Source organism: Aquarana catesbeiana, linkage group LG03, assembly GCF_042186555.1.
Source record: "Aquarana catesbeiana isolate 2022-GZ linkage group LG03, ASM4218655v1, whole genome shotgun sequence".
NCBI classification, from domain to species: domain Eukaryota; kingdom Metazoa; phylum Chordata; class Amphibia; order Anura; family Ranidae; genus Aquarana; species Aquarana catesbeiana.
In genome coordinates, this window is record NC_133326.1 from 681,672,915 (window position 1) to 681,745,003 (window position 72,089).

At 47.4% G+C, this 72,089-nt stretch overlaps 1 protein-coding gene across 1 annotated transcript; it reads left to right on the forward strand.

Annotated features, from left to right (window-relative positions):
- The first annotated feature begins 3,503 nt into the window (after positions 1 to 3,503).
- Positions 3,504 to 29,694, forward strand: LOC141134121 (extracellular calcium-sensing receptor-like). Its single transcript, XM_073623705.1, has 6 exons — positions 3,504 to 3,721; positions 7,343 to 7,631; positions 13,800 to 14,630; positions 16,949 to 17,146; positions 24,309 to 24,432; positions 28,781 to 29,694. Exons 1-6 carry the CDS (start codon positions 3,504 to 3,506, stop codon positions 29,692 to 29,694), a joined length of 2,574 nt encoding a protein of 857 aa, XP_073479806.1.
- Positions 29,695 to 72,089: the final 42,395 nt, after the last annotated feature.

Sequence of the window (72,089 nt, forward strand, 5' to 3'; positions counted from 1 at the left end):
AATGCTTAGACCTGGGTGCTTTGAAGAAGCTGACTGAGCCTCTCACCTTACTGCAGGGTTGGGTGTGGACTCCTCACTTAACTCTGGGGATCTTTCTGTACTAGATGCAGCCCTTAAGCTGGACAAACGGCAATACCTCTTTAAAAGTAATCCCGGGGGTCTCCTCCATGGTGGTATATAAACAAAAAGGGGCTCCGATAGTGAGATATAGTTCTTCAAACAATATTTATTGCAAAACAGCATAGTTTATCTCACAATAAAAACTATGAACAAGACATATAATCAATGAGCTGCAAGCTCGTACTCCTACGTCACTTCCGGTATATCTGTCACTCAATCTCGACGCATGTCGTTACGTGTCACATGACTTCATCAGGGGATCCTGTGCTGTATATAGCCTGTGCAGAGGGGGGAGCTGTGAGAGGGGCCCTGCAAGTTCCACCCACTACAGGCCGCATGCAGAAAACTACAGGAGGGGGCAGAGACAAGACCAGTCACCCTGCACAAGGAATGAGAGCAGTAGTGAGCGGTCTTTATTACAGGAAGGAAAAGCCTCACACTGGATTACTGCACAGATCTGGAAGAAATACACAAAACACACCAGGATTCAAGAAATAATACACATGATGAATGGATTTAGTCAGCTTTAAGAATGAAAGCAGGAAAAAGGAGCCATTTTTTATAACAGGGAAATGAAAGAACATGTTGCAAATTAAAATACAGTTTAGATTGTAAGCTCTAACGAGCAAGGCCCTCTGATTCCTCCTTTATTGAATTGTATTGTAATTGTACTGTCTGCTCTCACGTTGTAAATCGCTGCGCAAACTGTTGGCACTATATAAATCCTGTATAATAATAATAATGTAAAACAATTAAATAAAAAATAAAAAAAATCTGTGCTCTATTCTTTCAACAGAATTACTAGCACCTGGTGTGTTAAATTGCATTGTGAGTTAATTATTTAGAATCACAAGGGCACAGTGAGCAGTTTTATTACCTTGTTACACTTATTCCCAGGTCTAAGAGGTCCCCTGTGATAGTTCTTCAACTAACTAGACAGAGTTAAAGTCCCCGATGTATGTGAACAGTTAACAACCATTCTGCACACCAATAATGTTATAAAAACCCATCTCTGTAAGACGTTTTAAGGTAACCAATAAGAAAGTAGCAGCAATAAGTAAGTACAAGACTCACCAACTCTGAATGTTCTCCGCATCTGAGCATTAAAGAATATCTGAACCCAGGAACAAAAATGTAATATATCGCAGGTTACCGGTCCTTAGATGTGCATTACTTTTCTATTTGCAGCCTAAAAACATGTTCAGCAAGTATAGGGAAATGCCGGTTGATCCTGTCAGAAATCTAGTGTCCTTGTGACTTTCTGTGCACTGAACTGAAATCTCAGATAATGATATAATATCTGCTTTCCCAGCTATCATCTGTGAACTTTAAAACCCCTCCTCAATATATAGCGGAGATAAGGAAAATGGAGAGGGGATTGTAGAGAAGCAGATTATAGTGTGTAAGTACTATACAGTTGGCTAGGATTAGGGACTTTTGAGGCACTTACACACACAATATTGTAAAGTACAAATTTATTATTACAGTTTATATAATCTTTTTCATAAAATTGTATTAATACATTTGTACTCCTAAAATATTTTGTGTGTAAGTGCCTAAAAAGTCCCTAATCCTAGCCAATTGTATATGAGGGATGAGGCACCCAGCATGATCAGACTTATAGAATAATAATGTGTAAGCATTGTAACTCTAGAACAAGAAGCGAGTTCCTGACAGGATAACTAGGTGTAAATAAATAAATAAATAAAGCCTAAAAAGAGGAAACTAAACTAATGCAGCCACAATATTACACCCACCAGTCCTTAGGGAACTTAGCTCAGTTATAGCTAAGCTGCTATTTCTAATTTTTAAAGACACCTTACTGACTGGAATGTTACCAACGGATTGGTGTAGAGCAAATGTGGTACCAATTTACAAAAAAAGAAACAATATGTAATCCAGGAAACTACAAAAAAGTAAGTCTAACATAAATAGTATGTAAGATATTTGAGGGAATGGTAAGGGACACTATATAGAAACTTTTCTGTGATAAAAGTATCAAAAGTGACAACCAGCATGGATTTATGAAAGACCTTTATTGTCAGACCAACCTGTTATCATTTAATGAGAAATTGGATTTGTATTGCCTTCTTTCCCCTTATCCTGGAAGTTTCCTGAGATTGATTGGTTATGCATCTACTTTGGTGATCCCATTTCCCTGAGATTGATTGATTTTCATGCATCTACTTTGGTGATATCTTTTAATTAAAATTGATTGGTTTTCATGCATCTACTTTGGTGATCCCATTTGTCTGAGATTGATTGGTTTTAATTCATCCACTTTGGTGATCTTTATTCATCTGCATTGGTGATCCCATTTCCCTGAGATTGATTGGGTTTCATTCATCTGCTTTGGTGATCCCATTTCCCTGCGATTGATTGGTTTTAATTCATCCACTTTGGTGATCCCATTTCCCTGAGATTGATTGGTTTTAATTCATCCACTTTGGTGATTTTTATTCATCTACATTGGTAATCCCATTTCCCTGAGATTAATTAGTTTTAATTTGTCCTTTTTGGTGATCTATTTCTCTGAGATTGGTTTTCATTCATCTGCTTTGGTGATCTAATTTTGCTGAAATTAATTCGTTTTCATTCATCTACTTTGGTGATCTAATTTCCTGGTAGCCTTTTTTTTACAGCTCATTGACATCATGCCTTTCTGTTGCTATAGCCTTACCTGCCCACGGTTCCATGTGTTGTGCATTAAGGGTTACCTGACTGCATGTCATCATTATAAAGAGACACTTAAGCTGGCCATACACTAATTGAAACGTGTCTGGTCCAACAGGAACTACCAAATTCCATTCAGTTTGTAACCTTCCCTGCTTGAAAAATTGAATTACTTAATCAACTTCTATCTAAGGGACATGTCAGAAAATGTTCCGATGACTAGTGGCTGCAGCCAATCAGCACCCATCTATGTCAGAATACAATGTTCCAGCTTTTTCCAGCTCCCTTGCTGAACGAAAAAAAAAAAAATTGTGTATGTTGTTGTGGACTTTCTTCCATGTTGCAAGTAATAGTTATTTAAAAACCCTGCCATTTTTGAAGTTTAGAGGCCTATATAAGTTAGCTTGGTGGATAGACATCCAAGCATCCTGGCTCAAACAGTCATTCCTCAATCCAAGCTTCCTAGATTATTATCTTCCTCATTTTATAATTTGGTCAAACAGCTGTTGAACCTCTTGTCTCCATGCTCAGTGTATTGATTTGCAGTTGTACGATTTACTGTTTGACAAGATGGTCACTATATACTACAGTACTTTACCTTTTACTTTCCTTTCCATTTATTTTTGTAGAATAAGTCTAGATATGTGAAAATACAAATGGAGTCACGAGTCTAATTTGTTCACAGATGTTGCCAAAAAGCGTAAAGCAAGATGGACATTTTATATGCAGCTATCTGGAAGCTGACTTTAATCCACCTCATTCTGGCATTGTACTTCCATGACAACAGATGCAAACTGGACATGTCAGAGATGAAGGGGACAACAAGGATGGGAGACATCATGGTTGGCTTCATTATACCATTATATCTAGACAAGGTCTATGAACAGGTTTCCTTTACAGAGAGACCACCGAAAACTACCTGTGCTCTGTAGGTGTAGTATTAATACATACTATTACTGAATTTTTAGAGTATAATTTGAAATCTCAAAGGAAAAGGATGAATAAGGGTCTTCTAGAGGGCACTTGCTCTACCACAGACACAATGTCTAAATTATTGGAATCTCTTTGCTAACTGGTGTTCCCCTTTCCAATTAAGAAAACTTGGTTAAGAAAGTAATGTAAAGGTCATTGAGCCTATACCTCTTCCATCCATAAGCAGTGTCAATAAGATAATCAGGATGGGTTTCAGTGTCCCAACTAAGGATGAGCCAAACACCCCCCCGGTTCGGTTCACACCAGAACTTGCAAACAGGCAAAAAATTTGGACGAACACCGTTAAAGTCTATGGGACACATATAAAATCAAAAGTGCTCGTTTTATAGGCTTATATGCAAGTTATTGCCAAAAAAAGTGTTTGGGGACCTGGGTCCTGCCCCAGGGGACATGTATTAATGCAAAAAAAAGTTTTAAAAACGGATGTTTTTCCAGGAGCAGTGATTTTAATAATGCTTAAAGTGAAACAATAAAATGAAATATTCCTTTAAATATTGTGCCTGGGGGTGTTTATATTATGCCTGTAAAGTGGGGCAGTTTTCCCGTGTTTAGAACAGTACCAAAGCAAAATGACATTTCTAAAGGAAAAAAAGTCATTTAAAACTGATCGCGACTGTAATGAATTGTGTGGTCTCGGCAATATAGATTAAACTCATTGAAAAAAACGGCATGGGTCCCCCCCCCCGTTCGTCCCTCCATTACCAGGCCCTTTGGGTCTGGTATGAATACTGCGCCAAATAAAAAAATGGAGTTGGGGTCCCCCCAAAATCCACAACAGACCCTTATCCAAGCACACAACCTGGCAGGCCGCAGGAAAAGAGGGGGGACGAGAGAGCGCCCTCCCTCCTGAACCGTGCCAGGCCACATGCCCTCAATATGGAGAGTGCTTTGGAGTCACCCCCAAAGCACCTTGTCCCCATGTTGATGGGGACAAGGGCCTCATCCCCACAACCCTTGCCCGGTGGTTGTGGGGGTCTGCGCGTGGGGGGCTTATCGGAATCTGGAAGCCCCCTTTAACAAGGGGATCCCAGATCCCAGCCCCCCCATGTGAATTGATAACAGGTACATTGTACCCCTACCAGTTCACAAAAAAAGTGTCACAAATAGTAAAACTGACAAGAGACACTTTGGGACAAGTCCTTTATTAAAAAATAAAAAATAAAAATGTCCCGCTATGTGAATCCATCTCACGCCGCCCGACAACCCGAAAAAAGGGAAAAAAATGCAACAGCTCCGCCTCCATGGGAGGCTCCCACCGAGTGACGCTTCTTCTCAAAGACAGCTGTTTTGTAGCTTAGGGCGGGGCCAACCGGTGACATAAATGGATGACTCCGCCCCCCCTCTGATGCCAGGTGATGTCAGAGGAAGGCGGGGTCACCCGTATACGTCCTCAGCTATATAATAGCTGTCATAGAGAAGAGGCGTCACTCGGCGGGAGCCTCCCATGGAGGTGGAGGTGTTGCGTTTTTGTTTTTTTCGGTTCGTCGGATAGCATGAGATGGATTTACATTGCGGGATATTTAAATTTTTTTATTTTTTAATAAAGGACTTGTCCCAAAGTGTCTCTTGTCAGTTTTATTATTTTTGACACTTTTTAATGAATTGGTAGGGGTACAAGGTACCTGTTACCAATTCACATGGGGGGGGCTAGGATCTGGGGGTCCCCTTGTTAAAGGGGGCTTCCAGATTCCGATAAGCCCCCCACGTGCAGACCCCCACAACCACTGGGCAAGGGTTGTGGGGATGGGGCCTTTGTCTCCATCAACATGGGGACAAGGTGCTTTTGGGGTGACTCCAAAGCACCCTCCCCATGTTGAGGGCATGTGGCCTGGTACAGTTCAGGAGGGGGGGCTCTCTCATGTTCCCCCTCTTTTCCTGCTACCTGCTAGGTTGCGTGCTCAGATAAGGGTCTGGTATGGATTTTAGGGGGACCACCACACAATTTTTTTTTAAATTTTGGTTCAGGGTTCCCCTTAATATTCATAACAGACCTAAAGGGCCTGGTAATGAACTTTAAAATGAGCACTTTTGATTTTTCATGTTAGGCTTTCGATTTTGCCGCGAACATTGCACAATGTTAGCTGTTCGGCGAACAGGTGAACACCCGATGTTCGAGTCAAACTTACGTTCGACACGAACTTACGTTCGACTCAAACATCGGGCTCATCCCTAGTTCCAACAATGGAATGGTGGATGGACATATATCTCAATGACTATTGTTTTGGTGAGATATATATCTATGCTATGCTATGGCTAGCACAGGCGTGGCCACTGATCTTTTAGGAATTCTGAATAGAGATAACAAAGATAACGTTTCCACAGTCACCACACATGTCTAAACAAATTTTTTACCTGTCTAGAGCTATATGCAGCTTAAAGTTATACGTAACCATAGAACTTCTACCCCTTATTTATAGAAAAATAAACTAACAGCAACAAGCACATTGACTTCAAGGTGTCAACATGATTGCTATCAGAGGACAAATCTGGTGCCATAGGTGCCTGTCAGTACTTTGACATATGTTTAAGTTCAAGTTGTTCTTGCAATGTAAATGTGTTGACAGCAGCTACAAAAAAACAAAACAATGTTTCAAGATACTTTTAAAAGATTTAACAAAAAGAACTGTAGGTTCCTCAAATCATGCTTTAGTATGCAAATTTGAACCTTTTACATCCTGCACTTCACTACTGACCCATTACCAATGGGCAATATCAAAATTCAGATTATGTGAGAGGCAGAGCCATGCTCTCCAACAGAAAATTGATTGAAATTTGCATAGCTGGGCACCCTGGAATTTGGGGGGGCCTGGACACTTTTTTTTACTTCTGACCCTTGAAACCCAACTAAATTGCTGCTCTGGCTGCTGTCCACACCATGACACATTAGTGTGGGTGACACATCCCATGCCTAGCACTCCGATTACTGACACTCACATTCCCAGAGAAGTACCGTTGACTGCAACATTGTACAGGTGACCTGTTGGACCAGTGGAGATCTGAACCACCAGTTGTGTGTGACAGCAGTGGCCCATCTATCCAGCTTGTGGCCAGCTAGGGTATTTTTGCCTTTGGTGCTGCACATAGTAAATAAAAGAAAAATATGAGCATATTTATTACTGTATGTGCAGCTTGACTGCATTACAGTGATATGTGCAGAAGCTCAGTTGGGGTTTTAGATAAAGCTATGGGGGAATTAAATTCAGAAACCAAATTAATAGTCAATAAGCAACAATGCCACCCATATCTATACATGGGCTTAAGTAGACCCTTATTGGCTGGTACTTAGGGTTATAGGCTGGTACCTTCTGGTGATTGGACAGTGGCAAAGCCTTTGAGGACATATTCCCTGGGTATCCCCCTACATTTAAACTTCACTCCTAGTCCTAATTTTTAGCAAGCAATGCTACTGTATGTTCTGCACTGTACACCAAGATATGAAATCTATAGGTAAAAAAATATATTTCCTGACCCAGTTTTATTGATCCAATAAATATAGCTCATGTCTAATAAGAGCTTTTTCTTAATTTTCTCAACTTTTCTTTATTTCTCGGTAAAGGTTTCACTTTGAGAATTATCAGCAGCTCCAGGCTTTAATATTTGCTGTAAATGAGATCAATGAGAATCCCAACATCCTTCCAAATGTTACCTTGGGATTTCAGGCCTACGACTCCTGCAGTGATCTTCATTTGGATTTAAAGGGTAGTCTACAGTTGCTTACTGGACAGCATCCGGCCATCCCAAACTATCGATGTAATAAGGCACCCCTAAGTTCTATTATTGGTGCATCTATTTCCACGCATTCAATTGCCATGGCTCACATTTTGGGACTCTACAGATACCCACAGGTAAATATTCTTAAGTTATTCTGAGATTTTTTAAGTGGAGTATCCTTATAAAGTTGACTTACTTTACAGTAAAGGTAAATCATTACTGTTATACTAATTTTATAGCACAAGTAAAAGCAAGCTCAATGGCTTAGTTGGTGCACCTTGACCTTTGTAGATTTAAAGCAGACCTTGCATGAAAATGCAAGATCCACTTATTTTACAGCTCCCACCTCCTCCATGTGAAAAAAGTGAAACCATTGAAACATTGGAAGAAACCTGTAAAAAATATCTTATAAATGGCTTTCAATTGCTTCCTGTAGGCAAGGGTGGCGTCACTGGGTCTTCTTGCTGTACCCTGGGAAAGCTGAGGATTCCAAATCTAACAAGAAGGTGCTGCAACACTGTGTAGGCAGGGGTGGATTAATGCACAGGCTGGTCTAGGCTGCAGCCTAGGGCCCCACGTGTGCAAGGGCCCCCGATTGGCCATGATATTTTTATTAATTTATATATATTTATGTATATGTAGAATAAAAACCATGCTTGCGTGTTATACGAATACGCCGATAAATGTTTTTTTACCAACAGGGAGCGGGGATTGGGAGGTCCGCCCCGGGTGCCACCCATTGGGGGGGGGTGTCAGGCCAGCTGTACCGCCTCTCCTGGCCCTGGGACAGCGCTGCCAGCATACTTGAGAAAACATTACTGCCAGCCCTTTCTCATGCACAGCTCCTCGTGTGTCACTCTCAATGTAAATGGAAGTCTCTTAATACCTCAATTAAAGCCGCTTTGTCTGGCCGCTCTCCTCCTCCTGCTCCACCTCCTTCCTGAGTGTAGCCTTTGATTGCAGGAGGAGAGCGGTCATGTGACCATCAATGAAACTGCAGAGTAGAGCAGTCACATGACCGGGTCACGAAGAACGGCGTTAATTGAGGTATTTAGAAGCTTTGATTTACAATGAGTGACACATGAGGAGTGGTGTATGAGAAAGGGCTGGCAGTGATGTTTTCTCAACTTTAGAGTATTCTTTCCCAGGAGACTGGGGGGTCTCCTGGGAGTGCAGGGGGGCTTTATAATGAAAGAGGCCCGTGTGATATGCAGGCAAAGGGGTCTGTGTACTATGCAGATGTCTGTGTACTGTGCAGGGAAAGGGGTCTGTGTACTGTGCAGGGAAAGGGGGCTGTGTTATGTGCAGGGGGTCTATGTACTGTGCAGAGGGTTGTGTACTGTGCAGGGGGGCTGTGTACTGTGCAGGGGGGCTGTGTACTGTGCAGGGGGTCTGTGTACTGTGCAGAGGGTTGTGTACTGTGCAGGGAAAGGGGTCTGTGTACTGTGCAGGGGGGCTGTTTACTGTGCAGGGGGGCTGTGTACTGTGCAGGGGGCTGTGGGAAGTTTTTTTTCCCTGAAACTTCCCTCTTAATGTTAGGGTGCGTGTTATATGCACTTTGAAATGAAACAAAGGCGCCACTCTAAGTGTAGTAAAAAACATGGAGTTTAATAAAACTGTAAAAAGGTACTCACAAAGGTACATAGTGAACACGCATGTTGGCAAAAGCTGCCCGATATCCTGAGAGTGAGTCTGGTCCGTTTCCTGGATTGCAGTGGTTTCTGATGGACAGGCTGCGCCGATGGATGCTGGCACTTCCTGCCGTTGGAACGTATGGTTGTTCTGCTGTTGATTATTGCTTGCTTTTATGTGCTGCTGCTGCTGTTTATGGTATTTGTATGGCTTTTATTTTATTGGAATATTACACAGCATTTCGATTGGTCTCTGTCAGGATGTTGTGATTTTGCCTCAGTTAAACAGGAGCTGCTGCAGACATTTTTGGCCTAACTGTTGGTTTAGAAAGGTAAAATCTGTTACCAGCTTGCAGGTGTATTTTGAATTTTTTTTTTTCTGTGGCATTGCTGTTTATAGTAGGCTCATGTCTGAATGTGTTTGGGCTGTAGACTTGAGAGTTGCACTTGAGGCATGTAATATAGGTCTACCCTTTTACACATGGCACTAAATAATTTATTTTCTGGTAAAGCATGCTCAGGAGGGGGCCACACAAAAAGTAGCCACCTTAATCCTCCACTGTGTGTAGGAGCCCATTCTTGTGACTCAGCTTTTCTAGGATCCCTCAAGAAGGCCTAGTTAAGTTATCATCACTAGCTGCCATAGTAAATATTTTTTTTACATTTTTCTTTGAATATTTTATTGTATTATTGCTTTCACTTAGAATTATTACATGGGAGGGGTGATGGACTGCATAGTAAGCAGACCTTGCTGAATAACAGTAGGAGGGTCAATTCCAGTAGAGGCATGGATTCCGTAGCTGAGAAATGCGGTTCTGGAAGTTATCCAATTCAACACAAAGGAATGATCTACATGGCTCAGTCCACTATTAATAAATGAGGAATTATCCCCTTATCGTTGGGATATGTGATGGAATGAGATATGTGAATACCTTCTGTCCTAAGAAGGATCTACCGTACTATGCACTGGATCATTGGGAGGGCTTTTTGATATCTTTAGTCCCTTCTCAGTGATAGTTTTTTCATTAGCTACCCAATGGCAATCTGCTACCAAAAAGCATGTAAGTGGTGCTGGCCCTTCCTATTAGATAATCTAACATGCTTTTAATGTTTCATGGTTACATTGCGAAGAAAAAAATGTTTACTAATAAATATCTGTAGCACCCTCTCAGCTAGGCTGTTAGTAAGTTTAGGCTAATTTAGTTCTTTAGGTCCTCTATAATCAGTGGAGCTGCCTGTTATTGCTTTGGTCTGCTCTTGGCTCTGCAGGCTGCAGATTTGATTGCTTCCCCCAGTCTTCTAGAGGCTTCCAGAATATAGTGGATGGGAGAGTCAAATGGACAGTTTGTTATTTATGCAGCTCCAGCCAATCCCTGGGAGAAGGCACCCATATGGTGGCTAGAAGAATGTATAAATAGTCTGGAGCTTGGGAGAGCAGTGTTCTTCCCTGTGTTCTTCCTTAGAAAGAGAGGTTCCCCAGATGAAGTCACGTGGGCGTGACACAACGCGTAGGGCAAAATACAGAATGGAGGTATACCAGAAGTGATGCACTAGGACAAGCTTGCTGCTCGTGGAGTATATGCACATTTTGAGGAAGAACACTGGGAAGAACGCTGCTCTCCCAAGCTCCAGACCATGTATACATTCTTCTAGCCACCATATGGGTGCCTTCCCCAGGGATTGGCTGGAGCTGCATAAATAATAAACTGTCCATTTGACTTTCCCACCCACTATGTTCTGGAAGCCTCTAGAAGACAGAGGGAAGCAATCAAATCTGCAGCCTGCAAAACCAAGAGCAGACCAAAGCAATAACAGACAGCTCCACTGATTATAGAGGAGTTAAAGAACTAAATTAGCCTAAACTTACTAACAGCCTAGCTGAGAGGGTTTTACAGATATTTATTAGTAAACAATTTTTTTCTTCACAATGTACCCATGAAATATTAAAAGCATGTTAGATTATCTAATAGGAAAGGCCAGCACCACTTAAATGCTTTTTGGTAGCAGGCTGCAGATTTGATTGCTTCCCCCTGTCTTCTAGAGGCTTCCAGAATATAGTGGATGGGAGAGTCAAATGGACAGTTTATTATTTATGCAGCTCCAGCCAATCCCTGGGAGAAGGCACCCATATGCGTGGCTAGAAGAATGTATAAATAGTCTGGAGCTTGGGAGAGCAATGTTCTTCCCCGTGTTCTTCCTCAGGATGAGAGGCTTCCCCAGATTAAGACACAACGCATAGGGAACAATACAGACTTGAGATATACCAGAAGTGATGCACTTGGACAAGCTCGCTGCTCGTTGAGTATATGCACATTTTTAATTGTCAAAAAGTGAGTAATCACACTGTTTTAAACACATTAAACGTCTTTTAAATGATACTGCACTATGGGGAGTTTCTTTTACATTGCCAACTAACTCAGACTCACCAAGAGGGACCCCCCCAAGAGCACCATAGAGAAAAAACCCACCATCACAGAGATACATCAACCAGATAAACCACAGGAGAACCCCTTGAGTCAGGAGGAGATACAACAAGGGATGGGAAAATATACCTTTATATGATGTTACCTTAGAGCAGTAAGGTGAGAGGCCTATGAGCAATTAGGTGTCACAGCACTCTAAGGAAGAGACACTTTTAATGGTGAAGGGATATACTCATCCATAATACAGTTTATCACCTGCATTTAACACCAAAAATATACTTTTTATTTATGTTTGTTTATTTTCAACTAGCCTGTTGGCGCTATATAAATCCTGAATAATAATAATAATAATAATAATAATAACTAGCCACCATTCTTATTGCATTTTAATATACCTAGTTATGCTGTCTCACAGGTACTAAGCACATTGTACTATTGATTTTGCACATGACTAATGAGCAATTTGAACGTATATTTATGCTGAATAATTTATTTTAGTTTGTTTATGTTTTGGGCACAATTATAATATGTTAATACAGTATATACTGATAACAAAGAGTTCATATACATCAACAGCGCATCACCAACACTTTTTGAAATTTACCTGCCAGAAAGGCTGCTGTCCTTTCTGCCAGTCCAGCTGAACATCCTGCTAATCTCATTGTGGTCACAGCTGTATATAGCTATAGGCCTGTTCTGCTGCAAGATCCTAGCAAGCTAAAAGAGAGGGGTTTTACCAAGGATATGGTCTAAAGGCTCAATGTGGAGACTGCCTGCCTGAGTCTGGAGGGAGATATCCAAGTCCCAAGGACACTGTGAGTACAAACCTGACAGAGGGATCCTAGTGACTGTTGTTGCTGTTAACACCCGGTGCACTAGTATTAGGGCTTGCCTGGCATGGAACATTGCTTATATACATAAATACAGCGCTCACATAGACCCATAATAGGTAAAAAGCAAAATGTAAAGTCCATATAAACTATAAAAGTGATTCAAATCTGGTGTGCAAAAAATGCAGAAAATGATACACATCTGGTGTGCAAAAAGTGCAAAGAGAACATTGCAGAAGAATTTTCAGGTGTACCAAGACACCCCCACATGTGTCCCCACTCACCAGATCACAACAACACCTAGCTTTTCAGTCTGGGGGTCAGTACAGACTTATAATGAAATCCAAAGGATGTCACAGGATGGCAGGTTCAGTGATGAAATTTGATGATGAGTGATCCTTCAATGTTATTTCTCAGCCATAAAAACCAGGTACCCAAAGGAAAAAAAAGGGGACCAATAGTAAAGTATGCTAAGAACAGATATTTATTGCGCATAAAAAGTGCATACTTACAGACGTAAGTTAAAAAACAGGCATGGAATTGGCAAGAGAATACAGCAAACGCCGTCAGTGGCGTTCTTTCCACAAGACCGGAAATAACGTCAGTTAAAACAAAGCAGCGACGTATCACAAAAAATTGCCTGGTCATTAAGCAGCCAAATCTTCCAATCTGTAAGTGGTTAAGGGACTGGTCTAAGCAGTAACTGCAAAGGGAAAAGCCTCCTCACATCTGAGGAGTTCTGGAGTATCCCACAGCTTCCTTAAAGTGTAGCTCCACCCAAAAAGGTTAGCTCCACTTGTTTGCTTCCCCCCTCTCTGCTGCCACATTTGCCACCTTTCGGGGGGGGGGGACCCGCTCCCACTTCTGGGGGACTTCGCCACAGTGAAGTCACCCGGAAGTTCGGCCCCCCTCCTCCTTCCTCCGCCGCCAGGCCATTTACAAAGCACAGCGTGCTTCGCGCATGTGCAGTAGGGAGCCAGCTGTGAAGCCGCAAGTCTTCACTGCTGGTTTCCCTCATAAGGAATGGTGGCGGCAACACCCGAGAGCCGATAGAAAAATCAGCAGCGGTGCCGACATCACAGGATTCCTGGACAGGTAAGTGTCCTAATATTAAAAGTCAGCAGCTACAGTATTTGTAGCTGCTGACTTAATTTTTTGGTGGGGGGGCTGGAGCTCCACTTTAAGCCCTATCCAAGTTACTCTGCAATAAAATGTAAAAAAGGCAACCCTTAGGCTTTTTACTGAGCCAGAAGTGAAAGTTGCTGTTTGCTTGGCTGCCGCTACACAAAGGCAAAAAAACCTGAGACACAAATCAGTGCTACATATCTTTTACAAGTATTTGATAAAATGAAGGTGAAATTAAGTAAAGTTAAATAGTTAAGTAAAATTAACAATTTATAAATGTAATATTTCCCCAGGTAAGCCATTTTTCTACAAGTCCACTTCTGAGTGACCGGACCAAGTTTCCATCTTTTTTCAGGACTGTACCTAGTGACATGTTTCAGTCTAAAGGTCTGTCGGAGCTGGTGCTCCACTTTGGTTGGACATGGATTGGCTTGTTGGCCTTGGATAATGACTATGGTCAGCAGGGAATACAACTGGTACGAAAGGGAATTCTTGAGGCAGGAGCATGCATGGCCTTCATGAAAAACATTCAAATGGATAGACCAGATCGCAATGCTCCTAGCATTGTTGCGGATATGAAAAAGTCCACTGCCAAAGTTATCATTGCCTTTTCTGATGCTATTAACTTACTTCCCATCATGGAGGAAATGCTAAAACAGAATGTCGTTAACAAAACATTTGTAGCCAGTGAAGCATGGGCCACCTCCAGCCTTTTCTCCACATATCCATATTCAAGTCTACTTTCTGGGACCATTGGGATAGCCCTTTACAGTGGTACTATTCCAGGATTCAGGGATTTCCTCAACAAGAACCATCCCTATATGCATCTGCAGGACTATTGGGTGAAGGACTTTTGGGAGAAAGTATTTAACTGCAAATTGGTGACTCAGAAGAACATAACAGATTCTTTGGTCTCTGTGAAAAATAAATGCACAGGAAATGAAAATCTGGAGGAGATCCATAATAGTTACAATGATGTCTCCAGCCTGCGGGTGACCTACAATGTCTACACTGCCGTCCATGTTATTGTCAAAGCCTTGGAAGATCTCGGAAGCTGCAATACAATAAAAGGATCATTCTCTCATAACATTTGTGAAGATGTTAGGAATTTCAAACCATGGCAGGTATCTTTTAACCTGACTTTTAGTAAGAATTAACCTTCTAATCCATGAGTGATTACATTGTCTTTAAAGCCCAACTCTGGGCTCTGCTCCACTTCGCCCAGCCTCAACATCCTAGCCGCCTCCAAAAGACCTCCCTAAGAGTGTTATGCTAGTTTTTTTTTCACTTACCTTTTACAAACCCATTAAGCCAGTGACATGATGTCACATAGCCCTCTATCTCGTTGCCTGTTCTTAGGCTGGGTGGTCCTTAATGATACAAATAACAGTGCAGACATAAGCACCTCTCTTGGCACTACACAGTGAATAAGCCCCACGGTAACACCCCCTCAGGACGAGGGCCCATGACATTCTTTATGACCTCAGTAGGGATGAACTTCAGGTTTGAGTCGATGGAGATTTGACCTGAACTCTAACTGTCCAAAGTTTGACAAAAGGAAGAACTAAATGGCCACATTTTGCTTACATGCCCACACCTCTGGTTGCTACTGTAGCAGGCAATAATTTATTTAGTGGCAGTATTACTAGCATCGCTAATTTAATAACGTCCCTGTCCACCCACCTTTTTGCAAATATTAAACAAGCCAGCAGGTATCCCAGCTGACAACATTGACCCAAATAAGTTTTGATTCCCATAGACTTCAATAGGGTTTGGGTGCTATGTTCGGGATTTGTGGATTTTTCAATGTGTTCTGTGAACATCCAGCGAACTGAATTCTGAGGTAGGTACTGTAGGTAAGGTGCAGTGTGATGCAGTGGTAATAACACATAGTCCAAGTGCAATATAAAGAACTTGTATTGATGCAAAGACAGTTCACAATAAACCCAATGGGAAGACAGCCCAATGGGGGAACACTCATGTGTCCCAACAGCATGTAGAGAACAGATTTCAGCCAAACTGACAGCTCCTGTTGGAAGGGGCAGAATGTGGCCTGGCTATCTTGTGTCCAAGCAGGAAGATGCCCTGCCACTTGTTCTGTCCCTAACAGATGGGATACTTGTCCCTACACTACCCAGTGGCAAATGTGTGCTGAACCTGGGACCTTAAAAAGACCCTTCTTGACCCAAGATGGCAGCTAGAGTCACATGGGGTGGCAGCATCCAATCAGATAGCTTCCCCAGTGACCCAGGAAACCTTAGAGGAACCATTATCCTCTTGACTTCCCCTCCAGCTGCAATGCCGATGTGGACAAGCACTACCTGCAGAGACTAAAGTAGACTGCACATGCCTACACGCTTATCACTAGTCCTCAGTCTTCTAGGTTGAGTGACACTGGGGGTCTTTAAATTCATAGGACTGAGGACATCTTGTGACAGAGAAGAGGTACTGCTGGGGACAGCCCTGGATTGAAGGTGACTATTGCAGCCAGAGCTGTTTTTTGGTTGATTTGTTTTTTAAATGTCAGAGGACATTTTGGGTTTTAACCAATGCACACATAAAGAAAATTTACTTCCATTACCATAGACACAACAGGAAATCTCTCCAAAATAAAGGAAATCCCCTCTAATGCCGCGTACACACGGGCGGACTTTTTCGACTAGACTGGTCTGACAGTCTTTCCGACGGACTTTTGATGGACTTCCGACGGACTTTTGAACGAACGGACTTGTCTACACACGATCACACCAAAGTCCGACGGATTCGTACGTGATGACGTACGACCGGACTAAAATAGGGAAGTTGATAGCCAGTAGCCAATAGCTGCCCTAGCGTGGGTTTTCGTCCATCGGACTAGCATACAGACAAGCAGATTTTTCGACCGGACTCGACTCTGTCGGAAAGATTTGAAATATGTTCCAAATCTAAAGTCTGTCAGATTTTCGACCGAAAAAGTCCACTGCAGGTCCAATGGAGCCCACACACAGTCGAACTGTCCGCCGGATTTGGTCTGTCGGACCAGTCCAGTCGAAAAGTCCGCTCGTGTGTACTCGATGTCAAATGTTCACAAAAACAAGTGTCCCCATTATATCTGTTCCACAAATTTAACTGATAGCGAAGTCTGTAGAGAAGTTCAGGCCCAATGTACTACCTGATCCTATGATTCAAACATCTCCACAAGGACATAGGGATCAGTTTGATCACCAATAGCACCATTATCATTTGTCTAGGACTGTTAGGCCTCACTTAGGATGGGCCAGGTTCACTTTAATCTGAATTTTTCATTTAACTCTCTAGACATTTGGAAATCCAAATGAAAAAGGCTTCTGTAATGTTCATGAATTTATAATCCATAGATATAAAATGAAGTGCACAACAAAATAAATTAATATCCTGAACAAGTCCATAGATTCATTTTTTATTTTTGTTCCCTAACTTGCAGCTTCTGCACTATGTGAAGAAAGTGACGGTGAAACTGAGTAACGGGAGAGAGCTTTACTTTGACCAAAATGGCGATCCACCAGCAGTCTATGACATTGTGAACTGGCAGCTGAGCCCAGAGGGCACCATAAGCCACATGAAGATCGGCAGTTATGACTCCACCCAAGATAAGCAATTTACCATTGATTCAAAATCCATGGTACAGACCGCTAGGAATCCACAGATTTAGGACCAGCGAGGAGGGTCAATTGTGGGTCAAATGCACCTGCAACTGATTCTGAATGATCTGTGAAGTGTTTTAAACTGATGTCAAAAGCATTGTGCAGTTACCAAACAATGCTTAGTGACATTGGCCCTTAACTTTGACTATGTCGCCTTTTTAAAACATACAAATTTAAAGTTCCCTTATAGTGAAGATTGCTTATACTCACCTACCCCACCAAAATTTCTGGAATCTGAATAATCATCACCAACCAAATAGTCATGATATTCCTCATACCAACATTTTGAGATGGGAATGAGGGACACCCACTAGCAAACGTATGCAGGCATAGGACACACCCCCTGCCACACCCCCTTAAAGAGGAATTAACCAAAAAAAAGTTAATTAAATCCATGTCAGAAACCATGAATCAGACTGAGACAGAAGTACAGTTAAATCACACTTGTTTAATAATAATAATAAAAAGGTAAACAAATAAACGTAGTCAAAACCTAGCCAGAGTTCAGGAACCGGAACGGATAGTCGGACAAGCCAAAACGTCAGGGAGCCAGAGATGAGCATAGTAGAACAGCAAGCAGGATTTGAAGCCAGAAGGAATGCCAGCCAAGCAAGTCTTTCACAGGAACACAGGAGAGCTTCTCTAGAGATGTGACCAAGGTGAAGGCAGAGATCATCTGGGCTGGACTGCTTAAGTAGGCAGGACTGACGAGCAGGATATCATCAACAGGTGAGTCACTGCGGAGAGATAGGAGCTGACAATTAGCCAACAGCTGAGCTGCCAGCTTTGAGAAGGAAGGACTGAGCCCAGCCCTGACAATCCACAAGGCCTTTTTTTATCACTATTTCTTTATACTGGCTTTTCAAATTTAGAAATGCAGCAATTTAGAAATTGGATGAAAGGTTTAGCACTGGGAAACACTTTTTGAAAGATTAAAAAGTGCATTTTATATACAACTGTACAGATCAGACAAAAATGAGGGACAAATGAGGAGGAAAGAGGGACAAAGGGACATTGCTTCAAATCAGGGACAGTCCCTCGAAATCAGGGAAAGTTGGGAGCTATGTTGCCCACATACTTCTAGATGGGTTGGATGCCTGGTTCCCCATGGCCATTCTCCATCCTTACATCGCTACAAGATGAAGTAATGACATGGGGCCAACAGATGGTGGGGGAAGCAGATATTTAACACGCCCAGTAGCGTGAGATGTAAAGATTTTTGGCCAGCCATAGCCCTATGGTATAGTAAATCACTATTCACAGCGCTGTCCTTATCAGGCTATCAATAACACAGTGTTACTGCCCTACACATCCTTATTACATATGCATTTATGTGAAAAAACAACACACAAAATAAAAGGTCCCAGTAAATTCCAGAGAATGTCTCTTGCAAACTGTCTTGTGCTTAAAGTGCTCCAAAATAAGTCATCATAAGGTGCCCCAGACATAAAAAATGCTTTGGTGCTGCTAATCTTACTTCACAGTGCTGCATGCATTGCTCCGTGCCCAGTGTCACTCACCAGGTGCTTTTGTCTTTGTGCCTCTCAGCATCGAAGTCTCCAAGGCTTGTGGATATTCCTCTCCCGGGTCTTTTACTAGACATGTGCACTGCCAAAGAATTTGTTCATTTTTGTGTTCGTTTCATTCGTTTTTTGGTTTTCTTTTCGTTTTTACGGGTCATTCGTTATGATCGCAATTTGTAAATTCATAAATTCGAAAATTCATAATTTCGTAAATTCATCAATTCGAAAATTCGTAAATTTGTAAATTTGAAAAAAAAATTCAAAACTAAGAAAGAAAATCCGAAAATTCAAAAGAATAAAAATCCAAAAATTCAAAATAATAACTAACTATTAAATTATAGGTATTTCCTTTCAAATTTGGCTATTAGTGAATGTAACGAATACGGATTTATCCGAAGTTACACATTATCCGAAATAACGAATGCCGCATATAAACAAATGGAACGGAACAAATTAATAATAAATAATAATAATAAAAAGTTATTATTATTGTTATTAATTATTATTAATTTGTTACATTCCATTCGTTTACGAATTTGTTTACGAATTTACGGCATTCGTTATTTTGGATAATTCGTAATTTGGGATAAATTCGTATTCGTTACTTTCACTAACTGCCAAATTTAAAAGAAAATTCCAATACCTATAATTTAATAGTTAGTTATTATTTCAAATTTTCACATTTTCGGGTTTTCGCATTTTTGAATTTTGAATTTACGAATTTTCGAATATTAGAATTTACGAATATTCGTAAAAATTCATTAAACGTGTTTTTAACGAATTTCGACAAATTAGTTCATTTGGAAACATCCGAATGAACAAATATGTCGAAATTCGTTAAAAAACTAATTTGGAACAAAACTAATTGCACATGTCTATCTTTTACAGGATAGTCCACGGCGCCTCTACTTCCCCACTCCACCAGTAATCTCCTCCAGTTCCTTTACATCAACTCCTCATGTCACATCCACCATGTATAGGAACAGAAGGGGGGGCTCGCATAGTATAATAATGTTTTTTATTTAAAATAAAGCATAAAAAAAAGTTTCTTTTAACTGACATTGTTTTGTCATAATATGTAAAATAAATATTGATAATCATTTGGATTTTTTGTGACATCAGTTGTATTTATTTCTCCTATGGTCCTTTGGCCATACTGCTGCTTCCCCCTTGCACTGGCAGCAATTCCGGTGTGGTAAAAAATTCCTGGACTTATGCAGAACCTCGACCGCGTCACTTCTGGTTAGGCTACGTCACAGCACAGCTGATCGCGGGGCTCCACTGCACATGTGCGGCTTCACCGCGGCTATACCGCGCATGCACAGCCTCTCCTTTCAGTCGAGGAAAATTTTAGACTCGAGCGGGCGGGTGGGCGGAGGCGGTGCGAGTTCATTAATTACATTATCGTCAGCATCGCCTCCAGCCCCGCCCCTAGCCTGCTCTGGAGAAGGGGGGCGGGCCCCGTGCATAGAATTGTGTATATCAATGGGACAAGGTCGAGATAAAACATAGAGCTGCCCCGTCATTAGCCTGCTCTGCTGAAGGGGGGCATGCCCATTTCCTGCTTAGCACAGTCTATATCAATGGGACAAGGTCGAGATAAAATATAAAGCTTCACGGCCTCCAACCCTGCCCCCGCCTGCTCTGCTGAAGGGGGGCGGGCCCCGTATGTATATCAATGGCAGGTCAAGGAAAAATATAGAGGCTAAGTCTTTGCATAGAAGACATTCCTCATCAATATGATCATCCACACTGCATGATGTACATAATGTGAAGCGCTGTGCAATCTGTTCAGGAACGAAAACAGCAGCCTGACACACGGAGCCTCCGCTTACACAAATCTGTCTGTGCACAGCCCTGCAAAATAAATATATAGGAGGTCAAGGAAAATTATAGAGCAGTGACAGGCTCGACGGGCACAAATAGCTGCATTCGATGGGCACAAATGACTGCTTATGATGGGCACAAATGGCTGCACATGGCAGGCACAAGTGGCTGCGTACGATGGGCACAAGTGGCTGCATATAGTGGGCGCAGTGGCTGCATTTGACAGGCACAGTGAGGCTGCAATTGATTGGGGTGGGGTGGTTTCAGTATTTTTCAGTTTGTTTGCACCCCCCCCAAAATTTTTGAGCACCAGCCGCCACTGTCACTGCTCTATATTTTTCCTTGACTTCCCGTATATGTATTTTGCAGGGCTGTGCACAGATTTGTGTAAGCGGAGGCTCCGTGTGTCAGGCTGCTGTTTTCGTTCCTGAACAGATTGCACAGCGCTTCACATTGTGTACATCATGCAGTGTGGATGATCATATTTATGAGGAATGTCTTCTATGCAAAGGCTTAGCCCCTCCCACAGGCACAGCTCTATATTTTTTTTCGACCTGCCATTGATATACATACGGGGCCCGCCCCCCCTTCAGCAGAGCAGGCTAGGGGCGGGGCGGGACTGGAGGCGGTGGAGCTTTATATTTTATCTCGACCTTGATATAGACTGTGCTATGCAGGAGATGGGCATGCACCCCTTCAGCAGAGCAGGCTAGGGGCGGGGCAGCTCTATAATTTATCTTGACCTTGTCCCATTGATATACACAATTCTATGCACGGGGCCCGCCCCCCTTCTCCAGAGCAGGCTAGGGGCGTATTAGGGGCGGGGATGGAGTCGGTGCTGACAATAATGTAATTAAGGAACTCGCACCACCTCTATCCTCCCGCTCTAGTCTAAAATTTTCCTCGAATGAAAGGAGAGGCTGCTCATTCGTGGTATAGCCGCGGTGAAGCCCCACATTCGCAGTTGGGCCCTGCCATCAGCTGTGTTGTGACGTAGCTGCACAGGAAGTGACGCGGTCGAGGTTCTGCATAAGTCAAGGAATTTTTTTACCACACCGGGCTGTTAAAATGACACACAGGAGTTGTTGCTGTAACAGCTGCCTCTATCAAAAAGCAGACCTGCTGATAGACAGAGAGATACACAGTAACACTGTTATTTTTGTATTTTACGGACCCAGGGTTTACCCTAATCTGCTCTAATGAACTCCTTCTTCCCCTTCTCCCCCTTACTATTTTTTGAATGCTAACTTTTTTTTGTTCAACTTTTTCATTTTTATTTGCTTTGTTTGATAATTTTTTGGGGGTTGCCCTAGAAAAAAGAGCATTTTTAACTATTTCTTTAATAAATGAATTAGAATGCTTTATACTATAATCATAATTGTATTATAATTTCAAACGGGACAATTTAGTTACATGGGTTTTTTTTTTAAACACACACTGATCAATGCAGAAAAAAAAAAGAATTGTTTATATTATTGTGCTTTTTATCTTGGAATTGCATAAAAGAAAATCAAGTAACTTTTGTCAATACAAGATCATCAAAGAAAGCCATGTTTGGCCAAAAAACAACATACGTATTTCATTTATTATCTAAAAATGTTGTGTCATTTTAAACAGCACAAATTATAGAATACAATTCATACTTTTTATTTACAATAACATTATTTTATTTAAAACCCACACTAACTAAAGTAGAAAAAACGTGTTTTGTTTTGTTTTGTTATCTTTTATGTCTACAAATTGCATAAAAAATAAAAAAAAATTTGCAACACGATATCACAAAAAGAAAGCATTCTTTGTCCAAAAACAACATACAGTGGGGAGAACAAGTATTTGATACACTGCCGATTTTGCAGGTTTTTCTAATACAAAGCATGTAGAGGTCTGTAATTTTTATCATAGGTACTCTTCAACTGTGAGAGACGGAATCTAAAAAATCCAGAAAATCACATTGTATGATTTTTAAAAAATGTATTTGCATTTTATTGCATGACATAAGTATTTGATCACCTACCAACCAGTAAGAATTCTGGCTCTCACAGACCTGTTTTTTTTTCTTCAAGAAGCCCTCCTGTTCTCCACTCATTACCTGTATTAACTGCACCTGTTTGAACTCGTTACCTGTATAAAAGACACCTGTCCACACACTCAATCAAACAGACTCCAACCTCTCCACATTGGCCAAGACCAGATAGCTGTGTTAGGACATCAGGGATAAAATTGTAGACCTGCACAAGGCTGGGATGGGCTAAAGGACAATAGGCAAGCAGCTTGGTGCAGCAACTGTTGGCGCAATTATTAGAAAATGGAAGAAGTTCAAGATGACGGTCATTCTCCCTCGGTCTGGGGCTCCATGCAAGATCTCACCTCGTGGAGCATCAATGATCATGAGGAAGGTGAGGGATCAGCCCAGAACTACACGGCAGGACCTGGTCAATGACCTGAAGAGAGCTGGGACCACAGTCTCAAAGAAAACCATTAGTAACACACTATGCCGTCATGAATTAAAATCCTGCAGTGCATGCAAGGTCCTCCTGCTCAAGCCAGCGCATGTCCAGGCCCGTCTGAAGTTTGCCAATGACCATTTGGATGATCCAGAGGAGGAATGGGAAAAGGTGATGTGGTCTGATGAGACAAAAATAGAGCTTTTTGGTCTAAACTCCACTCGCCATGTTTGGAGGAAGAAGAAGGATGAGTATAACCCCAAGAACACCATCCCAACCTTGAAGCATGGAGGTGGAAACATCATTCTTTGAGGCTGCTTTTCTGCAAAGGAGACAGGACTGCACCGTATTGAGGGGAGGATGGATGGGGCCATGTATCGAGAGGTCTTGGCCAACAACCTCCTTCCCTCAGTAAGAGCATTGAAGATGGGTCGTGGCTGGGTCTTCCAGCATGACAACGACCCGAATCACACAGCCAGGGCAACTAAGGAGTGGCTCTGTAAGAAGCATCTCAAGGTCCTGGAGTGGCCTAGCCAGTCTCCAGACCTGAACCCCATAGAAAATCTTTGAAGGGAGCTGAAAGTCCATATTGCCCAGCGACGGCCCCGAAACCTGAGGGATCTGGAGAAGGTCTGTATGGAGGAGTGGGCCAAAATCCCTGCTGCAGTGTGTGCAAACTTGGTCAAGAACTACAGGAAACGTAAGATCTCTGTAATTGCAAACAAAGGTTTCTGTACCAAATATTAAGTTCTGCTTTTCTGATGTATCAAATACTTATGTCATGCAATAAAATACAAATTAATTACTTAAAAATCATACAATGTGATTTTCTGGATTTTAGTTTTAGATTCCGTCTCTCACAGTTGAAGAGTACCTATGATAAAAATTACAGACCTCTACATGCTTTGTAAGTAGGAAAACCTGCAAAATTGGCAGTGTATCAAATGCTTGTTCTCCCCACTGTATGTATTACTTCACAAATGAATAAATCCTGGAAAAGGAATCTAAGTTATTCCAAAAGTTTGCATCTTTAAAAACTTAAGTTAGCAAATAAAGGATATCACTTAAACTCCACACTTTCTGCATTAATCACTGGCATATTGTTATCCTAAGTGATGACAAAGTTATTGCTGAATAAACAGGCCATAGAAGAAATGTAAAAATTGCTCTGTTACAGGATGGGTGTACAGGTGTGGGAGCTGAAGTGGTTAATAATCATTAAAAAAAGGCTTACTAATTATGGTAAAAATGTAGTTGGCATTCAGTGTTCTTATATCCATCTGGATATCAGTTTTAAATACAGCATTCTATTTATATAAAAGTGTATACATTTGTTCTTTCTCCAGGTACCTACCTCAGCCTGCAGTGATAGCTGTCCACCAGGGTTCAGGAAGGCCGCTATACAAGGACAACCAATCTGTTGCTTCCAGTGTGTGCCCTGCCCACAGGGAGAGATCTCCAACCAGACTGGCAAGTAAAGACCTGAGCTCATAGACCATCTAACCTTCCCATTCCCAACCTGAAAACTGAAAGTTACACTTTCTGCTCTTGAGCGTGGAGTTAAAGGAGACCTATCAACAGTGGCGGTGCATCCATAAAGGGCGCAGGAACGCCGCCCCCTCTCTCCTGTCACCTCTCTCTCACCATAGATAGATTCATGCATTGCGTGAATCTATCTATGGTCGCCGCTGCCATCCCCTATTCAGGTGTCTGGCCCCTTGTCGGGCGTCGGGCACCTGAATTACAGAGGCGGGGTTTTTTGAAGCGCCTGATTAGAGCCATGGGCTCTAATAGGCTTGCAAAATGGTAAACAGCGGGCGCAATGCTGTGCATTCGCTGTTTACTCAGTGTTGTGTTAGGAAAGCGAATAAATTGCTTTCCTAACACTGACCTGCCACACAGCCAATCAGGTGCTCGGGTCTGGTTACCTGTCACCTGATTGGCTGAAACAACAGGCGCTGTGATTGGACACCTAATAGAGAGGACCGGAGACATCGAGGAGCGTGGATGTGGAGGACGCCACTGTGACGCGCTGCGATACAGGTAAGTCCCGACTCCCGGGCGATGCACACTGGCAGCATTTGATGAGGCACAGTAGCGGCAATTGATGGGCACACTGCCAGCAATTGATGGGCACACTGGCAGCAATTGATGGGGTACAGTAGCGGCAATTGATGGGCACAGTGGCAGCAATTGATGGGCACACTGGCAGCAATTGATGGGTACAGTAGCTGCGCTTGATGGCACAGTGGCGGCAATTTATGTGTACAGTGGCTGCGTTTGATGGCATAGTGGCTGCGTTTGATGACACAGTGGCTGCACTTGATGGGCACAAACAAATGGCCCCCTGCCCACACCTATAACTGGCCTTCACAGCAAGGAGCACATGAAAGGGCTATCACATGAAAGACAATAACAGAACATTCCATAGCTCAACTCACCAACCAGTCTGCCAACTGACCAAATGAACTTGTCCAGCAGTCTGTGGTTAAAACAGGGGTTTAGTTAGCCCGCATTTGCAAACGCATGCATAAGCTGCAAGGCCTCTTCACGGCACCCTGTGTATGCTTGCAGTCCTAACATTACTGAATTTATAAGTGTCTCCACAATGGAAGCACATGCATTAAATGGACAGATGAGGGGCAGGTGGGCCTGGAGGCAGCCCAATCCCCCTTAAAGGAACAGGAGCACACTGGACACCCAGCAAGAGCACAATGGCAGCAAAAGTGTACAGTGTGTCCCCGGACCATATTTACACCAGAAACAAACAAATGGCCCCTGCCCCCACCTATAACTGGCCTTCACAGCAAGGAGCACATGGAAGGGCTATCACATGAAAGACAAAAACAGAACATTCCATAGCTTAACTCACCAACCAGTCTGATGGGCACAGTGGCTTCGCTTGATGGGCACAGTGGCTGCATTTCATGGGCACAGTGGCTGCATTTGATGGGCACAGTGGTTGCGCTTGATGGGCACAGTGGCTGCACTTGATGGGCACAGTGGCTGCATTTGATGGGCACAGTGGCTGCGTTTGATTGGCACAGTAGCTGCAATTGATGTTTTTTTTTTCAGTTTGTTTGTGCCCCCCAAAAATTTTGAGCACCAGCCGCCACTGCCTATCAAGCCTCAATCAATATGAAAGCAGCAAGTGTTGACTACTTTTTTAAAGTGGAACTTTACCCATAACAACTTGATAAAAAAAGAAAGTTCTTTAGCAAGGAACATACATTCCACATTAATAATTATGCTACCAACATGTGTGCTGTAAACTGCCTCCAGCATCTTTTCAGTTTCTGGAGACTGCCATTTTGCTGAAGCCCAGAGACCCTAAACAGCAGTAAATTTTAAGGCTGTCAGCAGATTGGCCTCTACAAATTCGGCACAGTGCCTCAAAATAGAGAGCAACTGAGCATGTGCAGTGCAGAGTGAGACAGTGCATTAGGCCTGATTCATACCTATGCAGGTTGCAGTTTGCATATTGCAGGTGCTGTTTGCATTTTGTAATACACATTTTCGATCCATTGAAGTCTATTGAGCCAAAAAAAAAAAAAAAACTGAAAAAAAAAATCCCTGGCCCTTTCCATAAAATAAAAAAAAAACTCCATCTATAGGAAACCATGTTAAATGGCCTGTAGTGTGTTTCTGCAAAACTGAAAACGCACTAAAAAATGCATAGGTGTGAACCAGGCCTTACTGGATATGGTCAAACATATGGCCAGAGACCAGCATCAAAATCTACAAGAAGTATGGCACCAACATCCTTTAGAAATAGAAGAGACATTTAGGAGATATGGGACTTTATGGTTGCATTACAACGTAGAAAACACTCAAGGTACGTAAAAATATATACAAAATGTTATTAAATGAACAATATCATAAAACCGAGGAACATAATATAAGGTCTGGTGTCACCCCAACATCACCTCCATCCCTATTACAATACATATATACATGGGGTTCGCCCTGGGACTTTAAATGAGGTGAATATGGTAAGCCAAAAAACATCATAATGGTAAAAAAGTAGATTTATTACAGTTTGTTGCGCATGTAAAACAGAACAGCATTAAATACAGGCCGATAAAATATGCATACAATGTGAACATGGGTCAGTCCACATACATGATAAACAGTATATACCAATTACAAATATCAGAGAAATGTGCAAGCATCAGTAGTACCCGACGACATTTCGCAAGACCGCGCTTGCTCTTCAAGGGTAATGCTTTGCTATATCTGTAATACAAGTAGTGAATCAAATGAATGTATGTAGCAAAAAATAGGCAGGGAGGTGAGTCATCATCGGGGGTCAAACTGTAGGACCCCATACTTACCAATGGGTTGGGCCCGGTCATCAATCGCTGATTGACCCCGATGATGTTTTTTTAATGAGTTTTGACAAATTTGTTCATTCGGAAATATCCGGATGAACAAAAACCCGTTTAATGCGTTTTTACGAATATTCATAAATTCCTAAATATACGAAAATTCATAAATTCTGAATTTAGTAAATTCAGAAATTGGAAATTCGAAGATCCGAAAATTTGAAAATCTGAAATAATAACTAATTAATAATAACTTAACTATTAAATTATAGGTATTACAATTTCCTTTCAAATTTGGCTGTTAGTGAATGTAACGAAATGCGAATTTATCCGAAGTTACAAATTATCCAAATAATTGAATGCTGTATCTAAACGAATGGAACGTAACAAATTAATAACAATAAATAACAATAATAATAATAAAAAAACGTTTTATTAATATTATTATTTGTTATTAGTTTGTTCCGTTCCATTTGTTTAGATGCGGCATTCGTTATTTTGGACAATTTGTAACTTTGGATAAATTCGCATTCGTTACGTTTACTAACAGCCAAATTTGAAAGGAAATTCCAATACCTATAATATAATAGTTAGTTATTATTAGTTAGTTAGTTATTCTTTCGAATTTTCGGATTTTCTTTCTTATTTCCGAATTTCCGAATTTTAAAAATTTACGAATTGCAATCATAATAAATGACCCGAAAAATGGAGAAAAAAAAACCTGAATGAAATGAAAACGAAAACATACAAATTTTTCGGCAGTGCACATGTACACCTAGTAGTACATCCACTTGCCAACCGCCCCATAGCAGATTTACTACTACAGGATGGCCGCGCTGTGCAGAATCATTTACATATGTGTGATTCTGCACTTCCGGGTGGTGGGGGGCGCATGCGTGCAGCCAGCACGGCGTTTCTGCTGTGACTTCTCACAGCAGAAACCAATCAGCGGGTGCTGGCCAATAGATGTCCTCCGGCACCCGCTGATCGCCGAGGAGACACACAGGATGGAGCTCTGTCTATGTAAAGAAGAGCTCCACCCTGACAGCAGGAATGTGATGGATTTTGTTAAAGAATGCATTAGGATGTATTAAGGTAAAAAAAACATTCTGCCTTTAGAACCACTTTAATTTACTAAAGGCAAAAAGGCTGTTCAGTTTGCAAGGGAAGTGGAACTTTGCAAGTGAATTTTCCTTGCGTAGTGAATATGGTGAAGTTTCATTTTACCAAGAATACTCATTTTCATGCAAAGAAAAAAAAACAAAGACAGAATTTATTCTTGCACATGATTCGATGATGGAAGCCAGCAGAGCTCCACCTCATTCGCTAAGCTCTGAGTCAAATTATCTTGTAAAGTTCAACTTCCCTTGCAACTTGAACAATCCTTTTTGCCTTCAGTAAATTGACCCCAAAGTATGAAGAAGGTGACAGTGGAGAAATGTATTCTTATATAGTCCTCCTTACCAACTAATTATTTTTTTCCTGCCTTATAGATTCTCTTGATTGTTTAAAATGTCCATGGGACCAATGGCCAAATTCTGATAGGTCAACATGTCTCTTGAAGAACATAGAGTATCTTTCATATGAAGATCCACTGGGAGCTGCTTTAGCATTTATCAGTGTTGGGTCCTTCCTGGTTCCTGTTGGTATTCTGCGGCTTTTCAGCCTTTATAAGACCTCCCCTATTATTAAGGCCAACAACTACTTTCTAAGTTGTCTTCTTCTAGCATCTCTCTCCCTTTGCTTTCTCTGCTCTTTGGCATTTATTGGTTATCCAAGAAATGACAGCTGCTTCATGAGACAAACTACCTTTGGTATGGTCTTTGCCCTCTGTATTTCGTGTATCCTGGCAAAAACTATAACAGTTATTTTTGCTTTTACAGCATCCAAACCAGCCAGTAGACTGAGTAAGTGGACCAAGCCTCAAGTGACGTACATCATAGTTTTTCTCTGCTCACTCTTACAGTTCATATTGTGTGTCTCTTGGCTAGCCCTTAGCCCACCATACTCTCAGTACAACCTTCGAGAAAAACCTGGAGCAATTATTGTTGAATGTAATGAAAACTCTACTGCTGCCTTTTGGACCATGTTGGGTTACCTTTTTTTCTTGGCCACCAAGAGTTTTATTGTTGCTTTCTTGGCCAGGAGCCTCCCGAACACTTTCAATGAAGCCAAGTTAATTACCTTCAGCATGTTGGCCTTCCTTAGTGTCTGGGTCTCCTTCATTCCAGCCTATCTCAGTTCTTCAGGGAAATATACTGTTAGTTTAGAAATCTTTGCCATCCAGTCATCAACTTGGGCACTAATTATCTGTATTTTTTTACCAAAATGTTATATCATATTGTGGAGACCAGCCTTGAATTCCAGAGAATGTGTTATTGGCAAAGGAAGAAAAATAGATGTATAGGAGGGGATTATACAAACTGGCATTCAGCTTACTATTTTCCAACTGATTTAAAAAATCCAAAAGGCAACTAAGACTCGTTTTTAAGGTTTTATCTTTGTAATTGTTATTCTCACCTGCATGTACAGTATAGTGATTTAAACTTGTGTTTTTGCATGCATTTGACAGCCACCCTGGTGTGACAACACCACAAAAAGAAACTGAGAATATATTGCCTATCTTTTTCTGCATGTGAATAAAAAAATCAAGCTTTCCAAAGACACTCAGACATCTACTGTATATAAAGTTTTATTAGAATTATGAGAAACAAGTTTAATGCCCCGTACACACGGTCGGACTTTGTTCGGACATTCCGACAACAAAATCCTAGGATTTTTTCCAACGGATGTTGGCTCAAACTTGTCTTGCATACACATGGTCACACAAAGTTGTCAGAAAATCCGATCGTTCTAAACGCGGTGACGTAAAACACGTACGTCGGGACTATAAACGGGGCAGTGGCCAATAGCTTTTATCTCTTTATTTATTCTGAGCATGCGTGGCACTTTGTCCGTCGGATTTGTGTACACACGATCGGAATTTCCGACAACGGATTTTGTTGTCGGAAAATTTTATATCCTGCTCTCAAACTCTCAAATGTGTGATGGAGCCTACACACGGTCGGAATTTCCGACAACAGGGTCCTATCACACATTTTCCGTCGGAAAATCCGACCGTGTGTACGGGGCATAAGAGTTAGATGACCCTGGAGCATCTGTGGTGCAAAGTATACAACCAACTATAGCAGGCATCACTAAATGGCGGACCGTGGTCTGAGTCCGGACTGAGTCAATGTCCCATCCGGACCTGATTTTTTCCCTCAGCCACAGCTAGCTCTATTATCTTTGCAGAGCTTACATCAGAAGAGCATCACAAGCAATGAACGGAGGGTGGGAGCTGGTCTAATTAACTAAGTGGTTGCTAGGGCTTCCCTGCATTCTAGAAACCACTTAGTTACCTGGGGCAGCTCCCACCTTCCGTCCATCGCTTTGCTGCATTTCCGATGTCAGCTGCTTCAGATGTCACCTGCTGTGCCTCCCACCCTCTGCCTTGTGTAAGGTAGGACAGGGAGGAGGGCTCTGTTATTGTTATGAAGGATGGAGGAAGTTGGGGGTGATGTAAAGGGGTGTCAGAAACTGCACTATGAAGGAAGTGGAGGGTGATATAAAAGGGGGGCGGGGGACTGCAATGTGAAGAGGAGGTGTGGACAGTTATGTGAAGGGGGTGCTATAAAGGGGTGAGGACAGGAATGTGAAGGGGGTGCTATAAAGGGGGTGAGCACAGAAATGCAAAGGGGGGTTCTTTAAAGGGGTTGAGGACGGTTATGTGAAGGGGGTGCTATAAAGGGGTTGAGGACAGTTATGTGAAGGAGGAGTACTTCAAAAGGGGTGAGGACTGGAATGTGAAGAGGGGGCGATATGAAAGGGGCTGGGAACTGCAATTTGAAATGGGGGGGTGATATAAAGGGGAGCCAAGGACAAGAATGTGAAGGAGGCTGATGACTGTAATAAGAAGGGGGGGGGTGATATGAAGCGGGACTGAGAATACTGATGTAATAAAAGGATTGTGATGTGAAGGATCTGAGGCTAGGTTCACACCATTGCGTACAGTGTTCTGTGTGTAGGCGGCCAATTTATTTAAGCAGAAACAGAAAAAATAAGTCCTTGTCCCTTTCTTTTTAACCTTCTCGCATCCATGCTATAGCCGAATGATGGCTACAGAGCAGACCTACATTGCCGGGATGCCGTCATATGACGTCCTCCCGTGCATGAGCTGCCTGCACGCCCCCTGGGCCCCTACTATGTGATCAGCTGTCAGCCAATGATAGCTAATCAGGTGATGTAAGCAGAAGATCAGTAATCATTTTCTTTTCTCCTCACGCTGACAGTGTGAAAAGAAAAAAAAGCCGATCACCGGATTCTGTGAAAGGGACATCGGTCCCGAAGAGGAAGAGCCACAGCCACCTCATCTGTGCCCACCAGTGCCGCCTGCCAGTGCCCGCCAGTGCATATCACGAACCACCTTCCTAAACATTGTTAGTGACCAAGAACACCCCTTCACGGAAACTGTATTCCCTGAAGGCAGTGGCCTCTTTCAGCAGGATAATGTGCCCTGCCACACTGCAAAAATGGTTCAATAGTTTGAGGAACACAACAATGAGTTCTGAATGATGACTTGGCCTCCAAATTATCCAGCTCTCAATCCAATCAAGCATCTGTGGGATCTGCTGGGAAAACAAGTCATCCATGGAGGCCCCACCTCACAACTTAGAGGGCTTAAAAGATCTGCTAGTGATGGCTTGGTGCCAAATACCACAACATACCTTCAAAGGTCTAGTGGCCTTTATGCTGAGACAGGTCAGGGCTGTTTTGCCTGCAAAAGGGGGACCTATTCATTATTAGATGGGTGGTCATACATTTATAAGAAAGACAAAAAACAGAACATTCCATAGCTCAACTCACCATCCAGTCTGCCAACTGACCAAATTAACCTGTCCAACAGTCTGCGTTAAAAACAGGGGTTTAGTTAGCATGCATTTGCAAACACATGCATAAGCTGCAAGGCCTCTTCACGGCACCCTGTGTATGCTTACAGTCCTAACACTACTGAATTTATAAGCGTCTCCACAATGGAAGCACATGCATTAAATGGATAGATGAGGGGCTGGTGGGCCTGGAGGCAGCCCAATCCCCCTTAAAGGAACAGGAGCACACTGGACACCCAGCAAGAGCACAATGGCAGAAAAGGTGTACAGTGTGTCCCCGGACCAAATATACACCAGTAACAAACAAATGGCCCCTGTCCACACCTATAACTGGCCTTCACAGCAAGGAGCACATGGAAGGGCTATCACATGAAAGACAAAAACAGAACATTCCATAGCTCAATTCACCTACCAGTCTGCCAACTGACCAAATTAACCTGTCCAACAGTCTGCGTTAAAAACATGGGTTTAGTTAGCATGCATTTGCAAACGCATGCATAAGCTGCAAGGCCTCTTCACGGCACCCTGTGTATGCTTGCAGTCCTAACACTACTGATCATACATTTATGGCTGATCACAGGGCCAGATTAAGAGCAACATGGGCCTGGTGCTAAGGATTTTGGTGGGCCTTTTTATGAAAATAAATAAAATGAAAACGCAAACAATTTTTTGTTGAATTAAATTAAAGAGAGAGAGGGGTTTGAGAGAGTGTTTGAGAGAGAGAGAGGGGGGGGGGGTGATAGGGTGATAGGGGGCTGAAAAAGAGGGGATGAGAGGGAGGGGAAAAGAGAGAGAAAAGCATTGAATGAGAGAGATGGGGACGAGAGAGAGGGGGTGAGAAAAAGGGGAATAGAGAGAGGGTGAAAGAGAGAGAGGGTGGTAGGAAAAAGGGGGTTGAAGGGGGCGAGAGAGAGAGAGAATGGGGGATGAAGGGGGTGAGAGAGAGAACAGGGTGAAAGAGAGGGGATGAGAGAGAGAGAGGGGGTGAAAGAGAGAGAGAGAGGGGGTGAGAGTGAGGGGTGAGTCTGTGGGGGGCACAGCATAGTACATTACACGGGGGGGGGGGGATAGCACAGTACATTACATGGTTGGCACTGCCCAATACAGCACATTACACGGTAGGCACAGTACATTATATGGTGGGCACAGCACATGACATGGTTGGTACTGCACAACACAGCACATTGCATGGTGGGCACAACACAGCACATGCACACGGTGGGCACAGGACCTTATATGGTGGGCACAGCACATGACATGGTGGGCACAGCTGAGCACATTACATGGTGGTGGGCACTGCACATTACAAGTGGGCACTGCACAGCACATTATATGGTGGGCACAGCATATTATATGGTGGGTACTGCACATGGCATGGTGGGCACTGCATGACACCACATGATATGGTGGGCACTGCATGACACAGCACAGCACATTACACTGTGAGCACAGCACATTAATTGGTGGACACCGCACATGACATGGTGAGCCCTGCATAGCGCATTCCATTGTGGGTACTGCACGGCACATGCCATGGTGGACAATGTACAGCACATTACTTGCTGGGTACAGCACATTACATGGTAAGCACTGCATGGCGCAGCACATGACATGGTGGGCACAGCACAGCACGACAGGGTGGGCACTGCACAGTAATTTACATGGTGGGCACTGCACAGCACATTACATGGTGGGTACAGTGCATTACATGGTGGGCACTGCATGGCACAGCACATGACGTGGTGGGCACAGCGCATTACATGGTGGGCACTGAATGGCACAACACATTACATGGTGGGCACTGCATGGCATAGCACATTTCATGGTGGGCAATGCAACTGCACATTACATGTTAGGAACTGCACATGACATGGTGGGCACTGCTGAACAGCCCAGCACATTGCACAGTGGGCACAACACACTACATGCTGGGCACAACACATGGCAGGGTGGGCACAGCACATGACATGGTGGGAACTGCACATGACATGGTGGGCACTGCATGGCACAACACATTACATGGTGGGCACTGTACATTACTTGGTGGGATCATTGCATGGCACAGCACATTACATGGTGGGCACTGTACATTACTTGGTGGGATCACTGCATGGCACAGCACAGTACATGGTGGACTCTGCACATTAAATGGTGGGCACTGCAATGTACAGCACATGACATGGTGGGCACTGCAATGTATAGTACATGACATGGTGGGCACTGCAATGTACAGCACATGACATGGTGGGCACTGCAATGTACAGCACATGACATGGTGGGCACTGTACATTACATAGTGAGCACTGCAATGCACCGCAAATTACATACTGGGCACAGCACATTACATGGGGGGCACTGCAATGCACAGCACATGACATAGTTGGCACAGCACATTACATGGTGGGCACTGCAATGTACAGCACATGACATGGTGGGCACTGCAATGTACAGCACATGACATGGTGGGCACTGCAATGTACAGCACATGACATGGTGGGCACTGTACATTACATAGTGAGCACTGCAATGCACAGCAAATTACACACTGGGCACAGCACATTACATGGGGGGCACTGCAATGCACAGCACATGACATAGTTGGCACAGCACATTACATGGGGGGCACTGCAATGCACAGCACATGACATAGTGGGCACAGCACATTACATGGGGGGCACCGCAATGCACAGCACATGACATAGTGGGCACAGCACATTACATGGGGGGCACTGCAATGCACATGACATGACATAGTGGGCAAAGCACATTACATGGGGGCACTGCAATGCACATGACATGACATGGTGGGCACAGCACATTACATGGGGGGCACTGCAATGCACATGACATAGTGGGCACAGCACATTACATGGGGGCAGTGCAATGCACATGACATGGTGGGCACAGCACATTACATGGGGGCACTGCAATGCACATGACATGGTGGGCACTGGGCACAAGAGAGCACATTACATGGGGGGAAGCAGCAGTCTTTCCCCTAGCACAATAAAACACCTCCCTAACAAATGTACTAACCTTATCTCAACAGCATGGGAGATGTCCTTCCTCCTGGGCTCCTGCTGGTTAGGACATCAGCGCCCCTTCCCCAGACAGCTCCCAGACACTGAGGATCTGTGTGAGTGTAACAGATCCTGTGATAGGAGTCAGGCATCGACAGAGACAGGACTCGGCTGCAGTGACTAACACTTGTCTCCTCCATGTGTGCACAGAGGGCTCCTCTTCCTTCAGGAAGGCACACAGATATTCATAAGCCACTGCCATGGGCCTATATTGAGGGAGGGGCCTGGAGCTGCAGCTCCACCAGCCCCTATGTTAATCCGGCCCTGGCTGATCATTGTATAGAAAATGTACCCCTCTTCAAAGGACTTCACAACTTCAAATGAATTAAAAGGTTTTTAGTGTAGTGTATTGTTAAAGTGGAGTTCCACCGAAAAATGGAACTTCCACTTTTTGGATTTCCCCCCCCCTCCGGTGTCACATTTGGCACCTTTCAGGGGGGAGGAGGGAGCAGGTACCTGTCTAATACAGGCATTTGCTCCCATTTCCTGGCATAGATCACCGCGGAGCTTGCAGTGACCTACGCCACTTCCGGCGCCTGCGCTCTCCTCCATCGCTGTGTTCTGTGAGACACAGAACATAGCAGGGACCAGAGAGGACGCGCAGCGCGACTCACGCATGTGCAGTAGGGAACCAGGAAGTGAAGCCGCACGGCTTCACTTCCCTATTCCCTTACCGAGGATGGCGACGGCAGCAGTCAAGAGCCGAAGGACGGATCGGCTTTGGCTGCCGACATTGCGGGCTCCCTGGACAGGTAAGTGTCCATATATTAAAAGTCAGCAGCTGCAGTACTTGTAGCTGCTGGCTTTTAATAATTTTTTTTCAGCGAACCTCCGCTTTAATACTACAGTATAGGAAGACATTATAGACAATTGTGCTCTTTCAACATTGTGGTAACAGTTTGGCGAAGACACTTTTTTGCTCCTCCATGACTGTGCCCCTGTGTACAAAGACAGACACATGGTGTGATGAGCTTAGTCTGGAGAAACTCAAACAGTCTGCACAGAAACCCTGACCTCAACCTTACTGTACATCTGTTACATCTGTTAGGAAGCCAACTGTGCCAATGCTAGGTCATTCATCATCAGTAGGGATGAGCTTCGAGTTCGAGTCAAACTCATGTTCGACTCGAACATCGGCTGTTCCCCAGTTCGCCAAACAGCGAACAATTTGGGATGTTCGCGGCAAATTCGAAAGCCGCGGAACACCCTTTAAAAGTCTATGGGAGAAATCAAAAGTGCTAATTTTAAAGCCTTATATGCATGGTATTGTCATAAAAAGTGTTTGGGGACCTGGGTCCTGCCCCAGGTCACATGTATCAATGCAAAAAAGTTTTAAAAACGGACGTTTTTTCGGGAGCAGTGATTTTAATAATGCTTAAAGTGAAACAATAAAAGTGTATTATTCCTTTAAATTTCGTACCTGGGGGGTGTCTATAGTATGCCTGTAAAGGGGCACATGTTTCCCGTGTTTAGAACAGTCTGACAGCAAAATGACATTTCAAAGGAAATAAATCATTTAAAACTACTCGCGGCTATTAATGAATTGCCAATCCTGACAATACACATAAAAGTTCATTGATAAAAACTGCATAGGATTTCCCCACAGGGGAACCTCGAACCAGAATTTAAAAAAAACTGCCATGGGGGTCCCCCTAAATTCCATACCAGGCCCTTCAGGTCTGGTATGGATATTAAGGGGAACCCCACACCAAAATTTAAAAATAAAATGACGTAGGGGTCCCCCTCAAAATTCATACCAGACCCTTCAGGTCTGGTATGGATTTTAAGGGGAACCCCGCGCCAAATTTTTTTTAAAAATTGGCGTGGGGTCCCCCCAAAAATACATACCAGACCCTTATCCGAGCACGCAACCTGGCAGTCCTCCTGAACCGTACCAGGCCACATGCCCTCAACATTGGGAGGGTGCTTTGGGGTAGCGGCCCCCCCAAAGCACCTTGTCCCCATGTTGATGAGGACAAGGGCCTCATCCCCACAACCCTTGGCCGGTGGTTGTGGGGGTCAGTGGGCAGGGGGGCTTATTGGAATCTGGAAGCCCCCTTTAACAAGGGGACCCCCAGATCCCGTCCCCCCCATGTGAAATGGTAAGGGCCTACCATTTCACAAAAAAACTGTCAAAAATGTTAAAAATGACAAGAGACAGTTTTTGACAATTCCGTTATTTAAATGCTTCTTCTTTCAATCTTCTATTATCACTTGGGTGAAATACTGCTGGGAAATGTATTTCACCCAAGTGATAATATTGATGGACTCTGGAAGATTCAAAGACACTGGGGTGTTAACTAGCTAGATAGAACAGGCTATGGTAAGAAAGGGGGTAAAAGTTCTTACCGTGTACACTGAATAATGGACTGTCCAGTGTCGCATATTGGCTAATGGCTACCAGGTGGTGTGAGAAGTGCCAGCCTGAGTGAGCTCTCATTTACATTATGTGTTCATCTATAGTACATGCTAAGAAAGTTTGTAGGTTAATTGTGAAAGGGGGTGGCATTCTCAGATGAGAATGGGGCCCACTTTCATTCATATGTACATGGTTTAGACATGTTATAGGGTGTATTTACACTGCTATGCTGTTCTCGGCAGAGGACAATTAACAACTTCTTAAGGTTTACTTTTGTATATATTACACTGTATTATTATAGGAATAGGATGCATTTGCATTGCTGTTTATTTTCTCTTTCAGGTGTTCCTGCACCATTGCGTCTTCCTTGGACAAGGAGAGACAGTGACCCAACATGGATAATAATGCTAAATATTCATGCCCTTCATTACTGTATATATTAATCAGATCGTTAGAATATAAGGCTATTGTTGATATGTTTCCCCTTAACCCCTTGGGTGGTATACCGCACGTTAGATTGCATATATGTCTGATATTTATCTACCCTGTGTGAACTACCATTCGATCATGTATGTGTTACACATGTTTATTTCATGTGGTATACCACGTGCATTAATTGTTATTATTGTTCCTTTCCTGTTTCCCCACCCATTCCAGTTTTTGCCAGGACATTCGCTCTCAAGCTGAAATTATTTTCTGCAAACTCCGAGATGTAGTTTTGTAGGCAGGGGAGGATGTAGCACCCTGATGTTTAGGCAGGGTTGCTAGTAAATTTACCTGCCATGTGATAGTTGTCTTGGCCAATTGATAGGTCAAATTTTCACCCTAATTCTGGAATTGCTGCACTTCTCTCTTCTGTCACTAGCTGGCCGGGTATCTGGTGTAATTAGATAAAAAAGGGCATTGCAAGGACAGATTAGGAATAGAGGGGGTGTCTCAGCCAATGAGCAGGGATTTTCTTAGGTCCCTTGGCCTGCTGGGAGAGCCTATTTATTTGGGTGAGGTTAGGTGATCGGGGTTCTGTGCCACCTGGTTGGCTGTCTTGGTGGACGTGTGTTGTGCTGCCCTGGGCTGCTAGGCCAGTCCCAGGTACATCTGGATGCTTGGCTGTCTAAGGGCCACTCCAGTAGCAAGAGAGCAGTGTAGGGTTGGGATTGCGGCTTGCAGTCCAACCAGAAGAAATGGTTCTGCCGGCTGGAGAACCTGTCGTGGTCGGAGGTAGAGGGGAAGCTGTCGCCACTAAGGGACCATCGCACCTTATTACCAGGGATCACTGTGAGTAGCTGAAGCAAGTACCTAAGCAGTATTATCACCAACCAGGGACGGTGAAGAATTGGGAAACTTCAGCAGAGGTCAAGACAGGGACCCGGTCAGTGGGGTGATGCTTGAAGAGTATCTGTGAGTGCCAAGCTAGGGACCCAGCAGGGACGCAGGGTTGACGCTTGAGGAAGATGCTCAGTGAGAAGATTGGAAGAGCTTGGGAGATCCAGTGGCAGTGGATCAGCGGGTCTAAGTAATAGACTGGGAGCTCAGTTGAGTGAAGATCTAAAAGGAGATTGTGGAAGAAGTGAAAGAGTTCATTACAACCTTTGTTAGAAACTGTTCAAGATTGTTGCCATAGAAGACAGTGTGTCTACACATACAGACATAGTGTCCAGCTGGGTGCCTTTCCCTGCATGGCTGTCTACCTATAGAAGTCTCGGAGTCTGCTAATTAACATTGCAACTACTAAAGGGTGTCCTGGCCCCAACCCTCTCTCCCACAGTTCTGTTTAGGAGAAAATAAATCTTTTTGTATTCACGAAGTGTCTGGCGCCCATTAATCTACCTTGCATTATACCCACCATGCCTCGTAACCCACACTACACAGAAGGATGTCAGCTGTCCCTAACTCTGGAGGCCACCATTAGGCCTGGAGAGGCCTGGGACTTTGCTACATGTGCTTGGCAAGTGGTTGGGGCTGCATTCACACCCAGGGCTGCTGTTAGAAGTCACAGGGCCCCATACAGCCCGAGGTAGAAATGCCGCTCCAAGCATGTTGGTGTCTCTAATTTTTTGTCATATGGTAGATATTCTAACACATGTCTCCTTATACTTTCAACCTTGCATGTACATTTTATTTTTTTATTTTTCAATTTTTCAACACGACTGTGTTGTTCTATACTGCTGTGGTTCATGCATGTCATATTTTGACTGGATCGGAGTATCCATATGCATTTTACGGACACTTTATGTATGCATTTCCATGCGACTTTTATTGCACTGCCATGGACATGCTCTGGACGACTGTGTTGCTTGGTACTGCTGTGGTTCATGCATGTTATATTTTGGCTGGTTGAGAGGGAGTGTCCATATATGTTTTACGTATTTTTATGTATGCCCTTCTATGCGATTTTTATCGCACTGCCATGGAAAAAAAAAAAGATATATATTAATTTATGTATTTTTTTTTTACATGTATTGCACAATGTTGTTGCTTTATACTGCTGGGGTTTTACTGCTCTGGTTCGTGCATGTTATGTCCTGGCGGGATGGGGTAGAATGCCCATATGCGTTTTATGGATACTTCATGTATGTCTTATATATACGATATACTATTTACTTGCCATTCAAAGTGGTTCATTTGTGACAGTTTTATTTCAGGAAGCTTGTATACTTTGACACACGTATCTGCATGGTTTCCTTAGTGGCATCTGTGTAGCCCCTTTGCTTTATTCGTTTGACTTCTGCTTGAAATCATCTCTTCTACGTTCCTATGTTTCTGCCTTCTGTTTTTGTCTTTGTTTGTCATCAGTTCTTTTCCTTCTATTTCATAAACTGTTTCTTTTTACAAGGTGTCTTTTCTTTTTTCTTTACCACATACATAGTACATGTGAGTACAATCGCTTGGTCTTATTATATATTACATGGCTTTTTGCTTATATTTCATTTATACATATTTTTTTTTTACTTATGTCCGACGCAGTAGTACTACTTAATGTTTTATAACCGTGCCTTACATTAGTCAACTTTGGTTCCTTGACAGTGATCGTCTCTCTCTACTATTAGCCGTGGTATGTTTGATTGCGTTTAGCCGTGCAGATATTTTTAAAGAGGAAATAAAGCCTCTTTAAAAACTAAATACACCCTGCAAGGCAAAGGCATAATGAGCCAGTATGCATACTTACCTGAGATCGACATCGGCCCTCGTTCACTTCCTCCGACGCCGCCATCTATCCCGGAGCCGGGTATCGCGGCTCCGGCGCTGTGACTGGCCAGAGCCACGATGATGTCACTCCCGCGCATGCTCCGCCACTAACGGCATGATCGCCGTTAGAAACGGCACGCTCAGTGCACCGGAACCCGATGTCTACGGCGCATGCTCTGGTATTCCTGCAAATATCTCCTAAACCTTTTAGGTTTGGGAGATATTTCTTGCACCAACAGCTAAGCCTTAATCTAGGCTTATCTGTAGGTTAAAGTGGTTGTAATGGGTTTACAACCACTTTAATGCATTGTTCAGTGCCTTGTCATGTTTTTATACTGTATATTGTATCTATAATAGAACTCTGTTAGCAATATTATCTGCTATGGGACAGCACGCCAACACAGTGAACCAGTTCTATTCTGACTTTGCTAAGTATATATTAACCACTTCAGCCCCGGAGGATTTGGCAGCTCAATGACCGGAGGACTTTTTACAATTTGGCACTGCGCTACTTTAACTGGTAATTGCGCGGTCATGCAATGTTGTACCTAAACAAAATTTGCATTCTTTTTTCCCCCACAAATAGAGCTTTCTTTTGATGGTATTTGATTGCCTCTGTGATTTTTATTTTTTGCGATATAAACGGAAAAAGACCAAAAATTTTGAAAAAAAAATTATATTTTCTACTTTTTGTTATAAAAAATTTTAATAAACTCAATTTTAGCGATACATTTAGGCCAAAATGTATTCAGCCACATGTCTTTGGTAAAAAAAATGTCAATAAGCGTATATTTATTGGTTTGCGCAAAAGTTATAGCGTCTACAAACTAGGGTACATTTTTTGGAATTTACGCAGCTTTTAGTTTATGACTGCCTATCTCATTTCTTGAGGTGCTAAAATGGCAGGGCAGTACAAACCCCCCCCCCCAAATGACCCCATTTTGGAAAGTAGATACCCCAAGGAAATTGCTGAGAGGCATGTTTTTTGAAAAAATTGGGGTTTATTAGACCCTAGATCTCTCCTCTGCCCTCAAAGCATCTGACCACACCAAGATCATGTGATAAAATGCTTTGCCAATGCTTGCTCGTAGCTTCCGGTTTCTTAGGCCATAGAGATGATTGGAGCCATTCTGGTCTCTGATCAGCTCTATGGTCAGCTGGCTGAACCACAGGCTGCAGTCTTGGGTTCCCTGTGGGGACAGGAGAGCCCAAGAAAACCATGGAAGATGGTGGGAGGGGGGATGTTCCTTCTCACTGCTTATAAAAGCAGTCTAGAGGCTAATTAGCCACTAGGATTGCTTTTATATGAAAGTTGACCGCTGGCTGAAAAGAATGATACCAAGATGATACCTAAACCTGCAGGCATCCTTCTGGTATAACCACTCAAAGTCCAGCAACATACCAGTACGTTGCTGATCCTTGTTGGGCATACATTGTAATGTTCTTTTTTTCATGCAGCCTGTGGAGATTGATCAGTGGGTATGCCCACCATTATAATACCGCCCTTCATCCACCCACTTCTAATGATGGGCATACATGCATCATTTTTTTTAACTGTGGTGGTGAAATCACCTCCAAGAGCGCTGGAGTCACGGCTTTACGTTATGTATCGTGGGAGCAAACGCTGTTGCTGTCAAGATAAATAAACCTGCGCTGCAGCTGAATGGCGTACCTATTAAGCAAATGATGGTTTACAATAAAACAAAGTAACATTACAGTATAACAGTAAGACTTACCATACCTGCAAAGCAAATACAAGAAAACACAGTAAAAATAAAACATTGCAATCTCTGCCTAAAAAAATATATGCCGAAGCATGGGGGCAATCCGCCCCTAATGTTAGGAGCAAAACGCTCCTCCACCCCTGACCCCTGCCTCCATGCTTCGGCATATATGCTCTTTTTTTTAACTGTGGTGGTGAAATCACCTCCGACAGCGCTGGAGTCACGGCTTTATGTATCGTGGGAGCAAAAGCTGTTGCTGTCAAGATAAAAAAAAAACGGTGCTGCAGCTGAATGGCTTACCTGCTAAGCAAATGATGGTTAACAATTAAACAAAGTAACATTAACAGTAAGACTTACCATACCTGCAAAGCAAATACAATAAAACTTAGTAAAAATAAAACATTGCGATCTGCCTATCTGCCTAAAAAAATATATGCCGAAGCATGGGGGCAATCCGCCCCTAATGTTAGGAGCAAAACGCTCCTCCACCCCTGACCCCTGCCTCCATGCTTCGGCATATATGCTCTTTTTTTTAACTGTGGTGGTGAAATCACCTCCGACAGCGCTGGAGTCACGGCTTTATGTATCGTGGGAGCAAAAGCTGTTGCTGTCAAGATAAAAAAAAACGGTGCTGCAGCTGAATGGCTTACCTGCTAAGCAAATGATGGTTAACAATTAAACAAAGTAAAATTAACAGTAAGACTTACCATACCTGCAAAGCAAATACAATAAAACTTAGTAAAAATAAAACATTGCGATCTGCCTATCTGCCTAAAAAAATATATGCCGAAGCATGGGGGCAATCCGCCCCTAATGTTAGGAGCAAATCGCTTCACCCAGAAAGAAAGAAAGAAAGAAAGAAAGAAAGAAAGAAAGAAAGAAAGAAAATATTATTATTATTATTGTTCTCTCCTGGTCCCCCTATACTGTTCTCTCCTGGTTCCCCTATTACGGTTCTCTCTTGGTCCCCCTATTACGGTTTTCTCTTGGTCCCCTTATTACTGTTCTCACCTGGTCCCCCTATACTGTTCTCTCCTGGTCCCCCTATTACTGTTCTCTCCTGGTCCCCCTATTACTGTCTACTATTGTTCCCTCCTCTGTCTCCCTATCACTGTTCTCTCCTGGTCCCCCTATTACTGTTCTCTTCTGGTCCCTCTATTACTGCTCTTATTTGATCCCCCTATTACTGTTCTCCTCTGGTCCCCCTATAACTGTTCTCCTCTGGTCCCCCTATTACTGTTCTCCCTTGGACCCCCTATTACTGTTCTCCTCTGGTCCCCCTATTACTGTTCTCTCCTGGTCCCCCTATTACTGTTCTCTCCTCTGTCCCCCTATTACTGTTCTCTCCTGGTCCCCCTATTACTGTTCTCTCCTGGTCCCCCTAAACATTTCCTTCCTGGTCCCCTTATTATTGTTCTCTCCTGGTCTCCCTAAACTGTTCCGTCCTGGCCCCCTATACTGTTCTCTCCTGGTCCTCCTATTACTGTTCTCCTCTGGTCCCCCTATTACTGTTCCCTCCTCTGTCCCCCTATTACTGTTCTCTCCTGGTCCCCCTAAACAGTTCCTTCTTGGTCCCCTTATTATTGTTCTCTCCTGGTCTCCCTAAACGTTTCCCTCCTGGCCTCCTATACTGTTCCCTCCTGGTCCCATATACTGTTTACTCCTGCCCCCCCCAATATTGTTCTCTTCTGGTCCCCCCAATACTGTTCCATCCTCTGTCCCCCTATTACTGTTCTCTCCTGGTCCCCCTATACTGTTCCCTCCTGGCCCCCCAATACTGTTCTCTCCTGGTCCCCCTATTACTGTTCTCTTCTGATCCCCCTATTACTGTTCTCTACTGTGCCCACTATGCTGTTCTCTTCTGCTCCCCCTATACTGCTCTCTACTGTGCCCACTATAATTCTTTCACTGGATGCTACCCTACCTCCTCCCACCCAGCGGCTGTGGCTGCGCCCTAGGCAGCTGCCTAGTTTGCCTAGAGGAAGCGCCGGCCCTAACTAAGTCTATGAAGCAGCTGAAGACAAGTTGTAGCTTATGGAAAACAGATACAATTTCAGTCTATAGTGGGAGGCCAGGCTGGAACTGTGAGGGAATGGGGACTGAGTCCTTGTGGGAACTAGGCTGAGTCTGCGTGGTTGTGGAAGGAGTCTGCGTGGTTGTGGAAGGAGTCGGCAGGGAAGCAGGGATGAGTCTGCCTGGGTAGAGGGGAAAGTCTGCCTGAAAGATTGGATGAGTCTACCAGAGAGAAGAGATAAGGGAAGTGTCCCCCCAGACACCTCCCTAGAAGATTTATCTGTTCTCTCTGGCAGACTCATCCTATCTTCCTGGCAGACTTTCCCCTGCAAGAGATAAGGGAAGTGTCCCCCCAGACACCTCCCTAGAAGATTTATCTGTTCTCTCTGGCAGACTCATCCTATCTTCCTGGCAGACTTTCCCCTGCAAGAGATAAGGGAAGTGTCCCCCCAGACATTTCCCTAAAAGACTTCTCTCTTCTATCTGGCAGACTTATTCTATCATCCCTGCTTCCCTGCAGACTTCTTCCACAACCCAGCAATCTGTTTTCCTGGCCCTCTTGTAGACTCGGCCTAGTTCACTTAAAGACTCGGTCCCCATTCCCTCACAGTTCCAGCCTGGCCTCCCACTCTCCTGCAGAAGGACATTTTTGTGACATTTCCATAAGCTACAACTTGCATTTTCTTCAGTTTAGCTTCCTCTTTTGTCTGGTGTTTTTTGTCTTCAGTTTCAGTATGGCTTTCCATTCATCGCTGACAAATGAAAAGCCCTTGAACACTGCCTGTTCCTTCTTGCTTAACTTCCTTCTATATGTCAGACTCCTATACAGATTTAATGTCATCTTCGTTTCTTCTTTGAAGTCCTGAAAAAGAAAAAGAGAGAACAATGAGATCCATGAATGAATAGAAGAAATCCCTCTATGACCTCTGAGGACCATTTCCCCACTTCTATGGGCCATCTAAGTCCATATGATTGTGAGATGTCAGATACCGGTCACCACTATGTAGAAGCAAGAATATGGATCTCCTTTATTAAAGTTGTGCAAACTCACTTCTGAAAGGTTTATATTTGTCCCCTTATTTCTCTTTACTCACTTCCCATGAGTCTTCAGATTGAGAGTCAGGGGTGAGATCTCTCCTGAGGTCTGTCAGTGCACAACACATCAAATAACAGAGCCCTGTAACTAAGTGAAATGTACTTATGTATGGAGCTCTGTTATTTGATGCTGTCATACACACTCAGGAGTTGGGAGACAGCGCTGTCAGAGTTTAGGTGACTCCTCCCCCCCATGCACACAAACTGATGAATCAGAGTCAAGCAAATCTAATGTTGGAAATAAAAATGGTGCTCAATTCTAATAAAGGAAGATGGAATATTCAACCTGCTTTCATGAATCTGGTCCAGACGGTTTCTCTTTAAGCACAATGATACATCTCACAAATGCCATTTCTTCCTCTATGAACCCCCCAAAGTGTCATGATGGGCCCCAGCCATGTGTAAAGAGACTGGCCAGATGGACCCCATGCAAAATAAATTGTTACTTACCTTCCGACACGCAGAAAACGGGGCGCGCGTCTCCCCTGCTTCCAGCTGTTCCCAATGTTGTCCTCGGAAAAATCGGTGCTTCCGTATCTTAGCAATATATACCTTGCGTTTTTTCTGGTCTTTGCAAAGGAGCTATGGGGGAAAACAGACACATAAGATGACATTAATGGCATGAAAAATGCCAAGAAGCCGATTTATAAAGACCTGCGGCTTCCAACAAAACACAAACCACATTTATAAAGCACACAGACTCATTGGCTGAGCCTATATTTCTGTTTGCCTTGTCCCACTGGGACCACTTACCTTGTTCAGAAAGTCCACTAAGACGTCATCGGCACCGATAGGGTAACGTGGTGCTTCATGGCATATGGAGGATCGAGGATTTTCTATGTTAAATGGATAAAAACCAAAGGCTGCCTCAAATAATGTGACCCCCAACGCGAAATAGTCCACAGCTTTGTCGAATGGCTGTTTTCTAAACATCTATGGGAAAATCAGAGAGAGAAGGATCAGGACATGTCTGGCTAGAAAACAACAACATCATTTACAACGAGGTTCCTCCCAAATGTTTTCATCTTTAATGCATTTGACTTCATTTAGAAGCATCCTACTTCTATATGTAGTGGTCACAAAGTAGCCATTACACACTGTGCAGACTCACCCCCTATGCACACAGAGCTAGAAGTGTCTGCCGGGCACAATAACAAAGAAGGAAAACCCATTGGAAGAAGTGATTTTTATCCTGACAGACCCCCCAGGACTGGACAGCTGCTGAGCCATACTACAGGCTCAGATTTATCTAGAATTGCTCTGTGTATGCAGGGTCTCTTTAACCACTTCAGCCCCGGAAGGATATGCCCCCTTAATGACCAGGCCATTTTTTGCGATACGGCACAGCACCGCTTTAACTGACAATTGTGCGGTCGTGTGACATTGCACCCAAACAAAATTGACAGCCTTTTTTTCCCACAAATAGAGCTTTCTTTTGGTGGTATTTGATCACCACTGCAGTTTTTGCACTATAAACAAAAAAAGAGCGACAATTTTGAAAAAAAAAAAACTATATTTTTTACTTTTTGCTATAGTAAATATACCAAAAAAATTTCTTCCCCGGTTTACGCCAATATGTATTCTACATATTTTTGTTTAAAAAAAAAAAATCTCAATAATTGTATATTGATTGGTTTGCGCAAAAGTTATAGCGTCTACAAAATAGGGGATAGATTTATGGCATTTGTATTATTCAATTTTTTTTTTTTACTAGTAATGGCGGTGATCAGCGATTTTTATCGAGACTACGACATTGCGGCGGACAGATCGGACACTTTTGACACGTTTTTGGGACTGTTGACATTTATACAGCGATCAGTGCTATAAAATTGACTCTGTCCGCTGCGCAAGCGCCCCCTAGTGTTCTAAAAACAGCCAACATACAGCTACACCGGCTCGCCCAGGGGAGCCAACCTGTGGTAGTATAACTGCGGCGGCTGGTCTCCAAGTGGTTAACTAGTTACGGACCACCAGCCGCATTTGTACTGCAGCAAGTTAGCTCCCCTGCGCGAATCATGCGTGCCCATTCGAGCAGGGGAGCCATCCAGCGGGTCCCGCGGACTCTACATCCGCTGGCCACCTGCGATCGATCCAGAGGCAGGCAGAACAGAGATCTGTCAGTGTAAGCAGACAGATCTCCGCTCTGTCAGGGGAGGAGAGAGAGATTGTCTTTTCCTAGTAATTAGGAACAGCGATCTCTCTCCTCCTCCAGTCAGCCCAGCCCCCATACTGTTAGCAACACCAGCCAGGGAGCACATTTAACCCCTTGATCGCCAACTAGTGTTAATCCCTTCCCTGCCAGTGACATTCATACAGTAATCAGTGGCTATTTTTAGCTCTGATCGCTGTATAAATGTCACTGGTCCCAAAAAAAGTGTCAAAAGTGTGCTATCTGTCCACCGCAATGTTACAGTCCTGCTACAAATCATGAATCACCGCCATTCCTAGTAAAAAAAACAGTCCCAAAAACGTGTCAAAAGTGTCCGGTCTGTCCGCCGCAATGTCGTAGTCCCGATAAAAATCACTGATCACCGCCATTACTAGTAAAAAAAAAAAAATTAATAATAAAAATGCCATAAATCTATCCCCTGGACGCTATAACTTTTGCGTAAACCAATCAATATACGCTTATTGCGATTTTTGTTACCAAAAATGTGCAGAATACATATTGGCCTAAACTAAGGAAGAAATTTGTTTTGTTACTTTTTTGGGGGGATATTTATTATAGCAAAGTAAAAAATATTGTTTTTTTTTTTTTAAATTGTCGCTCTTCTTTTGTTTATAGCGCAAAAAATAAAAACCGCAGAGGTGATCAAATACCACCAAAAGAAAGCTCTATTTGTGGGAAAAAAGTACATCAATTTTGTGTGGGTACAATGTCGCACGACCGCGCAATTGTCAGTTAAAACGATGCAGTGCCGAATCGCAAAAAATGGCCTGGTCATTAAGGGGCAAACCCTTCCAGTCCCTAAGTGGTTAATTCAGGTCTTATCTGGTTGATAATTGTCCTGTATATGGACACAATGGACATTCAGATGATTAGTCTCTTACTTACCTCAGGGGCCATGTATAGTCCTGATCCAAATTCTCCAGTTATCGTCTTGGCTCCAAACATGTTGGTTATTGCTATACCGAAGTCAGATAATCTCACATGACCGTTGCCATCCACCAGAATGTTGTCAGGCTTCACACCACTGTGGAGAAAAAAATAGTCAGCTCTGCTGTTCAGATAATTGTCCCCCCACATCCCAATATTATTGACCCATAGAGGGATCAACATTTACAAAACTCCCTTTCATAGCACTGCCCATACACAGAATGATGCAATCTAGGAAACATTCATATCTTTCATCAACTGATTGCACTACATGAGAAGTATGATCATTAACCACTTCCCGGCACGAACCACTGAAGGGACGTTTATAAATGGCGCTGCAGAAATCGCTGTCAGATAGCTGCCTGGGCACGTGACTATCAGTAATTATTTAGGTGAAGAGGCAGTGCAAAGAAGAGGAGAGAATTGTAAAATGATTGAAGTTCATAGGAAAGTTATTTACCCGTGAAGAACGCCTTTAGAGTGCACGAACTGCAGACCACATATGAGTTCTGCTGCCAGACGTCTCATGGTGGAGAGGTCACATTTCTTGGATTCAATCTGTTTCTTCAGCTCTCCCCCACTAATAAATTCCATCACATAGAATAGATGATCCTGGGGAAGGAAAGACAGGTTAGAAGGTATAAAAGAAAGTACTATGTTATAATTCTTTACTAAAACACACTACATGATGTCTATCCAAAACATCTCTCCATCTATCGCTATTGATCTATATCTATCTATATCCATCCTTTCAAACATCTATCTATCTATGACAGCTACCTATCTGAATCTATCTATATTCATATACTGTAAATTCATCCAAACATCTATCTGTATCCATCAATATATCTAGATCCATCCAAACATGTATCTATCTATATATACAGTCAGGTCCATAAATATTGGGACATCAACACAATTCTAATCTTTTTGGCTCTATACACCACCACAATAGATTTAAAATGAAACAAACAAGATGTGCTTTAACTGCAGACTTTCAGCTTTAATTTAAGGGTATTTACATCCAAATCAGGTGAACGGTGTAGGAATTACAACAGTTTGTATATGTGCCTCACACCTTTTAAGGGACCAAAAATGGGACAATTGGATGCTCAGCTGTTCCATGGCCAGGTGTGTGTTATTCCCTCATTATCTCATTTACAAGGAGCAGATAAAAGGTCCAGAGTTCATTTCAAGTGTGCTATTTGCATTTGGAATCTGTTGCTGTCAACTCTCAATATGAGATCCAAAGAGCTGTCACTATCAGTGAAGCAAGCCATCATTAGGCTGAAAAAACAAAACAAACCCATCAGAGAGATAGCAAAAACATTAGGTGTGGCCAAATCAACTGTTTGGAACATCCTTAAAAAGAAAGAATGCACCGGTGAGCTCAGCAACACCAAAAGACTCGGAAGACCACGAAAAACAACTGTGGTGGATGACCGAAGAATTCTTTCCCTGGTGAAGAAAACACCCTTCACAACAGTTGACCAGATCAAGAACACTCTCCAGGAGGTAGGTGTATGTGTGTCAAAGTCAACAATCAAGAGAAGACTTCACCAGAGTGAATACAGAGGGTTCACCACAAGATGTAAACCATTGGTGAGCCTCAAAAACGGGAAGCCAGATTAGGGTTTGCCAAACAACATCTAAAAAAGCCTTCACAGATCTGGAATAACATCCTATGGACAGATGAGACCAAGATCAACTTGTACCAGAGTGATGGGAACAGAAGAGTATGGAGAAGGAAAGGAACTGCTCATGATCCAAGGCATACCACTCCATCAGTGAAGCATGGTGGTGGTAGTGTCATGGCGTGGGCATGTATGGCTGCCAATGGAACTGGTTCTCTTGTATTTATTAATGATGTGACTGCTGACAAAAGCAGCAGGATGAATTCTGAAGTGTTTCGGGCAATATTATCTGCTCATATTCAGCAAAATGCTTCAGAACTCATTGGACGGCGCTTCACAGTGCAGATGGACAATGACCCAAAGCATACTGTGAAAGCAACCAAAGAGTTTTTTTAAGGGAAAGAAGTGGAATGTTATGCAATGGCCAAGTCAATCACTTGACCTGAATCCGAATGACCATGCATTTCACTTGCTGAAGACAAAACTGAAGGGAAAATGCCCCAAGAACAAGCAGGAACTGAAGACAGTTGCAGTAGAGGCCTGGCAGAGCATCACCAGGGATGAAACCCAGTGTCTGGTGATGTCTATGCGTTCCAGACTTCAGGCTGTAATTGACTGCAAAGGATTTGCAACCAGTTAATAAAAAGTAAAAGTTTGATGGATGCTTGTTAATCTGTCCCATTACTTTTGGTCCCTTAAAAAGTGGAAGGCACATATACAAACTTACAAACAGTTGTAATTCCTATACCGTTCACCTGATTTGGATGTAAATACCCTCAAATTAAAGCTGAAAGTCTGCAGTTGAAGCACATCTTTTTCGTTTCATTTCAAATCCATTGTGGTGGTGTATAGAGCCAAAAAGATTAGAATTGTGTCGATGTTCCAATATTTATGGACCTGGCTGAAGATATCCATTCATCCTTCCCAACTTCTATCCATCTACAGCTACCTTTCTACATCTATCTATTTATATTGTACATCCATCCATCCAAACATCTATATCCATCCATCCATCCATCCATCCAACCATCTATCTTTATCTACCCATCTATATCCATCCAAACATCTATCTGTCTATAGCTACCTATCTATATCTACATTCATCAAAATATCTATCTATCTAAACTTAGACTTACCTCTGTCTGGAAAGTGGCGTAGAGCTTGGCACAGTACGGGTGGCCCATAACCAGTTGCATTACTTCATGTTCAGTCATGATGGTGTCCTGGTCATAGCCAATTAGATCCACCTTTTTGACGATCTTCACGGCCACCAGTTTGCCGCTATCGCAATGCGTTGCCAGCATCACCTATAGGAAAGGGACAATTAGTACATCATCTTTTCCATGTTCTCTAGTTGTAACAACATTACTAACCATTCCTCATGCTCTGAATTATCTTTCTTTCCCCTTTTTTCTGTCCTGCTAGATTTGTCATTTGTGGAAATATGACCAACTGCTGTAAGTGTCTTTTACACATCAAACAGAGCCGCCGCTGGCCTTGTTCAACACAGCAGACTGATTCTCAGGTGCCATAAGGTGCTGAGCCACCAATCGGAATTCACTATGTAGAAGTCAGACTTGTACAAGGTGGATTCTGACTGGTTGCTGCACTGGCGGGCACAGTCTGAAGGTGGGTACACACCATAAGAAAATTGGGCAAACGATCATCCGATTTTTCTCAATGTTTCACAGCAAGTCGAAACCGAGGATGGAACTAATGTATGAAAACTCCCGTATGACAGGGGCTTTTTTGTTATTGTTTATGATCATACGCAGTATCTGATTTTTCTCTTATGAAAACAGTACACCCTGAACAAAAATCGTTCTGTTCATGTATGAGAAAATTTTTGGAATTGGTCCCTTAGGAAAATTTTCTTTGGAAAGTCTGAATCAGATTTCAAAAAAGTTGCATACACAGTACATGAAAATCGAACAATCGTGCCTCGTAGTGAATTTTTCTTCTGATTTTCTCATAGTGTGTACCCCACTTGACATTCTGCATTAAAGCTGAACAGTGGGGTCCTCCTTGACACTGCAAGGGTTAATGGGTCATTGTGCCCAGGGGATGATGAATACGGTGATGTACAAACTTTACTTAACAATACTCCTACAGGTTTCCTCTGCACAGCACAACCGCTCTCTCCCCTAAAGCCTGTTCCCTTCACAGCCCGACCGGTCACAGCTTCCTATATAGTGCACAATCAGCAGTCCTGCATTGTACAGAAGGATGCTGAGGGTCATCGGACAGCAGAGGAGAGTACCGGCTGCCTGGGATAGGCTAATGATAACCACCGGATTCATCACCTCATAGGAAAAATGAGTGCTTAAAATGTAAGTTCAGCTTTACAGAAAATTTGTAAGAAGACCTTACACTGGACTCCTCCCTCCCCCCCGAGTCCTGCAATCCCCCACAGTCAGACCCCAGCAAGCTGCTTCACCGGTCTGGGGATTTGAACTCCCCGTGGCTTGCTTTCCTCGCTGACAGGATAGGCTAGATGGATTCTGATTGGTCAGCGCCGTCCATGTGACAGTGCTGACCAATTAGACTACCGCTTTTTTTATATATGCTGAGAGTTACGGATAAGAGATTAAGCCACAGAGATTTGAAATCCCCAGGCCGGTGAAGCAGCATCCCGGTGTCTGACTGCGAGGGATGGGGAGGGTGTCCAGTGTAATGTCACCTTACAGATTCTCTAAAAAGGTGAACTTACATTTTAAAATTTCCAGTGGAGAGAGAGACCCACTACAAAGGTAACATTTTCTTATATCCTGGAGTTCAGCATTAAACTGGTACATAAAGGTGTACAGCCCCCCCTTGCTCAGTACATCATCCCCCCTCCCCCCAAAGGCTGAGCTGAGTGTACATGTTTATGCTGCACCTGTCATGTAGTCTTTCGTGGTCATAATGTGCTCCCCCCGTGTTTAAATACTAATCTTTTGTCACTTACCCGCCCATGGCTTCCCGCTCCAAGTTTTAGATGAAAGGTGAAGCTCTCTGGATACAGGCAACCTGGTACACGCGCTGTAGAGAGAGAAACAGAAAACAATTTTATTACCATGTCCTCATACAAGTCATACTACTCTGCTTATTTCTATTGGCAATGAAACCCCCAAAATAGAGAAAACAGCTAAACCCGAGTACGGGGGATATTACATGGCTGACACCACATGGATCTGATCATTTTACATTTAAACATCAAATCAGTGATTAACCCCAGAAATAGAACAAGCCTCTGGGCCTGTTCTAACTGGGAAAAAAATGCTCAGAAAATCGCAATTGGTCTTCAAAAATCTCCTGATTTCAGATAGGACAGACCTGACCCATAGATTTCTACTAAAGCTAACCAAACATGTTGCAGTCTAATATGCTACCCTATCACAGCTTCAAAACACTTATGCTCAACAGACCCCAGGCGCCAGGTTGTCATGACGACAAGAAGTTTCGCCCTGGCATCTGGGGTGCCGCCCAAATTCTCTCCACACCCCGTGCACGCCCTACCCCCGCTGTGTGTTCTGGGCTTTGCTTGCACATCTGCGGGCCGGGACCGGCATAGCAGGTGCCACCGGATAGAATGGAGGGAGGAGAGCGGATATATGCGTGACGTCACTTTCGGGTCTCCGTTCACAGTTTTCCCGGCCATCAAGGCCGAGAAAGAATGTAGAAAAAAAAGAAAATTTTTTTAATTGTAAAAAATTTAAAAGTTACACCCAAGCACGTAAAATTCCCCCACCCCAACATATATGCAATGTAATGTAAGTGCACGTGGTGGGGCACCTATCCCTGAAAACGTGTGATACACATTACATATCGCTGCACACGCCAGAATGAGAGCAATAATTCTAGCACCAGACCTCCTCCGTAGGGGCTTTTAAAGCTTTGCCTTTGGAAAATATAGGGCACTGACATGTAAGGTTTGACATGTTCGGTATCTATATACTTGGTAAAAACTTGGCTTTTATATTTTACTAAAGAATTGGGTAATTTATTGCGTTTTTGTGCCCCTTAAAATTAACCTTTGCGCTAATATCGTGACTTAAAGAGGAAGTAAACCCCAATGGGTTTTACCTCCTCTTTTGCTCCCCGCAAGGCCTGCAAATTAAAAGCATAATGGGCTAGTATGCATCGCATACTCCAGCTCTGTAACTGGCCGGAGCCGTGTGACGTCACTCCCACGCATGCACGGGCGCCGTCGGTCACGGCACACGCTGGGGGAAGAAACAGCACGGAGGTCTGTTTCTTCACAGCGCATGAGCCGATGACGACATTGATGCACTACAAGTGAAATATCTCCTAAACGGCGCACGTTTAGGAGATATTTCCACTACCTATAGGTAAGCCTTATTCTAGGCTTACCTATAGGTAAATGTCACACAAAAAGGTTTACAACCACTTTAAAAAATTAGAGCTACCACTATTTTATTCTCTAGGGTGGTTTTATGTAGGGGTTTTTTTGTGGGGGTTTTATGTACACTTGAGCACTCAAATTATTTTTTAAACGCCTCCAAAAAATACAAAAACGGCTCTGGCTGTGAAAGGGTTTTAAGGATAAGTTCACCTTCGGAAACATGTTCCACTCGTAAGATCTGTTAGTTAAAAAAACATTAAGTGTAGCTGCTGAGTTTTAATTTTTTTTTTTCTGCACTCCTGCGGTGTGTGTCCTTATTTTTCCCCCATTCACATCTATTATGCTGTGGCACTCTGTGAGCCAGCGACTCTGCCCCTCCACTAGGCAGGATGAATTTGTCTTTACATGTAAGTGGATGCCTTCTTTATTTTCAGTGAACTGTACTCATTTGCTGACATCATTCTGCACTCCGCATTTATGCTTTTTCATAAGTTTATTTGTTTGTTCTTCCACGGGCTTTACTTCCTCATGTCAGAGCCTTCAGCAAGGAGAATAGTAAGCAGCAAAGAAGTGACATCACTAAATATCCATCCAAATCTGATAAGGCCAGCAGTCGCAGGCAGAAATGCCTTAGATCACACACTGCAGATATACAGCTATGAGGTATTTTCCATAAAATATAACAAAAAAGTCATCAAAGAATATTTCAATAAGTGTGATTAAAGGATAAGTGCAGTAGCAGATTAATCACAAAAATGTGCAGTTACATTTGTTGGTGCTGTAAGTCAGCACCAACATGTACAGCCAACTAAGTGCACCCGCCCTCTCTCCAAGATGCCGCGTGCGTTCCAAAGTACCGGAGGTAGGAACCAACTAACCGGAAGTGACATCAATACAGGTGGATGGAGGCTCCACGTCCGCCTGTATTGACGTCACTTCCGGTTGGTTGGTTCCTACCTCTGATGCTTTGGAACACATGCCGCATCCTGGAGAGAAGGCGAGGGCACTTAGTTGGTTGTATATGTTGGTGCTGACTCACAGCACCCACAAATGTAAGTGCACATTTTTTATTTACCTGCTGGAACTGATCTTTTAATAAACATACTGCACTATGATAATCAATATGCTTCTCCCGAGCTTTTATGGTAGATCAATGTAAGGAGATACCTCTGAGGCTGAGAACCATCACCTTCATATATGCTGCTGACCAAGACAGTGTAATTGTTACAAAGCGCATTTATTATCGCTTTTTGGTGAGTTTGCATTTCTTACACACGGTTGATGGTGGAACGCGGCTGAACAATTAATCTGCTACTGCACTTATCCTTTAATCACGGTGATTGGAATATTCTTTGAGAACTTTTTTGTTATAATTTATGGAAGTGTCACATTATGGAACTTATACATTGTGGACTGGATAATTTATGCTGATGATGTGGAATTATGTTTGGTGATAATTTTATTTATTTGTGTTTTAGTTAGCACCATACCTTTTTAGTGTCATTTTTGAATACATGTAAGGTGATTTATTCCACTTTAAAAGGGGCAGCTGCCCTCACGTGACATATTTTTCTTTGGTGCCACTACACGTCATATAATCCTCACTTAGTATGAGGTCTTTTTACCTCACCTATGTACTATAGGACAATTGAAATCATAGTAATACTTACATTCTATTTCCATCCTTTTCTCCTTCTGTTTGAAGATCTTTTCTTTCCTCTTCGTTATCTTTACATGTTTCTTTAACGTCTGAGTAAGCATCTTTATTTTCTCCTCATCCGTCTGCAGAGTCTTGTCTTGCTCCTCTACAGGGCATTCTGCCTTCTCTCTACTCCTCTTCCTTGGAGGCTTGGCTCTCTTCTCTGCTTCCTCCTCTCTTCTCCTCTTCCTCTGTACCTTGGCTCTCTTCTCTACAGGCCTATCTCTTTCCTCCTCTCGTCTCCTCTTCCTCTGAAACTCATCTGCCTGTTCTATGGTGCACTCTGTTTGTTCCTCTCTTCTCCTCTTCCTCAGTGTCATGGCTCTTTTCTCTACAGGCCTCTCTGTTTTCTCCTCTCTTCTCCTCTTCCTCTGAACCCCTTCTGCCTGCTCTGCGTGGCACTCCGTTTCCTCCTCTCTTCTCTTCTTCCTCAGTGCCATGGCTCTCTTCTCTACAGGCCTTTCTGTTTCTTCCTCTCTTCTCTTCCTCAGTGTCATGGCTCTCTTCTCTACAGGCCTGTCTGATTCCTCCTCTCTTCTCCTCTTCCTCAGTGTCATGGCTCTCTTCTCTACAGGCCTGTCTGATTCCGCCTCTCTTCTCCTCTTCCTCAGTGTCATGGCTCTCTTCTCTACAGGCCTGTCTGATTCCTCCTCTCTTCTCCTCTTCCTCAGTGCCATGGCTCTCTTCTTTATAGGCCTCTCTGTTTCTTCCTCTCTTCTCTTCTTCAGTGCCATGACTTTCTTCTCTACAGACCTGTCTGATTCCTCCTCTCTTCCCCTCTTCCTGAGTGCCATGGCTCTCTTCTCTACAGGCCTGTTTGATTCCTCCTCTCTTCTCCTCTTCCTCTGAACCTCATCTCTCTGTTCTGCAGGGCACTCTGTTCCCTCCTCTCTTCTCCTCTTGCTCAGTGCCATGACTCTCTTCTCCATAGGACTCTCTGATTTCTCCCCTAGGATCTGCCTCAGCACTGAGTCTTTTAGGCTTTGGTCTTTCCCTTTCATGAGACGATATAGTTCTTTGCATTGGTTAAAAACTTTGGTGTCAATGGGAAGAGGGCCTCCAATCATTGGCTTTGTATTTCGGATTATCGTCTCTACCTCAGCAGGTCTATTCCTAAAGGAAAACCCTCGGTTGTTTCTTGTAGAATCCACCATATTTAATATAAACTAATATCCCGCAATAAAATAAAAGTGATGTGGCTAATAATAGATCCTTCTCTCTCTAATATTGAAACTACTGGCTATATAATGTTCTCACTGTTCTACAATGATAACTCAGGGAGCACAACAACACGTCTGCTCACTGCAATCTCCAGAGATCAACTGACAGAGAGCCGTTTGTGTGCGCTACTATAGGGGAGTTGTCGTGCACGCCTCTGTGACGTCAAAGCGCTGCAAGGAGCTTGGTCACGTGACCTCTCACGCCGCCCAGGTGACTTCACATTGATTGTACATCGCTTCCCTCCCGCTGTATATAATGACATCACGGGGGAACGGGAGAAGGCGGGAGCGCGCGGTGTTCTATCAGATTACTGCCATCCGCTTCTTTATTTGATTGTAAACAATCCGCCCTTTTCCAACATGGCCGTCGCCGCTCCCACATGTGACATCGCCCGTCCTATCCGCATAGGTGTCCGCCTCTTCCTGTTGTAGCCGCGCTCCACACGTCCTTTACGTCCCTTGCGGCACTAACTTCCTCTGTCCAGTAACGGCTTTTGTCTCCTCCCTCCGAGCTGTAGTGCGCGAGGCCGGCCATGAGCGGGAGCGCGCCTGTTCCTCCGTCCTGTCAGTTGCCGCCACTGGAGAGCTGAGGAGACCGGAGAGTGCGTGAGGGGCCGACGGGAGAGACCGGAGAACGGAGCCGGTGGGTGTTCTACACCAAAGAACATGAAGGCGGAGCCATTCCAGAACTCCTCCCACCTGGCTGACCAATCCAGGACACCGGGGACCGCCCTTCCCTCATCCGGATGTACAAATCTGCAAGTGTGTGACCCGTCCACCGACACCCCCCTACTGACCGTTAGACCCCCCCACCACCACTGACAGACCCCCCCCACCACTGACAGACCCCCCCACCACTGACAGACCCCCCCCACCACTGACAGACCCCCCCACCACTGACAGACCCCCCCACCACTGACAGACCCCCCCACCACTGACAGACCCCCCCACCACTGACAGACCCCCCCCCCCACCACTGACAGACCCCCCCCCCACTGACAGACCCCCCACCACTGACAGACACCCCCCCCACCACTGACAGACCCCCCCACCACTGACAGACCCCCCCACCACTGACAGACCCCCCCACCACTGACAGACCCCCCCACCACTGACAGACACCCCCCCCCCACCACTGACAGACACCCCCCCCCACCACTGACAGACACCCCCCCCACCACTGACAGACACCCCCCCCCCACCACTGACAGACACCCCCCCCACCACTGACAGACACCCCCCACCACTGACAGACACCCCCCCCACCACTGACAGACCCCCCCCACCACTGACAGTGGTGGGGGGTCTGTCAGTGGTGGGGGGGGGTCTGTCAGTGGTGGGGGGTCTGTCAGTGGTGGGGGGGGGTCTGTCAGTGGTGGGGGGCGTCTGTCAGTGGTGGGGGGGGTCTGTCAGTGGTGGGGGTCTGTCAGTGCTGCTGGGGGGGGTCTGACAGACACCCCCCCACCACTGACAGACCCCCCCACCACTGACAGACACCCCCCCCACCACTGACAGACACCCCCCCACCACTGACAGACACCCCCCCACCACTGACAGACACCCCCCCACCACTGATAGACCCCCCCCACCACTGACAGACCCCCCACCCCCCACTGACAGACACCCCCCACCACCACTGACAGACACCCCCCCCCACCACTGACAGACACCCCCCCCCACCACTGACAGACACCCCCCCACCACTGACAGACCCCCCCCACCACTGACAGACCCCCCCCACCACTGACAGACCCCCCCCACCACTGACAGACCCCCCCCACCACTGACAGACACCCCCCCACCACTGACAGACACCCCCCCACCACTGACAGACACCCCCCCCACCACTGACAGACACCCCCCCACCACTGACAGACACCCCCCCACCACTGACAGACACCCCCCCCACCACTGACAGACACCCCCCCCACCACTGACAGACACCCCCCCCCACCACTGACAGACACCCCCCCCACCACTGACAGACACCCCCCCCACCACTGACAGACACCCCCCCCCCACCACTGACAGACACCCCCCCCCCACCACTGACAGACACCCCCCCCACCACTGACAGACACCCCCCCCCCCACCACTGACAGACACCCCCCCCCCACCACTGACAGACACCCCCCCCCACCACTGACAGACACCCCCCCCCCCACCACTGACAGACACCCCCCCCCCACCACTGACAGACCCCACCACCACTGACAGACCCCCCCACCACAACTGACAGACCCCTCTCCCCACCACAACTGACAGAACCCTCTCCCCACCACTGACAGACACCCCCCACCACTGACAGACACCCCCCCACCACTGGCAGATACCCCCCCACCACCACTGACAGGCACCCACCCCCCCCACTGACCAACAGTGTCTCCTGAGGTGTGTGTGATGTGAAGGAGGTGTGTGGGTTTTGTGTCTCCTGCAATGTGGTGTTGTTGCAGGGTTGATGGGAGGTGCAGTGTGTGTAGCAGTAATACAATCCTCTCCCTCCTCCCCCCCGTATCTGCATAGAACACATCACTGTACAGGAAGCAGTTTGTGTCATGTTGTTGTTGTTTCTTTCTCTTTTCAGAAGGTTGTGTGTCCGCCGGTGTCTCTGGTTGTGTGCAGTCCATGTCCTCTCTGGAGCAGCGTGCGTTGTGCTGTGACCTCTCACCTTTTGGCGTCTCCTCCGGCGTTCAGGAAAGATGACCTCCGACCCGCCAGCCCGGAGCCTGGATGACATCGAGCTGTCAGCTCTGCGGGTGAGAAGGGGGTTCTGGGCTCCTGTGAGAGACCCCCCCCCACCACTGACAGAGACCCCCCCCACCACTGACAGACACCCCCCCACCACTGACAGACCCCCCCCCACCACTGACAGACCCCCCCCCACCACTGACAGACCCCCCCCACCACTGACAGACCCCCCCCCACCAACACACCCCCACCACTGACAGACCCCCCCTCACCACCCCCCACCACTGACAGACACACCCCCACCACTGACAGACCCCCCCTCACCACCCCCCACCACTGACAGACACACCCCCACCACTGACAAACCCCCCCTCACCACCCCCCACCACTGACAGACACACCCCCACCACTGGCAGATACCCCCCCACCACCGCTGACAGACCCCCACGCCACCACCACTTACACCACCCACCACCGCAGACCCCCCCCACCACCACAACTGACAGACCCCTCTCCCCACCAATGACAGATCCCCCCCACCAATGACAGATCCCCCCCACCAATGACAGATCCCCCCCACCACTGACAGATCCCCCCCACCACTGACAGACCCCCCCCCACCACTGACAGACCCCCCCTCACCACCCACCACCACTGACAGGCACCCCCCCCCCCCCACTGACCAACAGTGTCTCCTGAGGTGTGTGTGATGTGAAGGAGGTGTGTGGGTTTTGTGTCTCCTGCAATGTGGTGTTGTTGCAGGGTCGATGGGAGGTGCAGTGTGTGTAGCAGTAATACAATCCTCTCCCTCCTCCCCCCCGTATCTGCATAGAACACATCACTGTACAGGAGGCAGTTTGTGTCATGTTGTTGTTTCTTTCTCTTTTCAGAAGGTTGTGTGTCCGCCGGTGTCTCTGGTTGTGTGCAGTCCATGTCCTCTCTGGAGCAGCGTGCGTTGTGCTGTGACCTCTCACCTTTTGGCGTCTCCTCCGGCGTTCAGGAAAGATGACCTCCGACCCGCCAGCCCGGAGCCTGGAGGGTGAGGAGGGGGGTTCTGGGCTCCTGTGAGAGACCCCCCCCACCAGCACTGACAGAGGACCCCCCCCCACCAGCACTGACAGAGGACCCCCCCCACCAGCACTGACAGAGGCCCCCCCCCCCCACCAGCACTGACAGAGACCCCCCCCCCACCAGCACTGACAGAGACCCCCCCCACCAGCACTGACAGACCCCCCTCCCCCCCCACCAGCACTGACAGACCCCCCACCAGCACTGACAGACCCCCCCCACCAGCACTGACCACTGACAGACCCCCCCCACCAGCACTGACAGACCCCCCCACCAGCACTGACAGACCCCCCCCACCAGCACTGACAGACCCCCCCCTACCACTGACAGACCCCCCCCTACCACTGACAGACCCCCCCCTACCACTGACAGACCCCCCCCTACCACTGACAGACCCCCCCCTACCACTGACAGACCCCCCCCCTACCACTGACAGACCCCCCCTACCACTGACAGACCCCCCCCCACCACTGACAGACCCCCCCCACCACTGACAGACCCCCCCACCACCACTGACAGACCCCCCTCCCCACCACAACTGACAGACCCCTCTCCCCACCACTGACACCCCCCACCAATGACAGACCCCCCCACCACTGACAGACCCCCCCACCACCACTGACAGACCCCCACACCACCACTGCAGACCCCCCCACCACCACTGACAGACCCCCCTCCCCACCACAACTGACAGACCCCTCTCCCCACCACTGACAGACCCCCCCTCACCACCCCCCACCACTGACAGACCCCCCCTCACCACCCCCCCACCACTGACAGACCCCCCACCACCACTGACAGGCACCCACCCCCCCCCACTGACCAACAGTGTCTCCTGAGGTGTGTGTGATGTGAAGGAGGTGTGTGGGTTTTGTGTCTCCTGCAATGTGGTGTTGTTGCAGGGTTGATGGGAGGTGCAGTGTGTGTAGCAGTAATACAATCCTCTCCCTCCTCCCCCCCGTCTCTGCATAGAACACATCAATGTACAGGAAGCAGTTTGTGTCATGTTGTTGTTTCTTTCTCTTTTCAGAAGGTTGTGTGTCCGCCGGTGTCTCTGGTTGTGTGCAGTCCATGTCCTCTCTGGAGCAGCGTGCGTTGTGCTGTGACCTCACACCTTTTGGCGTCTCCTCCGGCGTTCAGGAAAGATGACCTCCGACCCGCCAGCCCGGAGCCTGGATGACATCTAGCTGTCAGCTCTGCGGGTGAGGAGGGGGGTTCTGGGCTCCTGTGAGAGACCCCCCCCCACCAGCACTGACAGAGGACCCCCCCCCCACCAGCACTGACAGAGGACCCCCCCCCCCCACCAGCACTGACAGAGACCCCCCCCCACCAGCACTGACAGAGACCCCCCCCCACCAGCACTGACAGAGACCCCCCCCCACCAGCACTGACAGACCCCCCCCCCCCACCAGCACTGACAGACCCCCCACCAGCACTGACAGACCCCCCCCCACCAGCACTGACCACTGACAGACCCCCCCCACCAGCACTGACAGACCCCCCCCACCAGCACTGACAGACCCCCCCCACCAGCACTGACAGACCCCCCCCCACCAGCACTGACAGACCCCCCTACCACTGACAGACCCCCCCCTACCACTGACAGACCCCCCCCTACCACTGACAGACCCCCCCTACCACTGACAGACCCCCCCTACCACTGACAGACCCCCCCCACCACTGACAGACCCCCCCCCACCACCACTGACAGACCCCCCTCCCCACCACAACTGACAGACCCCTCTCCCCACCACTGACACCCCCCACCAATGACAGACCCCCCCACCACTGACAGACCCCCACACCACCACTGACAGACCCCCACACCACCACTGACAGACCCCCCCCACCACTGCAGACCCCCCCACCACCACTGACAGACCCCCCTCCCCACCACAACTGACAGACCCCTCTCCCCACCACTGACACCCCCCACCACTGACAGACACCCCCCCACCACTGACAGACCCCCCCTCACCACCCCCCACCACTGACAGACCCCCCCTCACCACCCCCCACCACTGGCAGATACCCCCCCCACCACCACTGACAGGCACCCACCCCCCCCCCACTGACCAACAGTGTCTCCTGAGGTGTGTGTGATGTGAAGGAGGTGTGTGGGTTTTGTGTCTCCTGCAATGTGGTGTTGTTGCAGGGTTGATGGGAGGTGCAGTGTGTGTAGCAGTAATACAATCCTCTCCCTCCTCCCCCCCCGTCTCTGCATAGAACACATCAATGTACAGGAAGCAGTTTGTGTCATGTTGTTGTTTCTTTCTCTTTTCAGAAGGTTGTGTGTCCGCCGGTGTCTCTGGTTGTGTGCAGTCCATGTCCTCTCTGGAGCAGCGTGCGTTGTGCTGTGACCTCACACCTTTTGGCGTCTCCTCCGGCGTTCAGGAAAGATGACCTCCGACCCGCCAGCCCGGAGCCTGGATGACATGACCCCCCCCACCACTGACAGAGACCCCCCCCACCAGCACTGACAGACCACACCAGCACTGACAGACCCCCCCCCCACCAGCACTGACAGACCCCCCCCCCACCAGCACTGACAGACCCCACCACCACCACTGGCAGACCCCCCACCACCACCACTGGCAGACCCCCCACCACCACCACTGGCAGACCCCCCACCAGCAGCACTGGCAGACCCCCCACCAGCAGCACTGGCAGACCCCCCACCAGCAGCACTGGCAGACCCCCCCCCAGCAGCACTGACAGACCCCCCCCCAGCAGCACTGACAGACCCCCCCCCCCAGCAGCACTGACAGACCCCCCCCCAGCAGCACTGACAGACCCCCCCCAGCAGCACTGACAGACCCCCACCACTGACAGACCCCCCCCACCAGCACTGACAGACTGCCCCCCCTACTGGCAGACTGCCCCCCCTACTGGCAGACTGCCCCCCCTACTGGCAGACACCCCCCCTACTGGCAGACACCCCCCCACCACTGACAGACACCCCCCCCCACCACTGACAGACACCCCCCCCCACCACTGACAGACACCCCCCCCCACCACTGACAGACACCCCCCCCCACCACTGACAGACACCCCCCCCCACCACTGACAGACACCCCCCCCACCACTGACAGACACCCCCCCCCCACCACTGACAGACACCCCCCCCCCACCACTGACAGACACCCCCCCCCCACCACTGACAGACACCCCCCCCCACCACTGACAGACACCCCCCCCCCACCACTGACAGACACCCCCCCCCCACCACTGACAGACACCCCCCCCACCACTGACAGACACCCCCCCCCCCACCACTGACAGACACCCCCCCCCCCACAACTGACAGACCCCCCTCCCCCCCACCACTGACAGACCCCCCTCCCCACCACAACTGACAGACCCCTCTCCCCACCACAACTGACAGACCCCCCCCACCACTGACAGACACCCCCCACCAATGACAGACACCCCCACCACTGACAGACACCCCACCACCACTGGCAGATACCCCACCACCACCACTGACAGGCACCCACCCCCCCCACTGACCAACAGTGTCTCCTGAGGTGTGTGTGATGTGAAGGAGGTGTGTGGGTGTCTCCTGCAATGTGGTGTTGTTGCAGGGTTGATGGGAGGTGCAGTGTGTGTAGCAGTAATACAATCCTCTCCCTCCTCCCCCCCCGTCTCTGCATAGAACACATCAATGTACAGGAAGCAGTTTGTGTCATGTTGTTGTTTCTTTCTCTTTTCAGTCCATGTCCTCTCTGGAGCAACGTGCGTTGTGCTGTGACCTCTCACCTTTTGGCGTCTCCTCCGGCTTTTAGGAAAGATGACCTCCGACCCGCCAGCCCGGAGCCTGGATGACATCTAGCTGTCAGCTCTGCGGGTGAGGAGGGGGGTTCTGGGCTCCTGTGACAGACCCCCCCCCCACCAGCACTGACAGAGACCCCCCACCAGCACTGACAGAGACCTCCCCCCCACCAGCACTGACAGAGACCTCCCCCCCACCAGCACTGACAGAGACCCCCCACCACTGACAGACACCCCCCCCACCACTGACAGACACCCCCCCCACCACTGACAGACACCCCCCCCCACCACTGACAGACACCCCCCCCCACCACTGACAGACACCCCCCCCCCACTGACAGACCCCCCCCCACTGACAGACCCCCCCCCACTGACAGACCCCCCCCACTGACAGACCCCCCCCCACTGACAGACCCCCCCCACTGACAGACCCCCCCCCCACTGACAGACCCCCCCCCACTGACAGACCCCCCCCACTGACAGACCCCCCCCCACTGACAGACCCCCCCCCACTGACAGACCCGACCCCCCCCCACTGACAGTACCCCCTCCCCACCACTGACAGAACCCCCTCCCCACCACAACTGACAGACCCCCCTCCCCACCACAACTGACAGACCCCCCTCCCCACCACAACTGACAGACCCCCCTCCCCACCACAACTGACAGACCCCCCTCCCCACCACAACTGACAGACCCCCCTCCCCACCACAACTGACAGACCCCTCTCCCCACCACAACTGACAGACCCCTCTCCCCACCACAACTGACAGACCCCTCTCCCCACCACAACTGACAGACCCCTCTCCCCACCACAACTGACAGACCCCTCTCCCCACCACAACTGACAGACCCCACCACAACTGACAGACCCCCCCACCACCAGACACCCCCCCCCTGCTGACAGACACCCCCCCCCCTGCTGACAGACACCCCCCCCCTGCTGACAGACACCCCCCCCTGCTGACAGACACCCCCCCCCTGCTGACAGACACCCCCCCCCTGCTGACAGACACCCCCCCCCTGCTGACAGACACCCCCCCCTGCTGACAGACACCCCCCCCTGCTGACAGACACCCCCCCCTGCTGACAGACCCCCCCTCACCACCGACAGACCCCCCCCTCACCACCGACAGACCCCCCCCTCACCACCGACAGACGCCCCTCACCACCGACAGACGCCCCACCACTGACAGACCCCCCTCCCCACCACTGACCCCCACCACCACTGACAGACCCCCCCCACCACCACTGCAGACCCCCCCACCACCACTGCAGACCCCCCCACCACCACTGCAGACCCCCCCACCACCACTGACAGACCCCCCTCCCCACCACAACTGACAGACCCCCCTCCCCACCACTGACAGACACACCCCCACCACTGACAGACACACCCCCACCACCCCCCACCACTGACAGACACACCCCCACCACTGACAGACCCCCCCTCACCACCCCCCACCACTGACAGACACACCCCCACCACTGACAGACCCCCCCTCACCACCCCCCACCACTGACAGACACACCCCCACCACTGACAGACCCCCCCTCACCACCCCCCACCACTGACAGACCCCCCCTCACCACCCCCCCACCACTGACAGACACACCCCCACCACTGGCAGATACCCCCCACCACCACCACTGATAGACCCCCCACCACCACCACTGATAGACCCCCCCCCCCCCAGCAGCACTGACAGACCCCCCCCAGCAGCACTGACAGACCCCCCCCCCAGCAGCACTGACAGACCCCCCCCCCAGCAGCACTGACAGACCCCCCCCCAGCAGCACTGACAGACCCCCCCCCAGCAGCACTGACAGACCCCCCCCCAGCAGCACTGACAGACCCCCCCAGCAGCACTGACAGACAGCCCCCCAGCAGCACTGACAGACAGCCCCCCCTACTGGCAGACAGCCCCCCCTACTGGCAGACAGCCCCCCCTACTGGCAGACAGCCCCCCCTACTGGCAGACAGCCCCCCCTACTGGCAGACAGCCCCCCCCCACTGACAGACAGCCCCCCTCACCACTGACAGACCCCCACACCACCGCTGACAGACCCCCACACCACCACCGCAGACCCCCCCCTCACCACCGCAGACCCCCCCCACCACCACAACTGACAGACCCCTCTCCCCACCAATGACAGATCCCCCCACCAATGACAGATCCCCCCCACCAATGACAGATCCCCCCCACCAATGACAGATCCCCCCCACCAATGACAGATCCCCCCCACCACTGACAGATCCCCCCCACCACTGACAGATCCCCCCCACCACTGACAGACCCCCCCTCACCACCCACCACCACTGACAGGCACCCCCCCCCCCCACTGACCAACAGTGTCTCCTGAGGTGTGTGTGATGTGAAGGAGGTGTGTGGGTTTAGTGTCTCCTGCAATGTGGTGTTGTTGCAGGATTGATGGGAGGTGCAGTGTGGGTAGCAGTAATACAATCCTCTCCCTCCTACCCCCCGTATCTGCATAGAACACATCACTGTACAGGAGGCAGTTTGTGTCATGTTGTTGTTTCTTTCTCTTTTCAGAAGGTTGTGTGTCTGCCGGTGTCTCTGGTTGTGTGCAGTCCATGTCCTCTCTGGAGCAGCGTGCGTTGTGCTGTGACCTCACACCTTTTGGCGTCTCCTCCAGCGTTCAGGAAAGATGACCTCCGACCCGCCAGCCCGGAGCCTGGATGACATCTAGCTGTCAGCTCTGCGGGTGAGAAGGGGGTTCTGGGCTCCTGTGAGAGACCCCCCCCACCACTGACAGAGACCCCCCCCACCAGCACTGACAGACCACACCAGCACTGACAGACCCCCCCCACCAGCACTGACAGACCCCCCCCCCCCACCAGCACTGACAGACCCCCCTACCACCACTGGCAGACCCCCCACCACCACCACTGGCAGACCCCCCCACCACCACCACTGGCAGACCCCCCACCACCACCACTGGCAGACCCCCCACCACCACCACTGGCAGACCCCCCACCACCACCACTGGCAGACCCCCCACCAGCAGCACTGGCAGACCCCCCACCAGCAGCAGTGACAGACCCCCCCCAGCAGCACTGACAGACCCCCCCCAGCAGCACTGACAGACCCCCCCAGCAGCACTGACAGACCCCCCACCACTGACAGACCCCCCCCACCAGCACTGACAGACTGCCCCCCCTACTGGCAGACTGCCCCCCCTACTGGCAGACTGCCCCCCCTACTGGCAGACTGCCCCCCCTACTGGCAGACTGCCCCCCCTACTGGCAGACTGCCCCCCCTACTGGCAGACTACCCCCCCTACTGGCAGACTACCCCCCCTACTGGCAGACTACCCCCCCCCACCACTGACAGACCCCCCCCCACCACTGACAGACCCCCCCCCACCACTGACAGACCCCCCCCCACCACTGACAGACCCCCCCCCCACCACTGACAGACCCCCCCCCACCACTGACAGACACCCCCCCACCACTGACAGACACCCCCCCCCACCACTGACAGACACCCCCCCACCACTGACAGACACCCCCCCCACCCACCACTGACAGACCCCCCTCCCCCCCACAACTGACAGACCCCCCTCCCCACCACAACTGACAGACCCCTCTCCCCACCACAACTGACAGACCCCTCTCCCCACCACTGACAGACACCCCCCACCAATGACAGACACCCCCACCACTGACAGACACCCCACCACCACTGGCAGATACCCCCCCACCACCACTGACAGGCACCCCCCCCCCCCCCCACACTGACCAACAGTGTCTCCTGAGGTGTGTGTGATGTGAAGGAGGTGTGTGGGTTTTGTGTCTCCTGCAATGTGGTGTTGTTGCAGGGTTGATGGGAGGTGCAGTGTGTGTAGCAGTAATACAATCCTCTCCCTCCTCCCCCCCGTCTCTGCATAGAACACATCAATGTACAGGAAGCAGTTTGTGTCATGTTGTTGTTTCTTTCTCTTTTCAGAAGGTTGTGTGTCCGCCGGTGTCTCTGGTTGTGTGCAGTCCATGTCCTCTCTGGAGCAGTGTGCGTTGTGCTGTGACCTCACACCTTTTGGCGTCTCCTCCGGCGTTCAGGAAAGATGACCTCCGACCCGCCAGCCCGGAGCCTGGATGACATCTAGCTGTCAGCTCTGCGGGTGAGAAGGGGGTTCTGGGCTCCTGTGAGAGACCCCCCCCACCACTGACAGAGACCCCCCCACCAGCACTGACAGACCACACCAGCACTGACAGACCCCCCCCCCACCAGCACTGACAGACCCCCCCACCACCACTGGCAGACCCCCCACCACCACCACTGGCAGACCCCCCACCACCACCACTGGCAGACCCCCCCCAGCAGCACTGACAGACCCCCCCCCAGCAGCACTGACAGCCCCCCCCCAGCAGCACTGACAGACCCCCCCAGCAGTACTGACAGACCCCCCCCAGCAGCACTGACAGACCCCCCCAGCAGCACTGACAGACTGCCCCCCCTACTGGCAGACACCCCCCCTACTGGCAGACACCCCCCCTACTGGCAGACACCCCCCCTACTGGCAGACACCCCCCCTACTGGCAGACACCCCCCCTACTGGCAGACACCCCCCCTACTGGCAGACACCCCCCCCCCCTACTGGCAGACACCCCCCCCCCCCTACTGGCAGACACCCCCCCCCCTACTGACAGACACCCCCCCCCCTACTGACAGACACCCCCCTCCCCTACTGACAGACACCCCCCTCCCCTACTGACAGACACCCCCCTCCCCTACTGACAGACACCCCCCTCCCCTACTGACAGACACCCCCCTCCCCTACTGACAGACACCCCCCACCACCACTGACAGACACCCCCCACCACCACTGACAGACCCCCCCCACCACCACTTACACCACCCACCACCGCAGACCCCCCCCTCCCCACCACCACTGACAGACCCCCCTCCCCACCACAACTGACAGACCCCCCTCCCCACCACAACTGACAGACCCCCCCTCACCACCCACCACCACTGACAGGCACCCCCCCCCCCCCACTGACCAACAGTGTCTCCTGAGGTGTGTGTGATGTGAAGGAGGTGTGTGGGTTTAGTGTCTCCTGCAATGTGGTGTTGTTGCAGGATTGATGGGAGGTGCAGTGTGTGTAGCAGTAATACAATCCTCTCCCTCCTCCCCCCCCGTCTCTGCATAGAACACATCACTGTACAGGAGGCAGTTTGTGTCATGTTGTTGTTGTTTCTTTCTCTTTTCAGAAGGTTGTGTGTCCGCCGGTGTCTCTGGTTGTGTGCAGTCCATGTCCTCTCTGGAGCAACGTGCGTTGTGCTGTGACCTCACACCTTTTGGCGTCTCCTCCGGCGTTCAGGAAAGATGACCTCCGACCCGCCAGCCCGGAGCCTGGATGACATCTAGCTGTCAGCTCTGCGGGTGAGGAGGGGGGTTCTGGGCTCCTGTGACAGACCCCCCCCCCACCAGCACTGACAGAGACCCCCCCACCAGCACTGACAGAGACCTCCCCCCCACCAGCACTGACAGACCCCCCCCCCCACCAGCACTGACAGACCCCCCCCCCCACCAGCACTGACCACTGACAGACCCCCCCCACCAGCACTGACCACTGACAGACCCCCCCCCACCAGCACTGACAGACCCCCTACCACTGACAGACCCCCCCCACCACTGACAGACCCCCCCACCACTGACAGACCCCCCCCCACCACTGGCAGATACCCCCCCACCACCACTGACAGGCACCAACCCCCCCCCCCCCCCCCACTGACCAACAGTGTCTCCTGAGGTGTGTGTGATGTGAAGGAGGTGTGTGGGTTTTGTGTCTCCTGCAATGTGGTGTTGTTGCAGGGTTGATGGGAGGTGCAGTGTGTGTAGCAGTAATACAATCCTCTCCCTCCTCCCCCCCCGTCTCTGCATAGAACACATCTCTGTACAGGAAGCAGTTTGTGTCATGTTGTTTCTTTCTCTTTTCAGAAGGTTGTGTGTCCGCCGGTGTCTCTGGTTGTGTGCAGTCCATGTCCTCTCTGGAGCAACGTGCGTTGTGCTGTGACCTCACACCTTTTGGCGTCTCCTCCGGCTTTTAGGAAAGATGACCTCCGACCCGCCAGCCCGGAGCCTGGATGACATCTAGCTGTCAGCTCTGTGAGTGAGAAGGGGGGTTCTGGGCTCCTGTGAGAGACCCCCCCCCCCACCACTGACAGAGACCCCCCCCCACCAGCACTGACAGACTACACCAGCACTGACAGACCCCCCCCACCAGCACTGACAGACGACCCCCCCACCAGCACTGACAGACCCCCCCCACCAGCACTGACAGACCCCCCCCCACCAGCACTGACAGACCCCCCCCCACCAGCACTGACAGACCCCCCCCCACCAGCACTGGCAGACCCCCCACCACCACCACTGATAGACCCCCCCCAGCAGCACTGACAGACCCCCCCCAGCAGCACTGACAGACCCCCCCCAGCAGCACTGACAAACCCCCCCACCACCACTGACAGACCCCACCACCACCACTGACAGACCCCACCACCACCACTGGCAGACACCCCCCCCTACTGGCAGACACCCCCCCCTACTGGCAGACACCCCCCCCTACTGGCAGACACCCCCCCCTACTGGCAGACACCCCCCCTACTGGCAGACACACCCCCACCACCACTGACAGACACCCCCCCTACTGACAGACACCCCCCACCACTGACAGACCCCCCCCACTGACAAACCCCCCCCCCCACTGACAGACCCCCCCCCACTGACAGACCCCCCCCTCACCACTGACAGACCCCCACACCACCACTGACAGACCCCCACACCACCACTGACAGACCCCCACACCACCACTGACAGACCCCCACACCACCACTGACAGACCCCCCCCACCACCACTTACACCACC

Coding starts and splice junctions, on each gene's coding strand:
- LOC141134121 (XM_073623705.1), top strand. CDS start 3,504: ATGGACATTTTATATGCAGCTATCTGGAAGCTGACTTTAATCCACCTC. Junction 17,147..24,308: donor CCATTGATTCAAAATCCATG/GTACAGACCGCT, acceptor TTCTTTCTCCAG/GTACCTACCTCAGCCTGCAG. Junction 24,433..28,780: donor AGAGATCTCCAACCAGACTG/GCAAGTAAAGAC, acceptor CCTGCCTTATAG/ATTCTCTTGATTGTTTAAAA.